Here is a 53,766-nt window from a genome sequence, read left to right as displayed (position 1 = left end):
AACCGAAACGAACTTTGCCATCGCAAAATTTGTGCTGCATAAACTGATTAAGTGATTTCAGGTTCAGGTTCATGTTCACGTTCAGGTTTTACATGCAGACGAGCATCAACATCAAACAAATGGCAGCCACAACGCGACACTGGAGCCTGGGACCTGGGAACTGGGAACTGCCAGCTGACATTGAAAGACGACAAAGACATCCTCTGGCGTGGACGAGATTGAGCCACCCAAGTGATGGAAAATAAATGGGTCTCCTTCAAGGCATTGCAATTGCAATTTCAATAAAAAGAAACCATTTAAAAGGCTTCCAAGAACTGGCGACCATGCCTCATACCCAATAAAGGAACATCATTGGACAGCAAGCCGACAATTGCACTTTATTGCGCCGCAGGAATGAGTGCTGTTGACTTGGAAGTCGTCTCTGCTGGCCTGTTGACAATTGAATTAAAAATTAATTGGAAATCCTGCATAGTCCTAGGGACGAGAATCGATCTGTATATTCTGTTTCACATTGATTACATACTTAATGGGTATTCTTGCAAGTATCTACCCATCTATCTGCCTACGAAAAGAGTACACTATAGAAGCCATATTATCAAATCAATCAGCTACTCGTTGGCTATGTATATAAGTAATACCCACTTAAATGTCTCTACTAGCAGCTGCAGCATCAGCGACTACAGCAGGGCCCATTCCTCATACGCCATGTGGCCCTGTGAGAGTCACTTAAAATCAAATTAGGATAATTAAATCGCTTTCGTGCACTGGGGATATCTTTCAATTTGGGTCACCCATACTTGCATGGGAAAGCTCTCCTCTCTCCTCTGCCCTCGGCCCTGCCCATCCACTATCCACTATCCATCCAGGCCAAGGGACAAAGAGGGGGGCTGGCTGTGGCTGTGTGTCCCAGCTGGTTCCAGCAGCTGCGTCAAGTGCCTTTCCACCGAACCGGGAAGGCGCCCCAGAAAGTGCTGCCAACAGTACTAAGTACTGTTTATTTACTTGCCGCCCATTTGAATAGTGGCTCAGCGCATTATTACCGATTATCAGGGAGCGGAGCAGATGCTGCCAGAGGTGCCCCAGCCTCCCATTTTGGAGGAGTGAAAGACTGCCGGAAAGTGCTTCTCTGGGGCGACGACAACTTTTTGGGAAGTGTGTGTTGGAGTGCTAGGCAGCCAGGCCCTAATCTACTGACACATACCCGCCCCACACAGAGGGGGCGATGGGGGGAACGTGTGCGTGAGAGAGAGAGCAGTAATAGGGCCAGAGAAAAAAAGATGGAGAGAAAGCATAGAAGATGAGTGAAAGCAGCGTCCCTGTCTGTCATCTGTTGGCGCTGGCGTTGGCGGGTTCGTTTGCCGACGTGTTGTTGCCGTAGGACGTTGAAGGACACCAGAAGCAGCGGCAGCAGCAGCAGCAGCATCAGCCGAACTGAACCGAACCGAGACTACCCGAGCCGACCCGATCCGACCGTTCGACCGCCTGCGTCTGTTGGTGTTGTCCTAGTCCTGGCCGAAAAAGCTCTCGGCTGGTCTCGTCTCCGAGCTTCGGGGCTCCTCGATGGCCGTCGTCAGTCGAGTTTCGGCCGTCTTACTCAGCATAGGTGTGCAGCGGACAATCCACCCATCCACACAGCAGGCAGTCAGAGCAGTAGCAGCACATCCAGCAGCAGCAGCAGGAGCAGCAGCAGCATCAGCGCGGCAGCAGACAGAACTGACAGGAGGAGAGTTCAGCCGAATCGTACAACAAAAATAATTAAATTCATACAGAAACCAGACACCACCACTCTGCTGCCTCTGTCACCATAACTGAATTTGTATCTGTATCTGTATCCGTATTTGTATTCGTATCTGCACCTGCAACGCATCGCATCGCAACGCAACGCAACGCATCCCATCGCAATGTGCAACTGGCAGTGACTGTGACTGGACCTGGGCACTGACCAAGAATCCAACAATCCAACAATCCAACTGATTGACTCGCTGAGTGACAGGAGGCTATCCGTAACCATTACATGCCCATCCAGCGTCGGTTGCACTCCGTGTTTGCTGTCAGTTTCGCCGGACACGGATGTGGAGGTCCATCAATATCATCAGCAGCAGTCAAAGCAGCGGAAACCAAGAGGCCAAAAAAGCACAAAAATTGCAAATGAAATCTAATTAGCAATGCCAGTGTCAGATCTGCGTTAATCCATTAATTTCCAACCATCAACAGAAGCATCCATTGTCAGATTATATAGAAAAAGGCGTTGCTCCTGGCATCTCCAGCATCCAGCGTATAGCGGGAAAAAAACGGCACAAAATTGGAGAGCGAACAAAAAGAAATTTCGTCCGAAAGGGAAAGCGAAAGCAGGCAACACTCTTGCGTTTCTGTATGCCCGTGACTGTTGGTGGCTTTGTATCTGTATCTGAATCTGTGTATGTGCCTGTGCCTGTGTCTGTGCCTGTGTCGGTGCCTGTGTGAATTCTGATAACGCGCGCCTGGTGCTGACATCACTTTCGCTCCTGCTATTCCATTGCTATTGAGCCATTGAACCATCCCCATACCCATTATCATACCCGAGACCGAGACCCGAGAAGCTGCCAATCGAAAGACCACAAAATCAATTAAACTACAACAAAGCTGCCAAGAGCCAATTATACGGAACGGGGAAACGTAAGGGAAACTGAAACGGAAACGGATACGAAGGAAAGGAAGGGATCAAATATGTTCTCCATGTGCACAAAGGTGAAGTCGGAGAGCGTGGAGCCGGACTGCTCGTTCATGCAGCATCCCCAGCAGATGCAGCTGCAACAGCCACAGGCGATGGGTAAGTACACAACATGGATACAGGTGAGAAGGGCATAGGGTGGGGACGGGGGGTTCCGTTTGGGAGAAAGTGAAACCGAAAACGAAAACGATGCTGGGCTTCTGGAGGCTCTGGTGCCACAGCACCGAAAAGCAGCAGTCGCTGTGGCCTCATTTGGCGGAAAACCCTGAACTCGTTTTTCCTGGCCTGGCCTGGCCTGGCCTTATTTTTCTCAATGAATTTCGCACACAGGCGCAGCTGCGAGTCTGTCTGCCTCTGCCTCTGCCACAGTCTCTCTTACTCTCACTCTCACTCTCATCCCCCTCCCATTTCTCTCTGTGGCTCTGGCTCTCCCGCACCCTTCGGACCCCATTGTTGACCTGCCTCGTTATGGGGCACATGCACACACACACACATACACGCCCACCCGCTCCACATATCAAGCGGAATCCGGAATGCGGTTTCATTATGTTGCAATTGGTAGACAGTGCCACGCCCATTGGCCAGCATGTGTATATATGCACATAAACTCGTATGTCATGCATTAAATCATTAAGTATACTACACTGTATCACTGTGTGTGTGTGTGCGTGTGTATCTGGGATGCTATTCCAGCTTGGCAACGATGACAGCTCGCTTCAGGCCACAGTTTGCAACGAGCCACATGCATAAATCATGCAACTACTATATACCAGCGCTTCCACACTTCAGTCCCAACCCCAGCCCCAGCCCCAGCCCCAACTAAGTCCCCCTCCAACCCCGAGCCTTACAGCTGTGTCTGTACACGTTCGCCTTCGTTGACTGCCAGAGAACGTTGTCTGTTGCAGCAGCCACTTGCAATTCTAGCTGATTTGTCATATGGATGTGGATGTGCATGTGCATGTGCAATGTCTGTGGCTGTGTGCGTGCACTCAAGTGGCACACATGATGTCCGATGCCTTCTTATACAAGCGGCACAGTGTCCTTCGGCATGCTCGTTCTCCCATCATCATCATCATCATCATAGCCAGCAGTGGACACTGGGACTCTATAATCTATCGTTGTCGTCGGCATTTCGGAACCAGACCGCTCTGAGGGTCAGCCATGCCCCTCGAGCCTTCGTTATCCAAATGCTGTCTCAGCTCAATCGCATCACCATTCGCAGCCAAAGCAAATTGTTGCCAGGACACTCGGGCCATAATCAGTTTGCTGCTGAATCAACTTTCTCTAGGGCTTGCGCTCAAGTGGTCCAAAGTGCAGCTGATTCACTGTCAAGGATTCTTCCAAGAGGCTCTTCAAGATCCGCAATTCGATGTACCAATCTGATTGAATTCAGAATGCATTATAATTGCAGGGAAACCAATAGGAAAAAGTTGCTTGACGGGCCGTGGCTTGGGCAGCTGCCTTGGGCAGCTGAGTCGGCCGCAGAATCCAACAACAAAATACATAGTCTTTTGTATCCAAAAATCCAACAGCAAGTCCGAAACTGGGTCTCAAGAGAGCAAAAACAAAATACATTGCATGTGCATGATACACCCTATCAACCATCGAACGAATCGGTACTTTATCCATTTGCCAATGGTCTGCGTTCAATGCTTTTCCACTGATTAAATTTCATTGGAAATTTTAGACAGACTTAATCTTTAATATGATATCATATCAAGTATACGTATGGAGCCTTTGCCATCTTTATTTAAGTAATTAATTCAGTCCACCTCCAGCTTCATGTTTGCCCAACCATCCCCTGCATCTACTATACATGCATATACTCGCACGTACACTCTGCACTCCTGTCTTCGTCCAGTGGTAATGAATTTGAAATGCAAGACCCGGACAGCCCAGTGTCAGCGACAGCGACAGTGCCAGTGCAGGTGACACTCAGTGCAACACTGGGGGCAGGCTGATTCAGCTGGGGCTGGGGCTGAGGCATACCACACACCTGCCTCAACTGGCTGTCTGATTGAGTTAATTCCGGGGGAATTGCTAAATGAATTTTCGTGTTACATTTCGTTTCGTATTTCTTGGCCCCGTTCGCTTCCTTTTACAACAGAAATTTGCAGCTCCAGTGGCCAGGGGACGACCGGCTGTCCCGTGTTTCTCTGTTGTCAGTGCGTGGGCGACATAATCTCGGCTTTCAGTTCAAATCGAACGAATGGGAAATGGACTCCAGCTTCCGTTGCAGGGGCAACCTCCTGTTCAATTAGGTCGCAGCCTATGACTGAACACTGGGCAACGGATGTGGACTAGATGAGCTTCGATTCGCTGGGATGCACTCGTACATATCTATATACACGGCATTTATTTCCTTTTTCGTTGTCTCTGCAGGAACTGGCGGCAAACAGATCAAGGGCGGCTACCTACTGCGCTACAAAAGTAAGTAAACCCGAAAAAGTAATCCTGAAAAAGTACCTGTTAGACTTGGGGCTGTGGCCAGTCGTGGCTGTGGCTGTGGCTGGGGCATGCAGTGCCAGACAATGCAATGACATGACCCTGAATGGACCATTTCAAGCGAAGATGAGCCGGGTCTCAGACAGACAGACCGACCCATTAGCACAGTCAGCAGACCCAGTCCCAGCCCCAGACCAGACCAGACCCGAGCCGAGTTCAGGTCTCAACAGCTCGGGCGACAATCTGTCAACTCAGCACAAGCGACTCAGGTCCGCCTGAAAGCTCAACTCGGAATGACGCAGCATCCGCCCGGACCCAGAGCCATAGCCATAGCCATAGATAGAGATAGATGCCTGCACAGAGGATGTGTTGTGTGGGTGGATAATCTTTTGGGGGCCACATTCAAGTGTAATTACTCATGATTTGGCAGGGCTGAGGATTCTGAGGATGCGTCATTGTCAGGCTCGTTAGGGGCAGCATTGAGTAGCAACACGGCCGGGAGCAATTTGTGCTGAGCTTGTGGGCTACAGATTTGAGGATGATCCGCACTGACGTTGCTTGTTCACCTGCCATTGACAGAGCAAATGTTCTGGAATCGCTGGTCCGAGGAGTGGGTGGTACTGTACGACGACTCAACCATGGCCTGGTTCACGGAGCCGGGACGCACCTCGCCGTCGGGCAAGATCCTAGTGAAAGAAGCGCCCGAGATGCTGGCCATTGCCCACTGGACTGGACAGATACCGCGTCGACCGCCGCTACCGGACGGCGTGAATGTCTCCCAGTTGATTGCACTCGGATCGCAGCGGAAGCGGTCCAAGGTCTACTGGATGCTGGCCAAGTCCGAGCAGGAGGTGAGCGACTGGATTGATGCGATTACGAAGACCCTGCCGCCGCCGCCACAAATCGAGCTGGTGGTGGACAAGCCGCACCTGATGAACGTGCTGCGACGCCCACTGGTGCGCATTAGACGTGAGTATATAGAGCCAATCCGTTGATAATTCCGTGCAAATCCCCTACCCATGCCTGCTGCCATACTGCCCCTGTCCGTGTCCCGTCCACAGCTGCCACCCAGTCGGAGGTGAAGCACCGCAAGGCGGCGGCCCACAGCAGCAGCAGCAGCAAGCACCATGGCTGCACCTCGTCGGCGATGACCACTAGGCTGTACAAACAGATCCAGAATCCACTGGTCAAGAGCGATGCGGCCGTGGCCATTCTCAGCAAGAAGCCGGACTCGAAGGCCTCGCTGGCCTGTGCCCTGCCCTGGGGCCATGGCTGGGGATGGGCCACGTTGCCGAACGGCGTGTGGAGCGGCGGCCTGACCTGGTCCCAGTGCGAGGACACCTTCACTCTTCACGCCCTGCCCACCACCCACTGCACCAATCTGATCGACACCTCATGCAGCGGCGCCGTCTACCACACCGACATTGGCGGCTTCGACTTCCATTCCGGCGGAGTGGACGACATTGGCGGCGAGGACTTTGACTACGCCATGGACTGTGGCGATTTCATATTTTAAAAGCCCCCCACGCCCCCTACCCTCATAAGATCTAACCTCTGGAACACTCGCAACTGGTAATCGCTTCGGTAGTACGTATAATAGGTGTGCTTACCCTTACTCTTTGTGTCTTAGATGTTGCCACATAATAGGAATAGACATTGCATGGAATGGGGAGAGGGCATAGGTATAGGGTATCTGAATCCTGCATTACGTATACGCCACATGTGTTGTAACTGTGTAACCCCGTAGGTGGTTGTTACTGTTTCCTGTGTCCTGTGTCCTCTATCTGTGTGCTAATCGCGTTAATCAGTTAAACAGAAACCCGAGCGTAATGCGAACGTAATGCATTTCGCCAAAACATAACATATTCCGCGGAAATTCCCCCACTTTTCTCGGAAATCTACACAGACACGTATGTGGATGTGAAGGTGTGTGAGTGCATGTCGGACAACCAGATAAACACATACACACACAACTACATGTATACATATATGCAACCGCACTTTCGCCCCACCACCCAACCACCCCACCACCCAACCACACACTTGGCAATCGCAACCGCAGAAAGCATTTGAAATGCGAAAATATTTTTGCATCGCGCATATACTCTCGTATCGTATCTTATCGTATCGTATTGTATGTAAGTAGGCTACAAAATATTTTTGCACTCGAGGGGCAAAGAAATTACAATAAATAATAAATAATGCATGCCAGAGACGGGCAGGATGGCACAGGATGCAAATCTAAATGAAAATGATAACGGAAACTCTCACACACCAACAACAAACAAAAGCATGGAAATACTTTTGGGTATTTGGAAAACTTTTGAAATTTATATTGATGCAATTTGTATGGAAACACTTTTTCAAATTGTTTTGCCATGATTTTCTAGAATTTTTGTAATCAATAGACAGATTTATCCACACATCGTACCCCTCCCCCCACACCACTAGCCAAAACCACCCACCAATTCCCCCCGGCAAAACAGAAAACCATTTTTGTGTGCAAATTTTTGACAAATTTATACAGATACTCGTATGGGGTATCGTACGCCGCAAGTAATTCGATAAAAACTTAATAGGAAAACCAAAGAAAGACCGACATTTTGATATATATAGGATGTTAAATGAAATTACGTACAGTAAACAGGAAAACCAGGTAACTAACAAGTAACTTAAAATAGGGCTAGAACCCACACACTCTAGACGTAAGCACTCGACACAGTCTCACACTGGACCCAAAAGCGAACCCGAACCCGACCCCGACCCCGAACCCGACCCCCTCCTTGTAGGACTATTAAGGCCAGTTAAGTTTACAAAACTAACTCACACACAGAGAAATCGACATACCCACCCGTACTGATGTAAAGTTTATAAAACAAAAACGAAACAGCAAGAGACAAGTTAGCAACCCAGGTAAAAAACAAATCACAAATGTATTAAGATACAGATACCAAAGACAAAGATACGCGTGTGTGCACACACTTGTACGCTTATTGTATTGTAATCGAAGTACTTAGTTAAGGACAAATCACAGATACTATTCACATTGTCATCGCAGCAGTTCAATCGAAAACAATCGAAACCAATCCAAACCCCACATACAGCGTACATGCTCGTATTCGTGTAGGCACTCTCGAAATTCACATCCACACATCCACTGTCATTCGCATTCGTCATTCTCATGCTCTCATTCTATATTGATTCGAATTTGAATTTTCATTTTGAAGAACTTTAAAGAGCAATTTTGTGCGCCACCGTGCGCCAGAATGTGACAAAGAGAAAACGCCGCTACGGACACCTTGAATTAACTGTACGTTAGGTATATAGAGAATGTTAGAATAAGTAGGATGTTTGTTAAGATTGTTAAGATATACACAGGATACTTAGAACATAAATTACGGGTAAGAGGGCATACATATACATATGTATGTTTGCCCTCTGCGCATCTGTTGCATGCTGGTCCTTTGTATTTGTATGTGTATTGATAGCCATATATTTTTACGTACAACAATAATCAACGCATGCAGCGGAAACGGATACGATACCTTTAAACCTGAGCCTGCTACAGCCTTAGCCTTCACAGAATACAGAATACAGAACACAGCCCACACACACACTCGTACCCAATCGTTGTTATTGTATGTATACTCCGCGCACACGTAAGCGTTTGTATGTTTGTGTCTGTGTACAATACCTATATAGCCATAGCCGAACCGAACCGTTCGTTAGGTGTTTAGTACGGGAAAGACGAGAGATAACCCACGCAGCGCAGCGTAACAGCGCAACCTACGAGTATAAGTAAATGTAGACTAAAAGACTTAAGCAATTGTCGTTTAGACGTTAAATTAGAGCGCATTGAATGTTGGCTTATAGTTCTAGATAAAGAGACGAAGCGATTCGAAATTCGAGACACAAACATATACATGCATATACCTATACTATATATACACACACACATACCATATTATACATATATAGATGGGAATATCTTCACCAAAATGTTGTAGTCTGAAGCCTAATCCGAGTGTAAGCCGAATATTGTTAGTCAAGAAGGCTTTCAGCAATGGACGGACACAAAACCTAAAGCCTAAAACCTAAAACCTAAAACTTAATGAAATGAAATGAAATCTAAAACAAAAATAGAAGTAAAATCAACCTTGGACAATCACGCATACGCATGTAGGAGAAACTGGATTAAATAGTATACATATGTATGTAAATTGTTAAAGCTTCGATGATGTGGAGATGTCGAAGGAGAAGTGGCCAGACACTCGGGCCTGGCCTGTGTGTAATAAATAGTCTTAGCACGTCCAGCATGGAAATGGAGTTGACTCCAGACTCCATGAACCCTAACTTATGTATGAATATCTACAAAATACTCGTAAACGTACGAATATGAATACGATTGAATTCGATTGAAGGGGTTTGAGCCACCTCAAGCTTCAATTAAGTGTCAATCCCCCACACGCTCTTCAGTTACACTACCAACAAGTATTTTTATAAAGTTTATTGTAAACGATGCGAACCATGTAAACCCAACCACATGTGTGTTTTAAAACATCAACTGAGGGAAACCTTACTTTAGAAGCAAATTTTTGTAGAATAATTGTACACGTAAAATGCATTTCCGATGTTAGCTGAACAACATAACAGTATATATAGTATATATACACCCATAAACATATACATACAGATGTGTACTGTATCCATTTTTATTGTGCTGCGCATTTAGGCAGCCAGCGAGGGCAAGGAGGCGGCGGCCCCGCCCCCGCCCCCGAGTACGAACCGAAAGAGCAAATAGAAGTTATGAATCCAAGCCAAGTGAATGATCCGTGAGAGATGGAACGAGAGAGCGCAACGGCGGCAAGGCCGGAAGCAGACATCGCGTATACGCCCGATCTGCCGGCGAGGCCTTGCCGCCCGGCTCACCATATACCCGTTACTTGCAATTAGGCTAGTAAGTTCGTTGTTTGTTACCAATTGTCAGTTGTCAGTGTCGTTGATGTTGATGTTGATATTGAAGTTGAAGTTGACGTTGAAGTTGCCGTGTCATTGTTAAATGTATTCCAATTTGTGGTCCGCACTGCTGGCAGTTTGTCGTCAGAGCACAGAAGAAATGAAGCAGCAGCAGACCATACAAGTTATACAAGAAAGCATACATACATGCATGCATATACATATACATTAAATAGGTGTGCATATAATATACATATTCACACATACCCGCACAAGTGTGCATTGGCGTAAGGCAGAAGCATAATTGATTAAATTGAACCAAAACCCGATGGCAGAGCCCAATCGCAATGAGGACGAGTAAATCTTATGTACTATGAATGTAACAAATTGTAAAAGTTTTAAGCGTAGGCCGAAAGACCCGCCAAAGACTCCCGCAACCTGCGAACCCCCAACCATGTCCTCCCTTCTCCCGAACTTTGGCCAGGGTCGCTCTCGAGCCGTAATTAGAGAAGTAAATATGTAATTCTATTGATGTGTATCGTATGTATATGTGTCTATAAATATTTGGTAGACGTTCACTCGCATGACGCCGCAAATTCTCAGCCCAAAAACGACAAACGACAAAAACGCTTCAGCCAGAGGAAGATCTGCTCGAAACGAACCCTGCCTCATTCCTTCCCTTTGTTTGGTGCAGGTTCACCAAGTGCCACCAACCCCAACCCCAAACCCAATCCCCAAGCCGAAGAGCATGTGCAGCAGAATACTTTTGGCCAAAAAGAGAAAGAGAGGCTGGCACTTAGAAGAGCCCGAAAGTCGAACGCTCTTATATGGTTTCAAGACCGCACAGCCCCCAAAGCACACGAAAACGAAAACGAATGAACATTTATGATTGTCTAAAGAAAACAAAAGAAGTCATCCACTGAATCAGACCCAAGCGATTGCCGAATCTGGAATACGCTCACATGTCGAACATTTCCGAATCGATTCCCATCGCAAAAACTTTGTAAGAATTTTGTACCAATTCATTTTTCGCCAATTTGCAAAACCAACATCTATGTGTGATGGCTTTTGATTAATCATGGTTTCGGCAACCGCTGAGAGACCTCACAGAGGTCTATAAATACACCTTACGCGCGGGGTCTTGATTCGATGACTTCAGGCAGGCAGGCAGGCAGCCAAGAAGAGTTTTGACGGAGAGATCTGCGATGCGTCAGGCGTTGATAAATGTAAAACAAAAAGCAAAAAAGCAAATAAAGATTAGCAACAACATCTGAGAGAACGAAACAACAGCAATTGAGCGAATAAACATTGTACATGGTTTCTCTTCGTGTGTGCTGCGAAATCACGCACATGGGCGGGGGGCGGAAAGAGTGGTATGCTGAACGCGGAGTGGGGTTTGGAGCCAGCTCCGACACGCCACCATCACCATCACCATCGTCGCTGTATAGATCAGTTGGCGTTGCAACGCTCCCTCGATGTCGCCAACTTCGCAACTTGTTCGGGCCTGGGCCCGGCCATCGGAATTGGAATCGGACTCGGATTCGGATTCAGAATCTTGTCTCAGTTAGCGCGCAAACTTCTAAGCAAACAGTCGAGTCGAGTCGAGCCGAGCCGGTGCCCAAGCGAGGCACCTCTTTAAAATTCAAATTGACTTGAGTGGGCCATTTGCCAGCTGGCCATTTACCCCAGCCACTGTCCTATCCTGCCCTATCCTGTCCTGTCCCCTCGTCGGTGACCCAGTTCTTGAGGTCTGGCTCTAAAGTTCATTTGACCCCCTACCATCGCTGGTGTGTCAACAAACTCGCGTGCCTTCTGGCCAGGCCAACCGGAGGACTGTCCCCACTCACGGCTGGTAAGTATATTTCGGCCATTACTGGAAGAGTTCTCGTATGCAAATCGCAGACAGAGCAAACAGAGCCGAGAGTTGGAATTAGTCAGCAAGAGACGACGTGTGCCAAAAAGCAGAAATACACATAAATTAATTTCGTGAGCGAAGTCGAGAGGGGAACAGCATGTGTGGGCGGCAATAGTGACGGCTCTATGCCCTTAAAACCAGATGAAATACTCAGTAGTACTCTGAATATTTATTGAAATAACACTTGTAGGAAAGGGGCTGGTACATGCCTCACCCAGCTGGCTTTGATCGACTGGTTATGGAATTAGTTTGCATTCCAAAATTAACATTAAATAAATAGCTTCGGCTGAATATTGCTTAAACAAATATACATTGATAAATTTCAAACATTTCTAGTTGTTTTTGGTCCAGACTTTTAGATTCAGTTTTAATCGTTTCGAACGTTCATTAGAATTCACTCGTTTTTGGTGCGCATGTTGCTTCGAATTCAATTCGATTCGATTCAATTGGAGTGTTCATTGGCAGAGCCATATTCGGTGTGGCAATCGGCCCACAACTGTGAGTCTGAGCTGGGTGTGAGTCTGGGTCTGGGTCTGGATCTGAGCCCGAGTCTGGTCGCCCACGCACTGCATTATCCGACGATCTGTGGCGACTGTTTGCACCCTGTTTTCATTCACGCCTCCTGCCGACTTTTATTGCCTATCGTAATTCTCCAATCTGGCTTTTGTTTCTTTGCAGGCAGTGCGGCAACCTCGCATGACTCATCGGCCTAAGCGGTCTAAGCCGGGTCTACGGTAACAAAAGCGTTCAAGCGGCTTACTCGCGTCATCGCCTTGTCTGTTGCCCACTCACCAGCAGTCGAATCGAATCCATCCGACTATATTTGGCTATGGCTGCAAACGGTTCCGGAGAGGGCCTGCCCTCAAAGCTAAGCGATATGCGGGTAAGAGTTCTCGTCACAGGAAGGCCGCATCCCGGCCACTTGTGATCACTAATTTGCTGCCACAATTAGCCAACCATTTGGCCATGATCATCCACCAATCAGCAGCCAGATCTGTTCGTTTAATTTCCGTGACGCTTCCAAAAATGGTTCGAGCTCGATGGAGTTCTATTTCTGAAGTTTCCCAGCGGAAAGCCAATTAATTTAGTGCCTCCCCGTATTTGGGGAATGGGTGCTCTTGTCGCGACACAAAAGGCTCTCCATTCGATGCCATCTGTTGATGGCAGACCCGGGGACGTAGGCGGCACTAGAAAATCCTAGGAGAGCCCCTCAGTACCCATAAAGGGTTGACATTAAACACACTCAGCCAATCACACACACACAGCATAGGAAAAACAGTCCAACAATCCATCAATTCATCAATCAATCAAATAATTTACCTTGGAAAATTGGTCGCGCGCGATTTTAATCGCTGATTGGAACGGGCCCCGTGGGAGGTCCTTTGTCACCTGAGCGCTTCCTTTGTTGCATTCAACAAATGCCGAACTAGCTCTCGCTCTCCCCCCGCCTCCCATTTAATGTGTACCTGTGTGTGTCCGTGTCTGGCTCCGTGTGTGAGTGCTGTACTGCCACGTGAGCCATGGCAACGTCTGGTGGCCGTTGCAGCCATTGATTTTTTTGTTGTTGCTATTGGCATGCAGCAACACCATGCACAACAACAGCGAGGAGGAGGCAAGGAAGGCAGGAGGGCAGAAGCAGGCTAAACAAAAGGACAGCAGCTGGCTAGAATTTCTCAAGTGTCCGATACACAAAAGACTCTCTCTAGTATTCTCCTTTGACGATGTCCCTGGCCGTTCGGTCCCGAAGGCCACTACACTACAAACCAGGAAACAAGAGGAATACCGCAACAGCCTTATCTATAGGGAAATACGAGTAGGAGCGAAGGCGAAGGCGGAGCATGCCCACCAGCCCCGGCAACTATTTTGGCCCACCAGCGACGGACAAAGTTACCTTTGCCCAGGCGGGTCGTGTGGCACGGGGCTTTATGTACTGGCGGCACGTAAGTGGTGGGCACGGATTTGTTCCGAGCGGAAAGTGGGAAGTGGGCGCATGCCGCATCGTTTGCCCCGCGGAATAGACAGGCAAACAACAGCCCACACAAACACTAAAAGAAACAGAAGGGGGGGGAAAAAAAAACCCAAGCTTACACATGTGCACCTAATGACTCCACTCGGGGGAAACGGACGTGCTAATGTCCACCTCAGTTGACACGCGCCTGTTGGCCGAGCATGTTGCAAGCGGAGGAGGACGAACGGATATCCATCTTTAGCGACGGGCTCGAGTCGGAGTACCTCCAGCACGATCACATATTGCCCCTCAAGCTCAATGAATCTTGGGCTGCCAGGCGCTTAGTGGAGGCGTTGAGCCACCTGCCACCCAGCGATGCCAATGGCAATGGCAATGGCAACAGCACTTCGGCACCTGTAAGGCCACAACCATCATAGAGGGCATCCAACAAAACAAAAATCACTCCCGCACACAACTGAATCTGAATCTCTCTATTTGTTCGCAATTCTCCTTCCAGATGCGATTTCAGAAGGCGGAGGAGGAGCGCCGCCGGAACCTAATGGCGGGCAGGACTAGTAGCAATGGTCTAGCTACTGTGGCCCCCAGCGCTGTTTCGTCCAGGCTCGTGGGCAATGGGAAAGTACGCCAAATGTTCGATGAGCGGCGTCGCGGAGCTGGCATCGATCGCAGTAATCCGCTGAAGCCCATTGTTGGTGGGGCTACCACGCCACCGTCGCAGCCCGCTCGTAGCCATCAGCCAGTTCCACGACTGATCAAAGATGTCTCCGCCATGAGCCTGAAGGACAAGCCAGTCTTGAACAAACGCTTGACCAGTGATAGCAACAACAACAACAAGTACAATCCGGCGGGAACTGTGAATCGGCTAAAGCCTGTGATTACGAGAAAAACGCCACCGCGTGAAGCGGAGTCCACTCCTCCGAGGAGTCCCATGCCAAAAGCAACGGCCAGAGCAAAGGCCCAACCGGCCAGTCGGGGGGCAGCAGTCGCAAGTAGTCGCAAGTCACCTCCACTGGTTCGAAAGGTGAGTATCATCCCATCCCACATTGCCTTTATTTTCCGAACAAAAAAATATGTTCATGTTGTTCAATTTGATTCCATGTTAATCCGTTTCAGGCCGAAGCAAAATCTCCAGTCCCCAAGAAAACAATGGTAAGTCGTGGTGTCAGGTGCTGAAACGGTCATACGCTAATCCCACTGTTCTTCTGACAGAGTCAGCCGCCTCCTGATGGTACGTCCCCCTGCCGATACTGCGGTAGGCACTTCAACACGGATCGATTGGAAAAGCACGAGGGTGTGTGCCAGCGCACCATCACCACCAAGCGCAAGATATTCGATGCCTCCAAGCAGCGTGTGGGCGGCACCGAGGCGGAGAAGTTCACCGCCAAGAGGGGTAATAAGCAGACTCGCTCTCAGTCCACGTACAGCAGTGCCGCCCAGATAAAGGGCCTGTCCACGGGCGTAAAGAAAAGCAACTGGCGCAAGAAGCACGAGGAGTTCATACAGACGATACGATCTGCGAAGCAGATGCAGGCGCATTTGGCTCGCGGCGGCAAGCTGAGTGACCTTCCACCGCCACCGCCGTCGGAGAATGCCGACTACATACAGTGTCCTCACTGCGGCAGACGCTTCAATCAAACGGCTGCAGAGCGGCATATACCAAAATGTGCCACCATGATACACAACAAACCGCGCCAGAACGGACCCACTCTTATGAAGAAGCGCTGACGACCAAGAGGTGGGTTCGACTATGAACAGGCCCATACGTTTACTTGTGATAAAGGAATTTTTGATGAATGAAACGATGCTAAACTTAAAACTGCGGGCTGCTTTGGGTCATCCTAGTCGGATAACACTTCGACATCGTTGTCATCTTCGAGCTGCGACTGCTCAACAGTGGCAGTCGTTCCAGAAGATCCAGATTTTTCCTTTTCGATGATGGCCTTTACGGCATCGGCCGCCTGGTTCATCTCCAGGCCCTCAAGCATATAGGCCCAGTTTTCCAGCGTGGCATCGTCATCCTCTGAGATCCAAGTGCACAGCATTTTCGAGCAGGCAACACTGGCGGTGGGATGCTCCATTTGATAGAACAGCAGTTCGTCATTGGTGAATCCTATCTTTTTGCCCACCTTCATCCAGGGCTCGCCAATGAGCGGTGCCACCTCCTCGATATGCTTGGCGGTGACCATCAATGACTTCTCGTGGCCCGGATTCTCTTCCACTTCCTCCACAACGGGATCTGTGTCTTCCACCTCGAGATCCTGCTCTGGCTCTGCTTCTTGCAGCGCCATACCCGCATCCTGCTCATTTTCTGCGGGTGTACTTTTTGCTGCCAGGCCGTTGTTCTGCTCTGATGCATTGCTGGATACCGGGGCGCTTTGCTTGGGCTCTTTGTCGCGTATGAGACGCTTGCGCACCTGCTCCAAATAGTCGGAAATCTTGCTAGACGGCTGCGAGGGCGAAGTGAAAAAATGAGGAGTTTGTCGGGCAAGTAAGCGCAGAGCTCGCCACTCGAAGGCTGGATCAATCTTATCGTGAGGCGACTCCAAATACGTTTCCAGTAGGGGCAGGAAGTTACGCTGCTCACTTTTGCAGGCCTGTAAGTTGTCCGGCGAGTAGTTCCATAAACGGGTCAGGTTCTCGCTAAGGGAGAATTTCTCAGATTTTCATTCCGGAAAGTCAAAGAAGCGGGATGTGTACGTACTTGCCAAGGAAAAACTTGCCATTACGCGCAGCATCGCGCAGGGAATCGCCGAGTGGACGCTTTGGTCGTTTCGCGGGAGGAGGCTTGTTGTCCTCGTCGTTCGACGGAGGATCTTCCGGCTTCTTGAACTCTTTGCAGCCCTCGTTCTTCCAGTTGTTCCACATCTCCTCGCGCACCAACATATGATGAACCGTTCGGGCAAAGCGCCTTCCATATGGCGGGGTCTCTTCCAGAAGTTTATACACTCGCGGCTCCGTGTCTTTAATGAAATCAGCCTGTTCGGTTGTTAAGGTGTATGTGTCGCTAAAATCAAAGAAGCTCAAATTATTCAAGTATCCTGTTGCTGAAGCCTCGCTCACTTACATTTTAAACTTGACGCTCACTTGAAGATACTGAAAGAGTATGAGGAACTGCACCAGGACGGCACGCCGGAAATTCGAATCGGAGAGCTGGAGTGCTAGTAGCTTGGGATTGGTTAGAAACTTGGCAAAAAAGTGATTCGCCTTGCTCACGGTGGATGCCACTGCGGCATCCACAATGTCATCGTCTACATCCATCGCCTGATCTGCCTCGCTGCCGTTCTCGCTGTTGCTCGGACGCACGTCTTCCAGCTTGAAGCTGGCAAATGACTGAAGTATGTTGTCCGCGTGCTGCAAAGAATAATCGTGTACAAGCCAGTCAAAGCCAACAGTTTGATCGTCACTTACCATATGAAACATCTTCCACTGCGCCTTGCCGTAGCATTGATTGGGATTGCGAAAAAAGTCCTGAAGCGACCAAAACTTACAATACAGATCATAATCAATCTTGAGGGGGATGTCCTCGGCAGTGTCCTCAAGCTCTTTATTGTCGGTGTCATCGTGATCCCTACTATCCAGTCCATACTCTGTCAAGTTGTCCAAATTGAACTCGGAAACAATGTTCAAGCCAGACCGCTCGGAGAACGGAAAGAACTTTGAGAGGAAGAGCAAAATGCGACCGCAGAAGACTGTGTTCTGTGTACGGGACAGGCGACGCAGTAGGTCGTTGCACATTCGCAATATGTTATTTTTGCAGGAAGCAAAGAATATCTCCTCCTTCCACACATCCACCAGTTCCTCCACAAACTTAAAGATCTCCTGACACCTATCCAGGGTGACCACATCGAAAGTGTCTATAAGGAGCACTACGGGAATGGTGTTGGATACGATTTCAGCCCGAGTGGCTTCCACAGAGAGACGCACCAGATCACCGATTCGCTTGACGTCGTCTTTCAGGCGCTTCATGAGGAGCACTCGAAAGGCATGGTCCATAGGCAGACGCTTGTCGTGCTCGGAGTTGGCAGTGTAGCTGTTGTACTCCTTAACAAGCATCTCCACGCTGTTGTCCTTGATGGCCTTTTCCAAGGCATTCTGTAAATATTTGCGATTTTCATATTGCCGGTTCGCTGTTTCGTTCCCGCCGATCTTTTTCGATTTCTCACCTCAAACGCTGTTTGGAGCGCAAAGTAATTTGCTGACTTCATCGGAGGCGGCTTCACAGTCGCTTCTGCAGTCGTGCTCATTTTATTTCCAAACAGAATTACACGATTATAGCCCAAAAACAATATAAAAAATATTGTTTGCACAACAGTACAGAAACAGCCAACTAGTTTACATTAACACTTAGGTCACCATTAAAAAAATTATTTTTAAACAGGGAGACAACTTCAGTGCTTGTAGATTTTCCTTGCAAAATAATCCTTTCTACTTCCTTTTAAGAAGAAACACTACGGTTAGTTTCTGCTGAACTGCGTTATAATTCTATAAGTTGAATCATTTTCGTGGGTATTTTTTAACACGCAATGGAACAAAATGGGTTAATTTTTTCATTACCGAAAATGATGATCCTGGTTTTTTATAATCGGCTTAGCTAGAAGCTAGCTAGAACCCCCTAGTGATGAAAAAATAATTTTATCCGATAAATGAATCAATTATGTACAATATTGTTAAGTATATTTAGTAAAATAAGGTTTACAAAATCAGTAATCTGCTCTATGGTAACTACACGTTCGGCTACATAATAACTACATATTGAATTACAGCGCTGACAGCTCTTTTTATACAATACTAAAATCAAATTGAAGGCACTTTAAAACAAATTATTTTATCAGATTGAAAGGAAATTTGATTTGGATCACATTGAATTGAAGAAATTCGAAATAAGCTGATGGAAAAACACTTATCGATAGAGCCATCAATAACGATAAAAAATACTATATTAAAAACCACGTGCCGTTGTCACTGTTTTTTTGTTTAAACCTTGTTTTAGACAAATTAAATAAAATGTAGAACTTAAAAGGAGCTAATCTTGTAGAAAATGTATTCATCAATGGGATAAAATTATGTGGGCAGAACTAAGGGAGTTATCTAGCCAGAATTATTCAACGGAATCTCTAAATTGAGCAATATGAACGACTATCCCTTTGGTTTGTTTTGTTTGAACTTTTTCGTTTAAGCCTTTTTTTACGCAAAATACAATAAAAGCAAGGACTAAAAACTAACCAATTGTGTAGAACATTAATTCATTAATCGGTTAAAATTATGTGGGCATGGCTAAATGTTCTATATAGCGAGTATTATTTGACGGAAGATCGAAAACAAGGAATATGTAAAATAGAGCTTGAATTCGTCAGTATATTTACGGTATATTTTTTAAATGAGATGGTATATTTTGGTATATTTCTTTCTTTTTTTGCATTCTCAAGCGGAAGGTGTGTTTTTTTTTTGTTTTTAAATTTTTATTGTTAATTAATCTGTTTTTTCAGATTTAAATATTGAAAAATGGTTGCCCCAAAGAAGCAGAAGAAGGCGCTGGAGAGCACCAATGCGCGTCTGGCGCTGGTGATGAAATCCGGCAAATATTGCCTGGGATACAAGCAGTCGCTGAAGACTTTGCGTCAGGGCAAGGCCAAATTGGTGCTGATCGCCAGCAACACGCCCGCCCTGAGGAAGTCTGAGATTGAGTACTACGCGATGTTGGCCAAGACTGAGGTCCAGCACTACAGCGGAACGAACATTGAGCTGGGAACCGCCTGCGGTAAATACTTCCGCGTGTGCACCATGTCCATTACCGATCCTGGAGATTCGGACATCATCCGCTCATTGACCGAGAACTAAATGGAATTTTATTTAAACTTGAATAAAAATATGGGTTAAAGAAGAACTGCCCATGGAAATCCAAAGAAACTGTCTCTCGGCGAATCTGAATTGTGTCTGCGGTCGTGTATTGTTTCTCTTTTACTAATGGTCGCGCTCTCTCCGTTATCAGTATCATTGGCAATGAAAACAGACTATCACATACTCGTAATTTCCCATTTAGAGCAAGGTTGCAGAAATCTCATAAGTAGGGCAGAGATTTATTCCAGCCGCAATGCTATTCAGAATTATAATCTCAAACTGAGCAGTCGCATATATGTACGAACATCATGCGTCCTGGCTATATCAGTGCTATTCTTCTGTGGTTTGTTTTGAGCACCTCTTACCAAGGAACAGTGCTTGGCCAGCTATTTCAAGGGGGCGGCTACTACTATCCACCACCACAGCCGTCTTATCCTGGCTACTATAGGCAAACGCAAGGACCGAGGCCGCAGCAACATCAGCGCTCGTACAAAGATATCTGCCGTTTGGTCAATACAAATGGATTCACTAATCCAGGCGGAGTGCCCAGGTGTCCGTACTAGCCGTACGAGTATATGTATTTATAAAAAGTGATTTACATTTGCAGTTCGGAAATATTAGATAAATAAACTAAGAGCAAATAGCGCTTAACTATAATAATTAATAATTACATCCATAGTTTTAGAGGCTCCATGCTGGCCTGCTGTTGACATTAACTATTCCCTATTTCCTAAACGACAAAGTGAAACCCTTAAGCTACCGACTGACTTAACACCGAATCGTATACTTTGATCGGGGTCGCCTTCCTAAAACAGTCGCTTCTGTACAATGTAAAAGACACAAACAAGGAACAGACAAAACGCAAAGAATACCAGCATCTTGTCGGTGCATTCGCGTCTACCGTACTTTTTCAGCAGCTTTCCGGACATTTTAATGCTGCCGGCTGTGTGATGCAGCTCGTCACTTGTGGCTTCCACATTCTGTGACGACGCCACTAGGGTTTCCAGCGTGACGGCGCTTTTCTGCGTAGTCTCCGACAGATGCCGCGAAATGGCCAGCATTTTCTCGGTTACATCGTTCTCCTGCGACACCAGACTGCCCTGGTTGTGTCGTGCTCTCGCTGTGGTCCGTTGCCGCAACTCACTCTCGCCAGTTATGGCCATTAGCTCCTCTCGGTTGGCTTTTTCGATCTCCAGCATAGTCGCCACATTTGCTTTGCGGAATGCCTGCAATGTTTTGGAGAATTGATCCCTATGTGTGTCCACCTCCTTCGCCAAAGATGTGTCGGCCATGTCACGTGCCCAGTCATCCAAGCGCTCGATGCTTTTGCGAATGGCCGACAGCCTTGCCCGTCCAGCTTCATTCAGCTCCTCAAGCTCGGAAATGGATGTTCTACTGTTTACTATGTCCTTTAATTTGTTGTTTCGATATTATACTTTACGGACCGGGCGTTTCTCTGGGCACTACTCACCTGAATAATTGCCTTGGCTTGCAAATTGTTGTCAATGAGGTCTTGCCGAATGGACTGTAGCGTGAATTTATCCTTGTCCATGACTACTTTTTTATTTATTTTTTTTTTTTTTTTTGCAGCCCGCCTTGTGAACGTGGAAATCAGTGTGACCGCTGATAAAATATGCAGTCTGACCCTCAGAAATATACCAAAATATACCGTCTTGTTTTCCAAACTGTTTTTAAAACGTAATTAATAAAGAAATTCCCTCTGATTGATATGTTTTAGACGTATTCATGGATATGATTAGTTTCCTGTATCCAAAGAAAAGTAGAGGGGAGAAAGAACGGGCCGAAAGAGTAAGAAGAAGCAGTAATATGGCGCCAGTCGGAATATACCGAGCTGGTATTTTTTAGTGCTTTACAGCTGTCAAGCCAGTGGCGCCGCAAAAATTTTATAAAAATTGCAAAAATTAACAATCTCATTCTTCATTCAGACCTATTTCTTCCTGAAGCGTGAATTTATCCTTGTCCATGACTACTTTTTTATTTATTTATTTTTTTTTTTGGCAGCCCGCCTTGTGAACGTGGAAATCAGTGTGACCGCTGATAAATATACAGTGTGACCCTCAGAAATATACCAAAATATACCGTCTTGTTTTCCAAACTGTTTTTAAAACGTAATTAATAAAGAAATTCCCTCTGATTGATATGTTTTAGACGTATTCATGGATATGATTAGTTTCCTGTATCCAAAGAAAAGTAGAGGGGAGAAAGAACGGGCCGAAAGAGTAAGAAGAAGCAGTAATATGGCGCCAGTCGGAATATACCGAGCTGGTATTTTTTAGTGCTTTACAGCTGTCAAGCCAGTGGCGCCGCAAAAATTTTATAAAAATTGCAAAAATTAACAATCTCAATTCATTCAGACCTATTTCTTCCTGAAGCGTGAATTTATCCTTGTCCATGACTACTTTTTTATTTATTTTTTTTTTTTTTTTGGCAGCCCGCCTTGTGAACGTGGAAATCAGTGTGACCGCTGATAAAATATGCAGTCTGACCCTCAGAAATATACCAAAATATACCGTCTTGTTTTCCAAACTGTTTTTAAAACGTAATTAATAAAGAAATTCCCTCTGATTGATATGTTTTAGACGTATTCATGGATATGATTAGTTTCCTGTATCCAAAGAAAAGTAGAGGGGAGAAAGAACGGGCCGAAAGAGTAAGAAGAAGCAGTAATATGGCGCCAGTCGGAATATACCGAGCTGGTATTTTTTAGTGCTTTACAGCTGTCAAGCCAGTGGCGCCGCAAAAATTTTATAAAAATTGCAAAAATTAACAATCTCATTCTTCATTCAGAGCTATTTCTTCCTGAAGCGTGAATTCTCCTGTTCTGAGCCATGGCAAACTTTTCACGCTCTTTTTCGGTAAGACGACTCTTGTTTGTGCGCGTTGAACCTTACACTTATATATTTTTTGGTGTGTTCAGTAGAATTTCTCAAATGGTTCGTTAACAATTGACATATCATTGGAAACCTTCAGAGTTACTAGATCCGGCCCAATCGAAATAAGCTCCACTTATACAAGTAGCGAGAACTCCTTGTCGAACTTCAGTTCCAGTTCAAGCAGCAGCATCAGCACCACCGGCATTAGCTCTAACTCTACCTCAACAAGCTTGTTCTCTCGCTCTGCGTCAAGCAGTCACACTACTGGCGATACCTCGGAGCATTCCGTTATGGACGGTAGTGTGGGATATGCTGTGATCATCGATGATGGTCAATCTAGCCCGGATGCTTCCGTTTCATTCAACAACCACTCTGGGCAGAGCTCGGCACTCTCCATAGATATTTCCCAGGTGGAAGCTGAAATAGAGCGCAGTATGCTTAAGCCATCTTAACCTCATGCAAGGGACTAATTGGTCTGTTTTTCAGTAAATCGCTACTGCTCAGAAGTAGTCTCAAGCATTAGCCCTGAGACCAGTGGAACAGCAACATCGACCCCACGGATGGCCCGCCGTGTTTTTCGCCCTTCTGACAGTAAGCCAACCGTGTTGTGGACCATGGTCCTGTGAATGGAAGCAGCTATAATTTTTCTGTTTTCCTGCAGTAGCGCCAGTGGAGGTTATAAATTTACTGAACGTGGACGATACACATCGTAGATCTGCAGCGAATCGTGTACCAGAAGCGGTGATTGACTTGTGCACTCCGATCAGACAGAACAGCCCAATAGCCACGATTGATTTGGATGACTACACTATAGCCACTCCTCCTAGTCGGCGTCGTAGCTATGCTAGCCCCAGTACTCCTACTACAGCTTGTACCACTTCGGATGTCGTCGCCAGCGACGTGTCTCCTCCGAAGCGCAAGCGCAACGACCAAAATCAGTCTTCGGGCGAAGGCTACAAGTGCCCTGTTTGTCTGGACTGCTTACTCCAACGAGAGCCATCGTCGACAAAATGTGGCCACGTTTTCTGCCGCCAATGCATCGAATCTGCCATTCGCGCCACACACAAGTGTCCAATGTGTAACAAGAAATTGTCCATTCGTCAGGTAACACGTATTTATTTGTAAGCCTGCATTTTGATATATTACCAATGCTCTGCGAGTCATCTGGGCATCTTCCCAACTTTGTATTTTTTAGTTTTAGCTGCGTACGCTAGCATCATTACGTTATTTTAAAGATGGCAACCCAATGTCCGAAATTGTGATTTTCCTATGCACACTTTAAGTTTCTTATATTACATAATAAATTAGAGAATAAATGCTGAATCCAAAAATCATAGCCGTTATTGTTTGCACTGGCTTTCTTTGGAAGCTGGTTGCATCAGTCGAAGCTTTAGTAACATGCCTTGTTTCTGCGGTTCTTAACAGAATTATAGTGTCATATTGCTGGGGACAGTTTCTAGCATAGCTCTGGTTCCTGGCTCGAATTGAATTTCGTATTGATTTGACGTTCCATTCTGATATAGCTGTGATGAATACCAAATCGGTATGAACTCATGCCATTGCTGGATATTCAGGGCGAAGGAACAGCTTCTCGGAGAACATCTGTTATCCCTGTCGCAAGGAATTCTTCAGCTCAATGGGCGGGCGTCGGGTGCAGGAACATCGGCTCGGTCGGGCAGCTCTCATGCTGAAAAGCCCCATGAAAGTGCAGTAGCTTCGATCAGCTTACCCCTCCCCATCCTTGGGTACCCAACACATCAGCTCCAGCTTCTGCCATTTTTTGAATGGTCGGTTGTCCAATCTAAACCAATACAAGAAAATATTTTCAAATTAATTCTACGGTTAGCTGTGGCGCCATCTATTAGCTGTTGTGTGTTGTCAGCATGAAGGCGACGCTGGAGGCGCCACTGTTTCGGCATTTTCATAGCATATTTTTGGGTGAAAGATTTTTCAAAATACGCAACATATATTTTGCAGCATGTATGAATTTACGTAATTCGATACATTCTTCAGCAACATTCTGCCCTTGGACTAGCGAAACATTGCATTAATTCGAAAAATTACGTTAAAGTTTTGAAAGTGGTTACAGCTGATTGCTATGATATTTATAAGAACCTCACCAACCGTCCATGTAATATAAAGCTTTTACTAGTTGGTTTTGTTCAGTATTTATATCTTCTATTTATGCTTAAACGCATATTTCTACGGTTTGGCAAGCTCTATTCGATTTGAATTCCTGGATTCCTTGGATTGGTTTTCTCTACTTTTGAAAAACCCAATGCAATACACAAAAAAAACTAATAAATATTAACAAATCTTTTTTTGTATAGATATTTTACATACCCCAGCCTTTCTGAACCATTACTAACGTTCTCTTTCTTTCTTAAAATTTACATGCTATAAAAGTCGAGAAAAAGTTTCGCTCCTATTACATTTTCGAATTTGTGCCAAAATATAGGACAAAAATCGGCCGGGTCTAATGAGGAATTGTTCAAAACGGAATGCCAAATAATACATAACGAGGTGTGTATGACAAGCATCGGTATCGGTGCGGGCATCAATTTTTATCATTCCTTCTTTTTTGCTTTCTTGGGATCGACTTTTGAGCACCTGCGAAGACTGTTAATTTCTGGTTGGATTTTTTAGACCGAAAGGGAAGTCTTCTCTGGACATTTCTTAGACCAACTTGGCCGAGTCATTGCCGACAGACGATGCCGAGTAATCAGCGGAGCCGCGGTCAGACGCCAAATGGTCTTTCCTTTAATGGACCACAACCTATCAATCTTTCTGAATGCGTTGCCTACAATATTAGCAAAAAAACTGAACAAATTCTGGCTTGAGATAGAACATATTGTATTAAACATGGTTTCTTTAGGTAGGCTACCGTTCATAGATATTTTGTTCCATGGTTCCACAAGTTCCGTTAGCTGTTCCTCCCTGTATATCTCTCATTGTCTATACCCCAGTTTTTTTTTACCAGCAGTGGTTTTAGTTTTTTGAATAGAAGTTTGAAAATAATCCCCAAGTTTCAGCCCGAGAGATTAGTGACAACAAACCAAAGCCGCAAAGCGAAATGAGATTTTTCATTTGGTATCAGATATCCGCAAAACCCAGCTTGGAAAACCCGCCGCAAACAAAAGAAAATGCAAAAGTGAAACGCAAACGAGTCCAATGCTCCGTGAAAATGGGCCGGGGGGAGGGCTTGGAATGGGACAAGTGCAAAACACAGAGTGCAGCCATACAATATGACAGAAAGTAAATTGCAATCAATTAAATGCGAATGGACCAGCAGCCGACGCAATCAAAGGGGACGTCATCCCTGGCCCCTGAACCTCGACGGCTAAAGAAGCCGACACTGCAGTGTACTGTGGGGTCACGTCAGCCAAAAACTGAGAAAAAAGGTTGCATTTCAGGCTAGGAAGAAAAAATATGGTTAAGTCTTTAAAATACCAACTTATATAAGGGTACTTTTAGAGCACGTTTCGCCCACGGTGCTGCACTATTGCTGCTTTGGCTGGATCAACGACTTGATCGCTGACAGCATCCAGAGACAGTTGCTGCCGGCACACGAAGCTGTTAGGTTGTCTCTACTGTTCCGTTTCCCTAAGCATTGTCTGTCTTTTCCTACGAAGCCATGGAGCACTCCTACTGGCGCAACAAGGTGGCTGTGGTGACCGGCGCCTCAGTGGGCATTGGGGCCAGCACGGCCGTGCTGCTGGCCAATGCCGGCATGTCGGTCGTTGGACTCGCCCGGCGAGTGCGGCTCATTGAGGTGAGGAGTACATCTTGTACATACATACGAACAAGTCTCTCTAAAGGTCTTGGCGATTTTCTGTAGACCCTCAATGATCAAGTGAAAGGCGAGGGAAAGATCTTTGCCTATGAGTGCGACCTGAACGATGAACAGCAGTTGACCAGCGCCTTCACCTGGATACGCGAGAAATTCCACTGCATCCATGTCCTCGTCTGCAACGCTGGCATCCTTAAGGCCAACTTTCTCAGCGGTTAGTTACGGTTTACATAAATGTTATCTGGGAACAACAAAGACCTTGCCTCCACCGCACTTCCAGAGTCATCCACCAAGGACATCAAGGAGCTTTTCGACACGAATGTGGTGGCCACAGCCAGCTGCCTCCGGGAGGGTCTCAAGCTCATGGCTGAGGCTAATGTTCGTGGACATATTGTGGTGATGAATAGGTGAGTATCTTTATAGGGGATTCATGCAAATATTAAGCAGAATATGAGAAGAATATCGAGTTATCAGATTTGTGAATATTCGAAAAAGGAACTTCATCAAAGACTCTAAAGTGCAAAGTGTTTTATAGGAATATTTGTAGCCAGTTAGGAGAGTCATTGGGCTAGAAATAATGGTAATACAGGGCTCTGTTCCGTCCCTCTCCTCTAAACTTTATACAGATCTGGACCAAATCGTGACTTCTGGTTCATAAAGAAATCATTGGATGGTAAATGCGAAAGAGATTTCTTCATTAACAAATTTGAACAGAAATACAAATTCCGGTCTTTGGTCTTTGGTAATTGTTGCAGTTTTCCGAGTGCTGTTTACCCAGCTGAAATACGAAAATTGGGCTTAAACTGAAATTAGTGCGTGCACCCACACAGACACAGCAGCAGCCATGTGTGTGTGTGCATAGCGGTGGGGAAGGTAAATCAGTAGGCATACTCGCACATATTTGTTTTATGTATAGTTTTGCTTACAGGGGACACACACGGGCTGACCAAAAGCTTCTGCCTTGAGTGCCAAAATATTGTATTTGCCAAATTATGTATGTCGTGGGGGTATGCGTGAGTGCGTGGATGAAAGGGTGCAAGGGTGCCAGGGTGCTGGGGTGCAGGGGTGGGTGTGTCCGATCGGGGGGCTTAATGAAAGTGCAAACCGTGCAGCCGGGCAGTCCAGTCAATAGCCATGCCCAGTGTTGTTCAACGCATGCATATTGCATGATTCGCGCAAAAAGGACTCGGGTCCGTCTCGCTTCGCCCGTTGATGGCGATGTGATGGTTGGGCTGGTGCAGAATAGTGAGTGGGGTTGGTGCGTTATTTAAATTAAATTAAAAGCCATGCGGCAAACAAACAGCACAGCAGCACAAACATTTATTGATATTTAAATGCTGAAAGCAAAGAGAGTGACAGGGAGTGAGACGGCGAGACAGCGACAGCGACAGGGACAGAGACAGAGAGAAAGAGAGACAGATAGGAGGACCAGAGAGGGTGACCAACACAAGCCAAGCTCTGCCTGTTCAATCATGTTCATCTCTCTCGCTGCTGTTGCTATTGCGATACCCTTGGAGAGGGTGATGGGACTTTGAGCATAATTAAAGCTTCCTTCTGGAATCGATGCTTGGCTGAAATGAGAGAGCTTGAGAGGGTATCTGAAGCTTCGGCCTGGCCTCTCCACTCCATTCCTTTTGTTGTTGCTGGTGCTGTGCTTTTGCGGTGTGGGTGTGCATTAAAAGCTTTGCATGCCCAATGTGTTTGCACAAACAACTCCAGAGTCCAGAATCCAACAGCAACAGCCGCAGCAACACCAGAAACAGAACCAGAACCAAGCAATAACAGCAACAACAATAATAACAACAACTCAATTATTCAACATAATTAAGTATTTTGCATTAAGCTGAATGCGTATTGCATTTGCATTTTGCCATTCCCCCCGCCGTTCGCCCGTCGATGATTTTTATTATTTCATGAATTGCAATGCGCGACGCATTTAAAATCAAAAATGTTGCGCATTAAGCCGAATGTTTGATTTGCGCTATGGCTTTAATTTCAAATTGCATTGATTTAATTTTAATGAAATTTACTTGAGTGCACACACACAAGCGAGTGCACACCACAGGGACCCCAATAGCAGATAGCAATTATTGCCGTTTGCCGATGAGCAAATGGATAAATTGAATAATTGCGTACACGCCGACGGCCCACGGGCGGACATGCTTTTTCCATGTCAAATTCATGGAATACAAATTGTATGTCCAAGTACTATAAAGTCAACATGAAATGGAAGAGCTATAAGTGAAGCTATAAGCAAAGGTTTTCCATAAAATATACTCCACTATTCCTTTTCTTCCTTAAGGCTCCTTAAGGGAAATTCCATCCATAAATGCACATCACATTTTTCCGCCATAATGGGATGCGCACACGGAGGACCTTATTGTCAAAACCGAATACAATTGAGCGGGGCAGTGCAGTGCGAAAGGAAACTTCGAAATTCGCAAACGTTAATTAATGAGAAAATGTATTTATTTGATGGGCGGTGCGTTGGGAGTCAAAGACAATGCCCGGCCGGAGTGGAGTGGAGTGCAGCGGAGGCGAGTCGAGGCCGAAACTGTCCTCTGAGGCGTTGCTAATGAGCGTGTGACGCTGTGGGGCGGGCCAGCGGTCGTCAATATGCATTTCGCTTAATGTCAATGAAATAATATTAAGACTTAATTAATTAAAAAAGTGCACTGGGCTGCTGGCAGGACGACGTTGGCTGGGACTGGGGCTGAAGCTGAGGCTGAGTGTGCAGCTGTTTGCCTTAAATGCCCTCGTCCCCGAAAAACGCATGGCTACGGTCACCTGGCTGTTAAATTAAAGAAGTTTACGCAATGTTTGCGCAAAATGCACGGTGACATGCAGGCAGATGGGCAGAGACAGGACTCCGACTCGTACACATTCTTTGAGGCATGCAAAGTGCGGATTGCAGGGGGCGGGGGCGGGGTGTTGCCTGTGGAGGCCGTGTCAGCTGCTGACCGCCATTTTTCGTAAGTGTTGCTGCTGCTGTTCCGGAGCCGCTGTCTCCGCCATTGTTTTTTTCGTCGCTGTTTTAAGTGCTTAAATCCGTTATGTTGACTTTATTTACCCACACTCACGCACACACGAACACACTTTGTCTGCCTCCTTATGTGCCCACACTGCTGCGCCGCCGTTTGACAGCGTCCTCGGGCATCGCATACCGGAAGTGCCGGTACCCTTATTCAGCGTTTATCCGGCCACGAAGCATGCAATTACGGCACTCTGCCAAACGGTGCGCCAGGAAATACATTTTCTCAAATTAAATATTAAATTAACGGTAAGTTAAATGCAGTGCATACATGGCACTCCACTCGCCACTCGCCACCCCCCAACCCCCATTACCAATCACCCTCCCCGTCCATTGGTTGAAAATTTGCATGCCCATCAAACATGACGTACGCGTCTGGTAACCAAGCAGCACTCGAACTCCTACTCGTACTCACTCCTCTTTGTCCCCGCCAGAGCATCTGTCCCGGAATGGTGGACACGGATTTTCTCAGTGTTTACTCGGAGGCGGTGGCCGAGCTGCCCAAACTGCAGCCCCTGGAGGTGGCCAAAGCCGTGCTGTATGCACTCGATACGCCCGATGGAGTTCAGGTCGAGGACATAATCCTGCAGCAGATGCGAAAGGTTAATTAATGTCCCCACTAAAACGATGGCCACACGCTAGATGGCTAGATAAAATCTGTATTTTACTCCCAATTACCTGCACAGTTTATAAACAATACTCCTGCACTTAGATATGTTTTATATTCCTTGAAACACCCATTAAAATTGATTGATGCAAATTAGACTTTGAATAAATGTTGATAAGCATAATAAATTTGATAAATAAATAGCTCTCATATTAAACGCCTTATTTATGTGTATTTTGAATGTAAATCAAGGGATAAGATATGCATCTTCCATGCTGTCTTAGAGTCTTAAATTTTTGCAGATGAAAAAACTTCAATACCATTAATATTTATATATATGTACATTCACGTATGCAATCCTTACTCGGTTTTCCTCAACAACAGCTTGACACATTTTTCCCTCCTCCGCCGCACAGACACGGTAATGAGCATTATCGATAATCTGGCATAACATATTCCATTATACTTTGATTGTTCCCTCAACAACAGGCCATGAATATTTGTATTGGCATTCGAGTATTCGTTTTCCACCTGACTGGCGGCTGCTCCGAGTCTTATCGTATTTTTGTAATTACTGAACAAGAGATTCGGTTTCAGAGCGGGCGGAGAGCTCTGAGCAGGCATTTGGATGGCTTCATGTCGCCGCATGCCTCAGTGGGTCTGCTGGCAAATCAAAAATCAACTTTATCTCTCGACTGGACTGGAGGAAAGTATTTGCATGCCTGCAAGCCCCAACCGAAGATACTCAAGCGGCAAATACTCAAAAGCCACAGAGAGAACAGCTCAAAAAATGCACACAAACGGGACAGGACAACGTTGCAGCTGACAGTCGTAAAATGCAGGTGCAGCTTAGCCAGGAGCAGTCGGGAGTCAGGAGTCGGGAGTCGGGAGTCGGGAGGAGCCAGGTTGATAGTCATGAATGCTGTCACAACGAGCCTTTTGTGCATCCACAGATGCAATCGGGCGCTAGTCAGGCAATTGTTTCGATTGCCTCGGCCGTAAATTTCATCGCATTCATGTGGTACAGTTGTGCAAGCTGTTAACTAACAGCGATCCAGCAGGCCCCGAGCCTTGAAAATCAATTGGAGAAAAGCCATCAAGCAAAACGCTCACAGAATTTATGGGGCTATAAACTACAAGTGGCCAGATAGAGGATAGAGGCCCTGACTTGGTGGCCATCAAAGTCAAACTGGCAGCCGCCAAGCAGACCCCGCAGATGTACAATAGTAAATGTTTTGGGAGGACCTCATTCTATGGGAAGTTTCCAGGAAAATTGATTGAAAATTGGCGGATAGAATATACTTGAGTTTATTTATTTTCTACCGCTCTCTGTGCGGCGAGTGTGGATGGTCGGGAGCGGGGTGGGGGGTCTGAAATAAATGAAAAGCTGGCGTCATGGTGGAATTTATTGTTGCATACTTTTCGGCTCAGCGCGCGCTGTGGCATGCAAAAAGCAAACGAAACGAAGCGCGAAAGAATTTGTGTTGCACACATGACGGTGCAGGCGGCTAACCCCCGCAGTCGTGCCGCCCTGCCCCCCGCAACGTTGCCTCCTCTGTTGGCCTTGTTTATTTTTCGGTTAAGCCCAAATATGCATTTTTCATGGCACATCCAGCACAACCACAGGCCCTGGCCATGCCTTTTCCTGCTGTTGCTTTCCATTATAATTGTAATAACATTTGTCGAGGCCGAACTTATATTGCATTTACGAGTATTTCTGGCAATTAGCGCTGCTGCTCGGCGCCGCGTTTATTATATTTATATCACTCATACGTCATGTGTTCAGGCTTGCACTTTGGCGCTCTCTAAATCGAATAAAAGGAAGCTGTGGGCAAAGTACACGGCAACAATGGCCACATGAAAATACTCGCGGCATGTGCAAACAAAACGTCCAATTAAATTAGAAAAACTTTTCCTGCAAGCCGGAGCAGGAGCCGGAGCCGGAGCATTTAATTGAATTCCTCAGCGCTTTAACCACCTCCTCCGACTCCGCCCAAGGATGGGGTGAACTATAAAATAAAATAAAACTTGTAAGCCCCACTCGAACAAACTCGTACATAAATAACGTAGGTATATTGCAGGAACCTTTTTAAATAAACATTTCGAGTGCGGGAAAGTTCAATGTAAAATACTATAGATAAATTCTTGGCTGGAAGTTTGTTTTGGCCGTAAACTCCGACAGAAATCATTCAATTGACTCACTCTCCAAGTGGAAAGTATCCAACGTTTTCACTTATTCACTCACATATCCCCAGCCCTTCCCTCGTTCATCCATTGTCCCTGTTCACACGCAATCCACAGAATGTTTGTTATGTGACAATTAATCAAAGGACGACAGAATGATTTAATTAAGTGCCACGCCCACAATTGACACCTGTACAACATGACACTTAAGAGAGTGAAGGAGAGCGTGCACAAGAGCGAGACAGGGACATGGCAAGGGACAGGAGTGAGCGTAAGACGACTTCTAAAAAGCAACTACAAAACTTTGTTGGAATTTTAAAGCGTGTAAAGCGACAGCTGCCATGGGGCGAGGACAGGAAAACCATTTTGAAACCCAAAAAACTATGCGAACAATTTTAATGTAAAATGGGAAACGGTGTCGGGCATTGTGCTGTTGTTGCTGTTGTTGCTATGGTTGTTTCTGCCGTTATAGCCACACGCAGGCACATCGCACATCGAGACAAAATTTGATTAAATTAAAATTTATTTTAATTAAACAAGCGTCGCAAATGTCTCATTTACGCTTCAATGACATGACAAAACAGATGAGCCAGAGGGACCTGAGCGGAGCGACCCACAAATATCCCAGTGTCTGGGTGTGTGTGTGTTTGTGTGTGTGTATGTGGGTGGGTGGGTATTCCAGTGCGGCCTTAATGTTTGCGTGTTTTGTGGTCTACTGACAATTTGTGTCCTTCTGTCTCCTGCCTCCCCCCCAACGGGGGCAGGCAGCAGCACAATTTTTGAGTTGGTTCCCCAAAAATTGTTGGCAACATTATAAAGTATGTTTGTTTTTTTGGCTGCGTTGCGAAGCACAGAAACTGCAATTACATATATTAAATGCTCGTCCGCACAGAAGTATGCTAACCATTTGTGGCAGCATTTCAGCCCGAAAGGGTTGAGTGGGACTGGGCGGGGGGCTCACGGGGGGCTGCCATTAGACGGCACATAAGCCGCGCTTAAGTCCAACTAATTAGCCCAAATTTGTTAGCAGACTACGCAGCCACCTGATAAGTGGGCAGAAAACGAAACTAATGCAGGGTAGGGCGGTGCATGCTGGAGCCAGGGTAGACAGCAGAAGGGTGGAAGGTGTTTGGGGTGGCTTTTTAGACGTGAAGTTCTTGGAGGTCCCTGCAAGTATAGGCTTCTAAAAATGCCTCAAACCCAAATTTATAGGGTCCCCTCGGCAGCCTTTTACAGGGTACACGCCGGTTCTGCTCCACTTCCGATCACGTTCCGTTCCAGGGTGGGGCTGGGCTGTGCTCCCATAAAGACTTAACTCTGCTGCATTTAGCGCTAAGCGAATGCACGACCACAAAAGTTTTTCGGGGGGCTGTGCGGGTGTGGCAGTGGCAACTGGCAGTGGCAACTGGCAAACTGCAACGGCAGCTCGGATGCTGGTGCGGCTGCAGCTGCTGCTGTTGCCAAGTGTTGCAAGTGTGTTGGTGTTGCCAGTTGTTGTTCAGGTTGTTGTTCTGGTGTTACTCGGTCTGCTGCTGTGCTTGTTTCTGGCACTTTATTAGGGAGGGGCCGCCGCCCCTCGGAATCCCCTCGCCAGACGGGGGCTATTATTTGATGTTATTTATGAGTTGCAGACGTTAAGACATGAATTGCCGAAAACACACTGCCACCCACTCACCTGCTGGTACACAGCACCACAGCCACATAAGATATGCAATGTTATTTTCATTTCACAGCAAAAGTTTCCCCTGGCTGGCGGTGTGGCAATTAGAGGAAAGTGTTAAGGACGCCGCCGCCGCCTCCGCTTTCATTAGAAGCGACTTGAAGCAGAGTTTCCATTTCCATTTTTTGGCAGCCTGATGAGCTGCCATTAGGATACACCGCCGTCCCCCCCCGCCCCTCACTGAGCGAAATCTAAATGTGCATTAAGCTGCAAGCAGAATGAGCAACTTTTGTGTGGACTGCTACTCGGATTGCGTCTTTGGCTGTGGGCTGCTAAGCCGGACGGACCCGTCCAAGTTTTTACAGCGGGGCGCTCGTGCATGTCGCCGGCGATCCTCGCCAGCTACCACTGCTGCTGGCTGCTGGCTGCCACAGCCACTGCCTTTGCCATTGCCACTGCCACTGCCGCAGGCATAAATCACGTGCACAGCGCTCACAAGAAAGTTTTGATTTGTGAAATCAAAAGCCATTTGCCGAGCTGCAATCAGCACAAACATTGTATGCAGCAGCGGCAGCAGCGGCGGCAGCATCGGACCCGAGAAGAAGGAAGGAAACTTTTGCTTTTTGGCACTCGTCAGATATGGATGCCATCACCACCAGCCAACAAGGCTGCACCGAGGATACACCAGCAGCGGTGGGAGGGGGTCTTGGAGGCGAAAGTCTTGGTCCTGCAAGTTTTTCTTGTTGCGAAAGTTTTTAATAGTTTGTTGGCGCTTTCGCTGATTTGCTGCAAAGCAAAGTTTTCTTTTTCCTTTCCTCCAGCATCTCTCTGCACTGGAGCTGCAGTCCGGTGCGGCAAGGTGGCCTTAAAGTATGCATCGCAATGCTTTGGCATGCTAAATTTCAATGGAGTCCCTAATGAAGGGGCAGCTGTCCAGCTCCCAATACGCCAGTGGGTTGTCCAAACATGTCTTCCCCTGCTGGGACTCTGCGATGTTGTGGGAGGGCACTCCCTCTTGCTCTCCCTACTTTGCATGGGGTACATGGTATTGCTGCAGATCAGACCTCTGAGAATGCTCTCCGAGATAAACAGGCAACACAATACAGATACCTGAATCAGCCTGAATTCATTCTGATTTTGGTGCAACCCATTGTCATTGCCCCACTTTCAGCTCTTTTTAAATCCTAGCAAAGGATACTTTCAAGTCGGACGGCCCCACTAAAGTGTTCCCAGTGGTTTTCTTGTGTCTCCTCTCTTCTTTTATCTGCGAGTGGCTGCGACGTGTCCGCAATAATCTGGCCGCACTGCGCTGCCCCCGAAGTATGCTAAAACCATGGGAATATGTGTCAGGCGTGGCTGGAGAAAGCCGAGGGAATTTGTCACAGTTTGTAGGCTGCAGCAGCAGCAGAAGCATCCGCACTAAAGAAGCGACTAAAATAATCAAGCGAGGCAAGTGCCAACTGCGACAAAGTGTGCCATGCCACGCCGCACCAAAATGAAGAAAGTTCGCGCTCTTTCCGGCAGTGGCCACAGCACTGCGAAAAAGTCGTAGAAAAGTAGTTAAACTCCAACTTTTAGCTGCTCCGGCCTGACATAATTCTCGAAAAGTGAGCGCGGCGCCAGCTCTGGCGCTGAATGATATATCCCAGCTCTAGTAATAAATTTTCCCCCAGCCATGCCACAAAGTGTGCTCGAGCTTGTCTTTTTTCCTACGGGTGTATGCCCCTCACCAAAAAAGGTTCCCATATGCTAAAAGGAGGGCCGATAGGGATGCCCATTAAAGTTGCATTTGCATTTGCATTTCGCTGCTTCAGTGGATAATTTGTGTGACAAGTTGGTATTCAGAAAGTGCTTTAGCTGGTCAGATTCCATTGGTCTAGAAAATGCTGAAAGTTCTAGGTTTTTGCTTATCACTTTCACTAGCAGGTGGTTCAGGCCCTGAGGTCCTCAGAATCCGTACACATCCTGACTGTCATGGAATCTAAAGCTTTAAGTTTGGATATATGTATCTCCGAATTGAATACATGATACGCTTCGAATCAGTTATGAATAGTTTCACAAAAATCTATAGCAATTTCCATTTATTTCTATTGCACAAAAATTCTGTGAAATCCCTGCGATACAGAGTCGTACCAACGTTTGACGCTCAACTCATAAAAATTGCATATGAATAATACTATGAGCATTTGAATGGACATTCATTTCACTTTAGCCTGTTGCCGTTGCCGTTGACGTTGCCGTTGACCTTCATTTAACATTCACAATCCGCATTCGCTTGGCAACCGATTAAAGCCGCAAAACTGCAATTTTCCGGGACCAATGCAGTCGGAGCCACGCCCCAAAGTGCTGTGTGTGGTGGCCAAGTTCAAGCCAATGTCTGGCGGCGTCTCCGGCACGTGCTGCCCAGATTCATCTCCGTCAACGGCAGGATTCTCAGTCGGAGGCATCAGCAGCTCAGCTCGCTCGCTCGCTAGCCATTTCTCTCCATTTAAATGGAGGGGAGAAAAAATTGTGCAAAATTTGTAACCGAGGCGTTTTGTTTGCTCTCGTTTGCTTTGGTCACGGATGCCAGACTCGGAGCCAGTCCCGGTCCCGCTCCCGCTCCCGGTCCCGTCGCCTGACTTTGCTTGCCAGTCAAGTCAAGTAAACATGATATGCGGGGTCTAATTTTTTCCCTTTTTTATACACTAAAAGGGGGTATATGCTGTACATGAGAGTATTCTGGATTTGCATCTTTTATGTGTGATCTATCGGTATGGAACGAATACCAAATTGTTAATATAAGTCGGAGCTGCTATGAAACTATGAGAATTATAGCCACAATCGGATTAAAACTCTTATAGGAAAACTCTGTAATTCTGATGATCCTGTGAGAGCATTGGAGCTTCGGCCAGAGGAAGTGCGGATTTGTATATTTTTTAGCCATCATCTCACCCTTGCCCTGGCTGTGGTTCCGTCTCTGTCTGTCTGGGGGGTTGCACAATATTTTACATTTTCATGCATGACGCGTTTAATCACGTGATGCATATGATTTTTAGCCAGCCCTGGTCGGTATGGTGGAGCAGGGATGGGAAGCAGCACTCCTCCTCGCATACACTCAAGCATACAATTCCATCAGCATGAATTATGTTTTGCATACTTTCAGGCGCTATATATGCGTGTGTGTGCGTGTGTGTATATATGCGATTTGCTTGTTTTGCGTTTAGGTCTTTGCCGCTGTCTGGCGCATTCTTGTAGCCCTTGATATGCCCTCGGCTGTCGCCTTTCATCTCGCCCCCCCTCCCCCCCCACACACTCGTGGCGAACCTGCTCTCAGCGTCTTTTTTTCGGTGGTTGTGTGGGCGATGTTAGCGGGTGGCGGCGTTGGCGGTAGTGCCCACTCAAAAGTTGTGGATTAGAGCGTGTAATTTTACTAAAAAGCGCCACCGAGCCGCACTTTATGCACCCCCAGCGAGCGGTTGTTGCCATATTCTAAGTGTTTTCTGGTTTTGTCGCTCCTAATTCCCCTCGCAGGACCCGACCCCGAGATGGCTTACATGTAATTTATGTGCTTAACTTTCACACTCGGCTGGCCAGCACTGGCACTGGCACAGGCACAGTCGCCAAAAAATCGTCATACAAATATGCACTCTCAAACAGTTTCACACTTTGGCGCCCCTAAACCGAAAAACAGCTGAAAATGAAAGCGTCCAGCCATACGTACTCCTACTGCCACTCCCACTCGTGTATGGGCAGACCAGAAATATATATTCAAGTGAATATTTATGAGCGACGAAAGCAGCATTTGTCCCTTACATTTTCAGTTTATTGTGAAAGCCATTGTGGTTGGTTGGTCTTCTTGCTGTTGTAATTCCGGAGCAACAGTCTCGGCCATCGTCAACATTCTGGCCGCCTTTGGTGGCTCTTCCCCATCGCTGTCAGCATTTCCGGCGCTGATGAGTTTATGCTTGGGGGCCATATTACTTTATCCCAGAACCTCCCTAGCCACTGCCCTGTGGTTGTGCCCCACACAGGCAAACACAAACACAGCCACACACAGGGAAACGCTCATTCATGACTGTCATGAGTTTTCCGCAATTGATGGTCTAATTATGCCGCCAACACTAAATTTCATGACTCTGCTGGTCGGTCGGACCAGCCAGCACGCAGACGAAGGGGCTGTCTACAGCGATGCTGTCGGCAGCAGGGAGGGGAGGAGGGATAGCGGAGAAGGCCAGCTTGTAATTTAATGGAAAAACATTTTGCCCCACATATAGCGAGGGGTCGGCGAAGAGGAGCAGGAGGGACATGCTTGTATCCCCCAAAGCTGAGTGTCACTTTACAGTTTGACAGCCACTGCCATGGCTTGGGGACGCTTTCAGCTGGGATTTATTAAAGCCAGCGACTCACATGTGACAGCTTGTGGAGGCAAACAACTAGGGGGCTTGAGCAGACTCCCCGCACGATAGATGCGCATAGATATACCCATGTTATTGAAACATATTGACTTGGATAAAGAGTTTTTAGGTTTTTGGGTCTCTCCACTATTGTGTACACTCGTATTTGTCTGTATTTATCTCAGGGTCAACTTCTCCCAGATGCTTCTCTGACGAGCCAAATTTGCACTCACCTGAGAGCCGGTATCTGGCTGCGATTGAGAACTCTGTATGGTAATTAGCCGTACACCGAAATGTTCACACCCCATAATATTTGCATATTAATGGGCATATATAATTAACCCCAATAATTAATGCCAGAAAACAGGAAACCTAATGAAATGCCAAAATATAAACAGCCAAATTCTCTGTCCCCTGCTCCGTCTCTCTATCGCTGTATCGCCGTATCGCCGTATCTCTCTGACAGTCTTAATGAGAATCAATGGCTCCAGAGAATTTCCGATGTGTGTTCGGTGTTTGAGTTAATGCCCGACTTGAGGCTTTTAGTTCCTAGTTGGAGTTTGACGTGGAAGGTTCCAGTGGAAGGCACTAATAAGCCTTTAAATATGTATCCAAATTGGCTCGTTCTGCCCCACTTGGCCCTGGGCTGCCTCTGGCTCTGCCTGCCCCTGGCCGGGGGGCAAATGTTTGAACAGCAGTTGACAAAGTAGGTCGTCGTCGCCAAGTCTCTCTGTGTCTGTGTCTCTCTCTGAAGCGGGTCAATCTATTGAGCAAACTATGTGTGTATTTACTTGCAGTTTGCTTAACTCTAACCGCGTAGGAGGTGCCGCCACGGGCTTGACCATTCAGCGCCTGCCCTCTCAGATGGTAGAGCCGGGGCGGCTGCAACAGCATCTCCAGGAAATCACGGGCAGCGAGGATTTGGCGCCATTGTTGCTGGAGTTACTGGGCCAAAGTGGGCCAGTTTGGCAGGGCCAGCAGCCAGGCTTCAGCCAGGCAGCCACCAATCAACCGCAGCAAAAGCAACAGCAACCACAGCAGCAACAGCAGCAACACTTTTTTTCGTATGAAAACTCTCAGGCCGCGGGGCAAACGAGTCAACAACCTCAAATATTGCCAGGGTTCAATGGCGTCAATGTGCATCCTGCATCGCAACAACAGGGGCAACAGCTATTCAGAGCGCCAAAGCCAATTCAGGCTGAACAACAACAACAACAACAACTACTAGAACAACAGCAATACCCCGAAACCGAGCCAAAAATCGTTAAGGCGCCGCCTGTGGCAGCCGTTGTGGCGCCAGGATCCGCCTACACTGCCACCTCCTTCCAGAATCCCAGCCTGCAGCACTTGAGGCCTGCTGGCACTCAGCCGGTGTAAGTAAACACTGAAAACTACCAACTATAATCCATTATTTGCATTAAACAATGCATTTTAATTAGCTCATCCCCAACGCCGGCAACTGCAGCGCCAGCAAGTAGCAGCCATCCATCCACTTGCAGTGGCATGAACATGCCCTGCCCCAACTATCAGACGACCCCCCTGTTGAGTGCCACGGCGCTCAAGGCGACAGCTGGTTAAGTTTTTAATTAAATCGCTGGCATAATTAATAAAGATGCGCATAGACAGTAAAGAAAGTGTTGCATACTTCCGGGCTGCTCGATCGTACGTGCCCCTTCCCTGAACGAGTGTGTATAAAGAGTGGCAGAGTGTGTGCCTGTGCCTGTGCCTGTGTATGGGTGCGTTCGAGCGAGTGTGCATGTGCGCTCATGCAATTTTCATCTAAATGACAACTGCATCTGTGGCAGACTCAGAGGAAGTACAGGAGAGTCGACTTGGGCAGGTTCTAGAGGGTTCTGTGTGGGATAATCACTTCTTTCCCTGAAAAACTAAGGGGATTGAAAGAGTACATAGTACGTTGCTAGAAAAACCCATGACAGGCATATCTAGAGGCTTTTTTCATAAAATGAATCACTCTTAAACTCTTTAAGCATTTATGCAAAAATTAATCGAATTGCTCTTTTTTTGTGTCTTTTATTCAACGAGTTAGCTGTCCCCACCCCTAGAAGACCATCCCTGTGTGGCTCTATTCCTAAACAAAAACTTCGTGAACAATATGTGACTTATCTGCCGTCGTGGTGCTGCTGTACAGTGAACCTACCCCCAGATCCTAATCCCATCCCCTGCCAGCCCAGCCTGTCCAGGCTGTCACAGAGCGTCAGCATAAAAGTAAAACATGCAACTAAAAACAATTTCTAAAAATATATAAAACATAAAGCACGAAAAACCGCACAGAACACTTCATGCTGAGTGCGACTCGCAAATTGTTCTGCCCCTGTTCTGTGCGAGTGAGTTGCCACCACAGGAACAACAGCAAAAACAAAGGCAAAATGAAAGGAAAATAATAAATAAAAATCCACAAAATGTATGTGGCAATGCGTTGAGTCTGCGGCTGAGTGCCGCGGCAAGTGTTCGAGCAGGAAAATGAAAGTGCTGAAGTGTTGCCCATTGTTTTGTGTCAACGCCGAGCCGGCAGGCGCTGGCGGGCGGGCGGGCATTGGCCAGACGAGGGCCACCACGCGATGATTGCCACAAGTTGACGACACGGATAGTCTGCAGTCTGCAGCCGCTAACATAGGTGTTAGATAGAGCCTGGGAATGCTGCCCCAGGTGAGGGTAATGAATTTTTAAAGAATGGTTCGAACCTTCGTTCCCACTAAACACCATACCCAATACTTATTTGATCTAGTTCACATTTCGATCACATTTTATATCAAATATGTACAACAAAAATTCTCTCGTATTCTCGGAATTGCAATTGCACTTCAACTAAAAGGCGTTCCAGCAATTGGATTCGGATTCCCGCTGGTTAATTGGACCCATGGTAAGTACCTCTGGGCATATCCAAGTCTTGGTCCTGGTCCTGGATCTCATTGACGTGGCCCGCTAAAACTCGATGCCGCGCCGGCTCCTGCTTCGGTCCTGGTTCTGGGTCTCCTTGTTGACATTGCCACTTTGGTAGACATTTTATGGGTCTCTAATTTCATGCACGCCTAATCAGGGAGCGTCGCTAATTAAATTCTAAACATTCGCCAGCATCTCAATGCTGGAAACACTAAAAAATGTTTTATATGGCAACAAATCCCACCCCACTCCGGGTAGCCCCTTTTTTCAAGCTGAACCCCATTCTGTATCCAATCTCCAGGGTGAGTCGACCCCATCCGCAGCCCCAGCCAAGGGTGCTGTAATTGCAGATCCTGGACTCCATACACGCCCCTATGCAAATGCGACAAAGCTGCTCCTGCTCCTGCTGCTGCTCCTGCCACTGGTCCTTCTTGTGGGTCTTCTCTTTGTAGCCATCTGCAAGCTCATCTCATCTCGCGCTGACGGCTTTTGAACTGCCTTCGTTTCGTTTGTTGTTGGCCATGTCGTAGTCTAAATTAACCGTTTCGTTACGTCAGCTCCGACTGCTGTCTTTGTGCGTTGACAGTGGCTGATGCTGCTGAATGCTGCTGGATGCTGCTGTTGTTGCCCCAATTGTTGTTGCCGCTGCTCTTGTTTAGTTGCAAGTTTGTATGAGGCAGTCGTGCGTGCCCGGGCGCCTGGCAATTGGAGCAATCAGCCAGCTCCTGCACAGCCCCCTGCACAACCCCCTGCCATTCCATTCCATGCCATTCCCACCCAGCGTCAGACAGCGTCAATCCCCCAGCACCAGCACCAGCACTCAGCCGCACTCCATTCGGCTGAGTTCAGTTCAGCTCAGCTCAGGCTCGAGTCGACAGTTGGCTTTGTCTTGTCAGCTGGTCCCGGGCACCACCACCCTGATTGGCATTTACAATTAGCGAGCGAGTAAACAGAGCTCTCGGAGAGAGCATCGTGTAGCCTGGTCTAAGGACTCGAATGTTCATCTAACAAGATTGGAAATTCAGTTTTCGGGTTTCTCAAAGTTGAAAGCTTCAGTCGAGCATGCACGCTTAGGTCATAGTTTCTTTGAAAGTTACACTTCGAATACTGGATTTATTTTGATCAGAACTTGTTTATAGTTAATCCCCACTGCCAGCAGAAAAGAAAGAAGGGTCCGAGAGCTAATAAGCTAACAATGTTGCAGCAAACGTTGTTGTTTGCCAAATTAGCATATTGCCAATGAGCTTTGCGCCTGAAAGTATGCAGAGGTTTTTCCATGGCTGCACCTACCTGCACATGCACGGCATGTGTGTGTGTGTGTGTGTGTGTGTGTGTATTTGTGGCACTGGAATAATGTACTCTTAATTTGTTATGCGTGTGATTAATGATCCGGGCACAGCGATAACTTTGACTCATTACACCTGCTGATTTATTGCTGTCAACGGGCGGTCCGAGCACACACAGGCACCAACCAGCACACTCAATCACATTTACTTTCCCCCACACACACACATGCATATGCCATGGAAATGAATTTTGAATTTTGCCACTTTCGCTTAATCATTTCGCAATTAGCCTGGCATTGTCAGGGGCTTTGCATTGATTTATTTCGACTGGTTTGCTGGCCCTAAGATTTCAGCACTGCGTCCGCTTTTCCCCTTGCATTTCCAATTCAATTTCAGCTGACGTAGATACATATATTTCTGCCCATTTTCACTATTGAAACCTGACATCAAAGTATTCCAAGCTGTTGCTGAACATTTTTCAATTAATTATGCTTTATTGCTTCGCGGTGCTTGCTGTGTTTCCCTCTTCCTCCTCCTCCTCCTCCTCCTCCTCGGTCTCTGTCGCTGTCTTTTGCATTTCCACTGTTTGCTGTTTTTCAGTTTAATTTTTGCCCGATTGTTCGTTGCTGTTGTTGTTTTTTCGGTCTTTCGCAAGTGTGAAGATTAAGAGGCATCGATGGAAATGCAAGTAATTAATGGCTGGCAGAGTGGCCGTTCCGCCTGCGCTAATGACCCATATTATGAGGTTATTACGAGGAGTACCCTCACAGCCTCCCCAACAGTCTTTGAGTGTGAGTTTTTGTGAGTGAGAAAGAGCGAGTGTGTGTGCGATTGCAACTGCATTTCTGATGACATTTCGTATGTGTTAAGTAATTGCTGTAAAGGCTGGAGTCGATGTGGAGTCGGTCACACGGGAGTGAGGCGTGACACGGCATAAGATTCGACTGGGGCTCCGCTGTAACTGCAGTTAATTGAAGTCTATTTGGATTGATGGATGGTCTGGCAATGGGAATGCCTTGCTTGTCTCCGAAAGTGCATTTTAATTAGGGTCTGCAGCAGATCAGACGCAAGGCATTTGCTTGCAACAAGTTGAAATAGGATTGATGGGGTTTGCTTGGGGGTTTGTGATCTTTCCTCTCTTACATTTACTTTCAATAATCCTCCAATAACTGCCCCGCAGATGGACCCACAACCTTACCACATAGTGGTGTTCCTGCTGCTCTATACATTGATGTTGGCCTCCTTTCTGCGGCCACAGATGAACATCGTTATAGCCGTCGACTCGCAGTTCTTTAGTGCCAATTATGCTGCCGTGGTGGGTCTCACCTTTAGGCTCAATCTGTTCATGGTGGTGGCAGCTTTGCCAATCAGCATCTTGACTGTCATTGCCCTGGCGAAGTGGAACGAGGCAACAAGTCATCCGACGGCCTCGCGCTCCTTTGTGACGTTCGTGGTGGGCCTATACGTGGCCCTGCTGCTCGCCAACTTCGCCGCCAATGGCGTGGTAATGCAGAACATCCTCAGCAGGTTCCAGCACCCCCCACTAGCGTCCTGGCTCATGTACAGAGATCTGCTCCTCTCCTTTTTGGAATATCTTGTGGCCAATATCCAGAGCGTCTTCACCCGCCAATCGGTACAGAGGCCCGAGCTAGTGTACGTCCTACATTAGTTGCATTTGTTTACTTATGTATTACCCGCCTAAATTTGTATTTATTGATGTATGAAACGCTATGAAGTGTTTTTTCGGGGCACAAATGTCTGTATGTCTGTGTCTGCCAAGTTGAAACCTACTGGACTCTGGTCTATGATGAACTTGAAGCTCGTGTGTGGCCGAGGCAGAGCACACACAATGGGGGGAGGCAGCCGAGGTGCGGGGCTTGTTGCGGTCGAGTTGCATATTAGATTTAATGCGATTTGCATTTGCTTGGCTTGGGGCCTGCCTGACTGCCTGCCTGCCCCTACATCGATAATGAGGCGACACTTCCCTTGGTTGGGGTCGGCTGCAGCATCCATGCAGCACCCATAGAAGCATGCAACATTTGTCTAGGCAACCGCAGGGCAACGTGGCCGGGGGCCAGCAGCACGTCTGGCGGGTAAGTAATTTTGCGGTTGTATTTTGGGGCACGTTGCTTTGAGGCTTTCGACCCGATCATCCTCCACATCCACATTGCCGCTGCTGCGGCCTGGGCCTCGGCAAATAGTTGAGCTGCTCAAACAGTCCAGGGGGGGGCAGGGGGGCAGGGGCGCGGGGGGACTGTGAATCTGTATCTGGCCCACGAAATAATTGAAATATTATGCCAGGCTTAAGCCAAAGTAAACAATTTTTGAAGCTCCTGCCCCTTCCCCCCTACAGATACATATCTCTTCTGGATTGTATTCCGACGTAAATTCCCAGCAAATACAAAAAAATTTATTTTCTCTGGCTGCTCACGAAACATGTCTTTGATCTCGAAAAACATGTGCCCAAAAAACCGAAAAAAACCAAACAACAAAAATTAAAAACGGGCCAATTTACACACAAAAGGGAAAACGCAAAAAAAAATAAAATACAAAAATAAAGCAGCGCAAAAATGTACAAAAAAATGAAGCAATAAAAGTTGTGTTGTAAATATCCATATGCAAAATACAAATCACAAACAAATTAAACGAAACGAAACGAAATGTTCGAGTAAGTGGTTAAAACAATGCCAAATGAGTTCTGGCCCTGCTCTGGCCGGGGAGTACAGTACATGTTTGGGAAATATTTCCCCAAAAAAAATGCCAGAGAAATTCCAGAGGTATCTGGCGATGACAACGGGTTTTCCCCGGTACACTAAAACTTATTTATGCCTTCATTTTTGCCGATGGGGTGGCTGTGGGTGGCCCCCATCGACATTCCATGATAATTTATAACTGAACAGCGGGAAATAAACCTCCAGATTAAGAGCTGTAAATAAGGTCTGGCAGCGACAGTCCAAGGTAAGCCTCATGAATGTCTCTTCTGGCATTCATCTTTCTCGCAGAGACCTGATTTATTAGCCCAAAATAATCATGAGATTCTTGACTTCAAATGAGCAAAGATTCGGCAAAAAAAATGGTTAGAAGGAGTATTTGAGAACATCTAAAAGATGGTGGAATTTTTGGTTGATTTATGAGAGTTTTTAGCGCTTAAAATGTTCCGAAATACCAGGCGGGAAGGGCTTTTAGATGGACAACACATGATTCACAAAATATAGCTGTAGAACTGTAGCACCTGTAGTCATACTATAATATCTGAGATGGGTATCTGTTAGGAGAGAGTGGAGTCTCCAGCTACTGAGCGCTGGCTTAGATTTCCCCAAGTCGTATCTCAAGTGATCGTTAAAAGTCCCCAATTAAAAGAGACCACTTTAATGTGTGTTCCAATTTTGGTTTCGGGCTTATCCCCGCTACCAGTTTGGATCTCATCTCTCACTGCGATCAGTCGGGGTGAGGCCTGGAATTTCCCTGAAGGGGGAAGTGTTATTGAACCTGCCCGCAGGATTATCAGTGCCGTGGCTCGAGTGACAATCAAATGACAGAAATTGAAATGTCAGATCATTGGAAGCCAATAAAGCGGCAAGATTGATGTGCCAATTTGTAATATGCCGATTATCATGTCCCTGCCCAAATCGGCTGCTTAATTACACACGGCATACCCTGCCTGGGCCTGGGCAAAAGTTCACTGGTACAATGGCAGGGCAATTAATATTTTTATTAGCGTTTAATTTGGATTAATTGCTCCATGAATCATCCAATCAAATGTGTGTCAAAACAAGGGCTCCAGTCCCATAGTCCAGTCGCTGGAATGGAATCCAGAAGCGCAGAACGTCTCCGTCTCCGTCCGTTCAGGAATTTGCATTTATTCTGTTGACGCAATCACAGGACTGCCCCGTCTCCTTCCATTCCATCCCCATTCTGGCTGGAGATGTTCCTGACCTGTGCTGCTGCTCCACGTCTTGTGGAGAGATGGGGATGTGGATGTGGATGTGCCTGACCTGGACTGACGTCGCCGCGTGTGTCACTCACTCCAAGTGACAGTCTCTCCCGCAGTCAGGGGCAGCGGATTCGCTTGACGCTCTGCTGGAAATCAAAAGTCTCGAAACCGGATTCGGAGATATGGGTATCGCATCCCAAGCAAAACAAAACAAACAAAATGAAATGAAATGAAATTCTTTCGCCTGAAATTTGCTTTAAATACAAAATCGTCGAGCTCAGAACATTAGACAGGTTTAAGAGCTCGAATTAAGCACAGCCCCAAGGAACATTGACTGGACATAAAGCCAGTAGCAATACGAACAGAAGTGCAAAGCCAATTAAGGGAATTCAAATTGTATAATTTCTACAACAGCTGAAGTCTCAATTAAGTCTCAACAATGACCATCACAAATCCCACGCAAAAGGTAAGCATACACAGCCACAGCCATCTCCCAGCCAGACGGACTCTGACAGATCTATTCCCTCAGATAATGCTCGCCTGCTGCTGCCTGGGCCTGCTCCTGACCCTCACCGAGGCCCTGCCCCGCTACAGTCGGCGCGGAGACCTCCGACCCGCGGCGAGTGACTCCAGCTTCGCCTATGCCCCCAGGCCCCAGGAGCCGATGACACTGACAGGAAACTACAACCTCATCATGCCGGACTACTACGACCACAATCCGGCCGCCTCCATGCAGCTGCAGAACTTTGCCAACTTCTACGACGCCCAGGTGAGCCCGGGCTCCGATTTGGGCATGGAAGAGTCGCAGTTCCTGGCCAGCACGCCCGTCAGGGCGCCACAGCCCCTGTCGGCGGACGAGATACGCATCCGCCAGCAGGTGCCCTCGGTGGACATTGGACGCGAGAAGAAGTCGCTGCTCAAACTGAAGAAGGGCAGCACCCAGCCCCGAGGATCCGACTACCAGGATTGGGACCAGTTCGACTACGATCTCTACAGCGTCAATCCTGGCGACAGCAAGAAGTACAAAAACGACGCCTAGGTTGATGATCGCTCTGCATCGGAGTCGGAATCGGAATCGGGATCGACTTTTTATGAATTTGTTGCTGTGTTTTTGTTTTCTGTTTGTTAAGCGCCAAAATAAATTATTTATTTATTGTAAACTGCATTTGTTTTTTTGCCAATTTTGGCGCCGTCTCGATGGAAGAATGCGGCTCGAGCAAGTTTTTTGATACCCCCTTAAAGCGGGTAGCATGACACATGGAGCACAGAAGATAGCTCCATATCAGAACTTACCTCGGATATCCATAGTTAGTTCTATCGAAATGGACTTATATCCGAATAGGGTAGGGTAGGGTATTCTACGGTTCGGTGGTCCGATAGCCTTTGTTTTTCGCAACCATCTAATGGTCCGGCACAATTTGTCTAATTGCCCCTGCCATTAGCAGGCATTCGCTTAATGACCAAACCCGGCCCGTGGAACAGCAAATCAAACACGAGGAATTTCCTGGAGCATTTCATTTTATTGCTGGTCGAGCAGAATCCGCCTCAGCTCCTCGACCCGTTCCGGCGAGGGCTCAAAGAACTCGCTGTCCACCTGGACTTCCTTGTGCCTCGACAGGCGACGCGGCGGGGGACGAGCCGCATGATACCTGGCCCGAGCAGCTGCCTCCGCCTCCGGATTCCTCTTGCCTTTGTTGCGGCAGCTGCGGCGTGCAAACGGCTGTCGCCGCTGGGCAGGCACTACCCCTCCCGCACGCACCTTGAGACGTTGCTCCCTGGGACGAGGCTCCTCTGTCAGCTGCTGGAGCTCTTCATCGGGTGCCTCGTACGGGTAGCCAGCTTCTGGGTTGATGGCCGAGTGGGCTAACATCACACCTAGCACTACCATCTATGGGCCGGAGACAGAGTGGTTAAGCATTTGACGTCATTGTCAAGGGGGAAACGAGTTCCGTGTTCTGAACGGAGATTACCAGTAGAGTGAGCAGCAAACTCGTCTTCATCGCTGTATCGCTGTGATTGTCTCGCTTCGGGGTCCACGGACTGACTAACTCTTATGGCTTGCCCTTAGAACCGATTATGAAATCTGTGGTATCATTATGCTACTGTCCAGAGAGAGAGAACTCCGAGAGAAACCGGTTTGTTTGCGTGTTCTCATCTGGATTTATCGATTTGATTAGCATAGATTGTGATTAGCATAGATTGTCTTTAAGAACTGAGAACTATAGAGAAATCACTGGGGAATCACTGCCTTTAGAGTCGAAAAACACAGCACACTGAAAGAAATAAGACAGACATATGCTTAGGTTTTATTGGAGCTGCACTGCACAGATCATTCATATGGAAGGTATGGAATAAGTTCTTAGAATCAGAGCTTAAGACAGAGTTCCGTAGACCCATAGAGTTCCCCGCATCTTGCCATTGACAACCCATGTGCTGTAAAAGGCATAGTCGCCACTGGGAAGAGGCAACACGTCGCTGAATTGCGTGTTCACGAACTGAGTCGGAAGCTGCTCCACCCAAACGTCGTGCTGCAAGGACATCATATACTACATATAGCATTAGGTATCTTGAAGAACTCACATCGTAGGGACACTTGTGATAGGCATTCGAGTAGTTCTTTAGCACTCTATCAAAAAAATTCACCATGGGATTGCGGCTGTTTCTCTTATTCATGTACCTGCACACATCCAAGGTGACGTTCATGGTGATTGGTATGTAGCCCTTGAAGCGCCTCAAAATTTGCAGATCTGCCTAGGAACGGAGACACCATTAGCCTTGGACAATGCGGATAAAGTACAGTACCTACCAATACCTCCCTAACGGGTAACTCATGCAGGGCAGTCCTCACGGACATGTACTTGAAGGTCCGATTCACGGCCTTGATGTGACAGTAATCGAAGTCGAAGAACTTTTTGTCAATCGAATTGCACTTGATGTTGGTGAACTCGAACAGGGAATCTATCTGGCGATGCACAAAACACAAAACAGTAAAGTAACAGCCAAAGGATTCGATATTATGGAAGTTACCTCCGTCACACAAGATGCAAGAATAAAAGGCACCATCCAAATAATATAGTGAACGCGCATTTTGATACCGTAATGAACCAACCCCAACTGACATCGTTCTCTATTACAAACTATAACTAAATATCAATTGCTTTGAGATTTAATGTACCATTAATATTATTGTTCGCTGGTCTAGAACCTTTTTTAATGACGGTCTGATCAGACGAAAATCATTACCTCATACCTCATTTAGCAGATTCAAATAATTAATTCTTTTTTTAGGTATAATAGAAAGTAGGTTGCAAAAATGGTTTCAGAAATGTGTTGATAGGTTTTAATATTGAAATAAAAACGAATGCAAGCCAGACTTTGCAATGTTTGACAGCATTTGGAAACATATTGAAGATCATAAATCTACTCTTTAGGTTTTCGCATGCTCTCCCCCATTTTTTCGCGCAGTGCATTGAGTCCAGTGTTAATTTTTTTATGGGTGATTAGCATACGACTGGCAGAGACCCATTGGCAATCGCATAATAAAAAACCCAGGGGGGCAGAGATGAGGCAACAGCCAACCGGTTGATCAATAACATGATGTCGTCTCAATCAGCTGGAGCTGGGGAGCCTCGGAGCATTGTCTACCTTTGGGCTGTTGAAACAAATCGCGGAATCGGTTAGGAAGGGGACTCGCTCACTTTATTTACATTGAAAAATGTGTTCAACTAACAATAACAATTATTAAATCTAGTTTTGAATTTGGGCTAGGGTTCAGTTGAAGGGATGCCTTTCGATCAGCTCCTCCTTCCGCTCATAGGTGCGCCTGTTCCTGGGCCTCAGCTGGCCCTGGCCATTCTGCGCGGCTCCTGGGGGCACATAGATCGCGGGACTCTTCGTGCATCCCTCGATATGGGCATGGGCCACGGCGCGTATGTCCTGCAGCAGCTGCTTGTGTCCCGGGTCCACTTGGCCTGGACTCAAGATCTGTTGCTGGCACTGTCCATTGGGCTGGCAGTTGGTCACGTAACGCTGGTACTCTCTGGTGTCCCCGGACGCCGTCTGCTTGTAGTCGTAGCCGTCCAACGACGCGCTCTCCGACTGGGCTACCTGGTCGCCCTTTCGCGGTGCGGGCTCTGTGAGACCCGTGCTGGTCAGCAGTTTGTTCAGCACCGCGGTGGGCGGCACACCGGAGCCGTGGCCCGCATCCAGCACCTGCTGCCCCGAGGGAAGGGTGACCGTTGCGTAGGGATGGGGGTTGGCGAAGTACAGTCTCTGTGGCGCCAGGTTCTGCGGTTGTGGCAAGTACTGTGCCGCGGGCTGAGGTACTCCCTGGTACTGGGCGATGGCTTGGTTTTGAGGCTGAGGTTGAGCTTGAGGCTGGTAATAGTTGAGTGGTGCTGGTGGTGCCGGTGGAGCCAGTGCCTGAGTGCTGAGAGGAGCGGCTAGGGCTGAAGAGAATTGCTGATAGCTTCCGCTGCCCAGCAAAGGATTTCTGTAGGTCGAATAGTGCAATTCCGGCTGCTGCACGGGCTGGGGTGCCAGATACTGCATATTCAGCTGGGGTGCCACATATTGCTGCTGCTGATGGGCCACATATTGCTGCTGCTGGAACTGTTGCTGCGGTGCCACATATTGCTGCTGCTGCTGCTGCTGCTGTGGGCCTTGGTATCCATATCCGAGCTGGTTCTGCTGTCCCCTCTGCGCCCTCACGACCACAGTCTGGTGGTTCTCATAGACACTCGGGGCCAGGTGGGACTCCAGAGCGTAGGTGCGACTGTTGGGGCCCAGGGTTTGGACCACATATTTGGCAGGCTGCTGGTGACGCGCTGACACCTCGCTGAAGGGGACTTGCGGCCGCTGGTAGTGATATTCCTGCGATCGCACCGTGGCGGCCAGGGCCAGCTAAGTTGCAAAATATACTCGTATTAATTCGATACACAAAACGACTCTGCTCGGCTTAAGCTACGCACCATCGACAGTAACAGCCACGGATGGGAAGTCATCTTCGAATGGCACTTTTTGGAGCACTTTACGTGTTGTTTGCGGGTCGCCGACTCGCAGCTAAATGAGCTGTGGCAGGGGCAGGCCCCAGCAAAAGGCAGTTGGACCCCGCCGGACGCGCGAAGAAGATCACTCGAAAACTTGTTTCTTCGACTGGCTTTGGGCTTTGTTTCGTTGCAACAGTTTGAACATTTCATAATAATTTCTTTTTCCCTTTCGGTAAACGCTTTGTCTCCGCATCTCTATTTGCTCATTAATATACCGCAGCAGCGGAGGGTATTTTGGTTTCCACGAAAGCCTATGCGTGTCAAAACTTTCCACAGACCGCCTTGGGTTCACATAGATATACTTATAGATGTCATAGGATCAGTCTTGGTCAATGCTGATTAATATGATCCAGCAGAAGGAAGGGTATCCCTGGATCGCTGGTGTTTCTCTGCTGTTTGTTTATATGTCTGCCAGTGCCTCTTGAGCGTTCATTTGACTATCACTCACGCAAAATTTGTGTCATTATTAAAGTGCCAGCCAACTCTTTCCTCGCTTTATGGGACCATGAAACCGTAGACTTGGCCTTTCCACTCTTACCTCTTCAGTGGAGTTGGAGCTGGAGCTGGAGCTGCGTTTAATTTAATTAAATTTGCTTTGCATGATTTTGTGGCTTTCTGCATAGCGAGTGGACGTGGTCCGGGGAAAAAGTAAAAGTATACAGATGTATGTACACGTGTTCGGCAAATGACTTGGCTAACGCTCATCAAATTCGCATGAATGTTTGCCGATTCCCTTGGCGTTTCTTTGGATAGCTATGGATATGGATTGAGGGTGCGGTCTTGATTGCCCGACGAGCCATATGCGATATAAATATTATTGTTAATGTGTGGAATGGGATGATATTACGTGAGTTTTGTATCGAACGAAATGAGAGTTTAATTGCCTTATCTTTTGATTTATTAAGCAGAGAGACGGGACCATATTTTGTCTTGTGTTGCAACTGCATTTGATGGGCCTAATCATGGCTGTATTATTGCCTATAATTTAACACATAATCGTCGCTGAGCATATGCAAATGTATGCATGAATAACCAATGAAGGGAAGTGATTGATTGACCCACCACAGGCCAGGGCAGAGCAGAGCAGAGCAGAGCAGAGCAGCTGTGACGATGAATTAGCGGGGCTAACAAACGCACAATAGGTGTATCAGCTTTTGCTGTCGCTGTCATTGTTCTGGGCTGGCACTCGGTCCGCTACTATATCCGGACTGGGTAACGATTCCTTCTATGCACATCTGCTCCCTGCTCCCCGATCCCTGCCACGCGGGCAGACGTCAATCAAAGACGCGCCATGTTAAATGCACTTGACTGCCACTTGACACAGCAAATGTTGCTGGCGTAGTCGTTCCCGTTGATGTTGCCCCGGCGTCGCACAAAACATCTTGCCAGGCCAACTGCCAACACTTGACATTCACAATGAGGGGCAGCAGCAGCAGCAGGAGAAGGGACGCGGCAAGGGGCAGGAACAGAAGCTGAGCCGGGGCCAGGACGCACGCATAAAACGCGGCATGGCCTCCAATTCCGCTGTCAGAGATGGAGATGCGAATGCAGATGCAGCTGGAGATGCGGTGGCTTATCACAGCATGTCACACACACACGCACACACACACCAGCACACGACTGCAGAGAGCGAGAGAGAAGTGGCCAACGCTGCGTATACGCAATCTGGTGCATTGGAGTGGGCCGGAGGCGGAGTGTGGGTACGTCTGTGAGTTGTCTGTCTTTATGCTGGCCCTGTCGCCCGTCCCCCGTCCTCCGACCCCCGCCAGACCGTTTTTGCATTCATAGCTGTCTCAGGGCATGGCATTCAGGGTTATGAGCTGCATGCAACCTCCAATGCGATAGAGCACGTGCATCGTGCAACGCAGTTGCAAGTGCAGTTCAGTGTGTGTGCAGTTTGTGCCCTCGTGTTGTTTGTATGCCTTCAGTTTATTCCTTCCTTTCCACTTGTTTCAGCGCATATAAAGCGTCATTTTAGACACCTTTTTGTGTGTGTAGGCCCGGGCAGGCCTTTCAACGCCTGTAGCTGCCTTTTTTGCATACTTTTTGGCTTTAGTTTGAGGGCTTCTGGTGAAAGGGATCCGCTTAATTAGGCACACCTGCCAGGGCAGTGGCAAATTAGTCTCACCCAGGTTGAATGACCTTTGTGCTGCCACCCCATTCCATCCTATCCCGTGCAGGTGGGGCACAGCTTAGCTTTAAGCCAAGTGCTTGGCCAGGGC

General features: G+C 47.3%; 13 protein-coding genes and 1 long non-coding RNA gene across 17 annotated transcripts; 8 read left to right on the top strand and 6 right to left on the bottom strand.

Annotated features, from left to right (window-relative positions):
- Positions 1-2,376: 2,376 nt before the first annotated feature.
- On the top strand, positions 2,377-11,417 carry LOC4801484 (uncharacterized). The gene is made up of 4 exons (XM_001358530.4): positions 2,377-2,809; positions 5,093-5,140; positions 5,735-6,124; positions 6,217-11,417. Exons 1-4 carry the CDS (start codon positions 2,707-2,709, stop codon positions 6,669-6,671), a joined length of 996 nt encoding a protein of 331 aa, XP_001358567.3. The 5' UTR covers positions 2,377-2,706; the 3' UTR covers positions 6,672-11,417.
- A 289-nt stretch (positions 11,418-11,706) lies between these two features.
- On the top strand, positions 11,707-15,811 carry LOC6897230 (zinc finger C2HC domain-containing protein 1C). 2 transcript variants are annotated; one of them, XM_003736480.3, is made up of 5 exons: positions 11,707-11,963; positions 12,705-12,909; positions 14,492-15,016; positions 15,109-15,144; positions 15,205-15,811. In XM_003736480.3, the coding sequence occupies exons 2-5, from the start codon at positions 12,856-12,858 to the stop codon at positions 15,718-15,720; spliced, it is 1,131 nt and encodes a 376-aa protein (XP_003736528.3). In that variant the 5' UTR covers positions 11,707-11,963; positions 12,705-12,855; the 3' UTR covers positions 15,721-15,811. The 2 variants fall into 2 exon arrangements, with proteins under 2 accessions (XP_003736528.3, XP_002137402.3); XM_002137366.3 differs by lacking the exon at positions 11,707-11,963 and adding an exon at positions 12,288-12,524.
- Positions 15,732-18,334, bottom strand: Hpr1 (THO complex 1-like protein Hpr1). Its single transcript, XM_001358529.5, has 5 exons — positions 18,159-18,334; positions 17,404-18,087; positions 17,060-17,346; positions 16,697-16,999; positions 15,732-16,635 (listed from the first exon to the last, which is right to left on the bottom strand). Exons 1-5 carry the CDS (start codon positions 18,237-18,239, stop codon positions 15,834-15,836), a joined length of 2,157 nt encoding a protein of 718 aa, XP_001358566.3. The 5' UTR covers positions 18,240-18,334; the 3' UTR covers positions 15,732-15,833.
- A 1,069-nt stretch (positions 18,335-19,403) lies between these two features.
- On the top strand, positions 19,404-19,902 carry LOC6897229 (60S ribosomal protein L30-like). Its single transcript, XM_002137365.3, has 2 exons — positions 19,404-19,427; positions 19,482-19,902. The coding sequence occupies exon 2, from the start codon at positions 19,498-19,500 to the stop codon at positions 19,831-19,833; it is 336 nt and encodes a 111-aa protein (XP_002137401.1). The 5' UTR covers positions 19,404-19,427; positions 19,482-19,497; the 3' UTR covers positions 19,834-19,902.
- Positions 19,903-20,376: 474 nt separating this feature from the next.
- Positions 20,377-21,461, bottom strand: Sec20 (vesicle transport protein Sec20). Its single transcript, XM_001358528.4, has 2 exons — positions 21,305-21,461; positions 20,377-21,242 (listed from the first exon to the last, which is right to left on the bottom strand). The coding sequence occupies exons 1-2, from the start codon at positions 21,383-21,385 to the stop codon at positions 20,640-20,642; spliced, it is 684 nt and encodes a 227-aa protein (XP_001358565.1). The 5' UTR covers positions 21,386-21,461; the 3' UTR covers positions 20,377-20,639.
- Positions 21,462-21,839: 378 nt separating this feature from the next.
- On the bottom strand, positions 21,840-22,420 carry LOC117184865 (uncharacterized). The gene is made up of 2 exons (XR_004470333.1): positions 22,211-22,420; positions 21,840-22,028 (listed from the first exon to the last, which is right to left on the bottom strand). It is a non-coding gene; the product is annotated as an uncharacterized lncRNA (long non-coding RNA).
- A 132-nt stretch (positions 22,421-22,552) lies between these two features.
- On the top strand, positions 22,553-24,058 carry LOC4801479 (E3 ubiquitin-protein ligase complex slx8-rfp subunit slx8-like). Of its 3 annotated transcripts, none has more exons than XM_015181777.2 (4): positions 22,553-22,709; positions 22,775-23,159; positions 23,214-23,318; positions 23,392-24,058. In XM_015181777.2, exons 1-4 carry the CDS (start codon positions 22,683-22,685, stop codon positions 23,850-23,852), a joined length of 978 nt encoding a protein of 325 aa, XP_015037263.2. In that variant the 5' UTR covers positions 22,553-22,682; the 3' UTR covers positions 23,853-24,058. The 3 variants fall into 3 exon arrangements, with proteins under 3 accessions (XP_015037263.2, XP_001358564.4, XP_033239810.1); XM_001358527.5 differs by having other exon boundaries at positions 23,389-24,058; XM_033383919.1 differs by having other exon boundaries at positions 22,565-22,709; positions 22,772-23,159; positions 23,389-24,058.
- Positions 24,059-26,273: 2,215 nt separating this feature from the next.
- rdhB (retinol dehydrogenase B) lies at positions 26,274-30,358 on the top strand. The gene is made up of 5 exons (XM_001358526.4): positions 26,274-26,499; positions 26,566-26,731; positions 26,798-26,924; positions 29,662-29,797; positions 29,983-30,358. Exons 1-5 carry the CDS (start codon positions 26,362-26,364, stop codon positions 30,157-30,159), a joined length of 744 nt encoding a protein of 247 aa, XP_001358563.2. The 5' UTR covers positions 26,274-26,361; the 3' UTR covers positions 30,160-30,358.
- An 8,552-nt stretch (positions 30,359-38,910) lies between these two features.
- LOC4801477 (putative uncharacterized protein DDB_G0271606) lies at positions 38,911-40,005 on the top strand. Its single transcript, XM_001358525.4, has 3 exons — positions 38,911-39,081; positions 39,173-39,748; positions 39,815-40,005. The coding sequence occupies exons 1-3, from the start codon at positions 38,981-38,983 to the stop codon at positions 39,951-39,953; spliced, it is 816 nt and encodes a 271-aa protein (XP_001358562.3). The 5' UTR covers positions 38,911-38,980; the 3' UTR covers positions 39,954-40,005.
- Positions 40,006-41,097: 1,092 nt separating this feature from the next.
- On the top strand, positions 41,098-44,317 carry LOC4801476 (uncharacterized). Its single transcript, XM_001358524.4, has 2 exons — positions 41,098-41,256; positions 43,743-44,317. Exons 1-2 carry the CDS (start codon positions 41,254-41,256, stop codon positions 44,229-44,231), a joined length of 492 nt encoding a protein of 163 aa, XP_001358561.4. The 5' UTR covers positions 41,098-41,253; the 3' UTR covers positions 44,232-44,317.
- Positions 44,318-46,776: 2,459 nt separating this feature from the next.
- LOC4801475 (uncharacterized) lies at positions 46,777-47,656 on the top strand. The gene is made up of 2 exons (XM_001358523.5): positions 46,777-46,962; positions 47,026-47,656. Exons 1-2 carry the CDS (start codon positions 46,936-46,938, stop codon positions 47,533-47,535), a joined length of 537 nt encoding a protein of 178 aa, XP_001358560.4. The 5' UTR covers positions 46,777-46,935; the 3' UTR covers positions 47,536-47,656.
- Positions 47,657-47,996: 340 nt separating this feature from the next.
- On the bottom strand, positions 47,997-48,576 carry LOC4801474 (uncharacterized). Its single transcript, XM_001358522.5, has 2 exons — positions 48,467-48,576; positions 47,997-48,384 (listed from the first exon to the last, which is right to left on the bottom strand). The coding sequence occupies exons 1-2, from the start codon at positions 48,494-48,496 to the stop codon at positions 48,016-48,018; spliced, it is 399 nt and encodes a 132-aa protein (XP_001358559.5). The 5' UTR covers positions 48,497-48,576; the 3' UTR covers positions 47,997-48,015.
- A 214-nt stretch (positions 48,577-48,790) lies between these two features.
- Positions 48,791-49,616, bottom strand: LOC6897227 (uncharacterized). The gene is made up of 4 exons (XM_002137363.3): positions 49,524-49,616; positions 49,303-49,458; positions 49,077-49,247; positions 48,791-49,024 (listed from the first exon to the last, which is right to left on the bottom strand). Exons 1-4 carry the CDS (start codon positions 49,581-49,583, stop codon positions 48,869-48,871), a joined length of 543 nt encoding a protein of 180 aa, XP_002137399.2. The 5' UTR covers positions 49,584-49,616; the 3' UTR covers positions 48,791-48,868.
- A 557-nt stretch (positions 49,617-50,173) lies between these two features.
- LOC4801473 (transcription factor SPT20 homolog) lies at positions 50,174-51,618 on the bottom strand. The gene is made up of 2 exons (XM_033384238.1): positions 51,467-51,618; positions 50,174-51,398 (listed from the first exon to the last, which is right to left on the bottom strand). Exons 1-2 carry the CDS (start codon positions 51,497-51,499, stop codon positions 50,268-50,270), a joined length of 1,164 nt encoding a protein of 387 aa, XP_033240129.1. The 5' UTR covers positions 51,500-51,618; the 3' UTR covers positions 50,174-50,267.
- Between the last annotated feature and the right edge of the window lie 2,148 nt (positions 51,619-53,766).

Source organism: Drosophila pseudoobscura, chromosome 2, assembly GCF_009870125.1.
Source record: "Drosophila pseudoobscura strain MV-25-SWS-2005 chromosome 2, UCI_Dpse_MV25, whole genome shotgun sequence".
In the NCBI taxonomy this organism is placed as follows: Eukaryota; Metazoa; Arthropoda; class Insecta; order Diptera; family Drosophilidae; genus Drosophila; species Drosophila pseudoobscura.
Note: the sequence above shows the minus strand (reverse complement) of the source record. Positions and strands in the feature narration are given on the sequence as shown.

Coding starts and splice junctions, on each gene's coding strand:
- LOC4801474 (XM_001358522.5), bottom strand. CDS start 48,496: ATGAAGACGAGTTTGCTGCTCACTCTACTG. Junction 48,385..48,466: donor GTTTGCTGCTCACTCTACTG/GTAATCTCCGTT, acceptor TCCGGCCCATAG/ATGGTAGTGCTAGGTGTGAT.
- LOC4801479 (XM_001358527.5), top strand. CDS start 22,683: ATGGCAAACTTTTCACGCTCTTTTTCG. Junction 22,710..22,774: donor ACTTTTCACGCTCTTTTTCG/GTAAGACGACTC, acceptor TGTGTTCAGTAG/AATTTCTCAAATGGTTCGTT. Junction 23,319..23,388: donor TGTTTTTCGCCCTTCTGACA/GTAAGCCAACCG, acceptor GTTTTCCTGCAG/TAGCGCCAGTGGAGGTTATA.
- Sec20 (XM_001358528.4), bottom strand. CDS start 21,385: ATGGACAAGGATAAATTCACGCTACAGTCCATTCGGCAAGACCTCATT. Junction 21,243..21,304: donor AAGCCAAGGCAATTATTCAG/GTGAGTAGTGCC, acceptor AACAAATTAAAG/GACATAGTAAACAGTAGAAC.
- LOC4801475 (XM_001358523.5), top strand. CDS start 46,936: ATGACCATCACAAATCCCACGCAAAAG. Junction 46,963..47,025: donor TCACAAATCCCACGCAAAAG/GTAAGCATACAC, acceptor CTATTCCCTCAG/ATAATGCTCGCCTGCTGCTG.
- rdhB (XM_001358526.4), top strand. CDS start 26,362: ATGGAGCACTCCTACTGGCGCAACAAGGTGGCTGTGGTGACCGGCGCC. Junction 26,500..26,565: donor GGCGAGTGCGGCTCATTGAG/GTGAGGAGTACA, acceptor GATTTTCTGTAG/ACCCTCAATGATCAAGTGAA. Junction 26,925..29,661: donor CATATTGTGGTGATGAATAG/GTGAGTATCTTT, acceptor GCCGTTTGACAG/CGTCCTCGGGCATCGCATAC.
- LOC4801484 (XM_001358530.4), top strand. CDS start 2,707: ATGTTCTCCATGTGCACAAAGGTGAAGTCGGAGAGCGTGGAGCCGGAC. Junction 2,810..5,092: donor GCAACAGCCACAGGCGATGG/GTAAGTACACAA, acceptor TTGTCTCTGCAG/GAACTGGCGGCAAACAGATC. Junction 5,141..5,734: donor CTACCTACTGCGCTACAAAA/GTAAGTAAACCC, acceptor TGCCATTGACAG/AGCAAATGTTCTGGAATCGC.
- LOC6897230 (XM_003736480.3), top strand. CDS start 12,856: ATGGCTGCAAACGGTTCCGGAGAGGGCCTGCCCTCAAAGCTAAGCGAT. Junction 12,910..14,491: donor CAAAGCTAAGCGATATGCGG/GTAAGAGTTCTC, acceptor TTCTCCTTCCAG/ATGCGATTTCAGAAGGCGGA. Junction 15,017..15,108: donor CACCTCCACTGGTTCGAAAG/GTGAGTATCATC, acceptor AATCCGTTTCAG/GCCGAAGCAAAATCTCCAGT.
- LOC6897229 (XM_002137365.3), top strand. CDS start 19,498: ATGGTTGCCCCAAAGAAGCAGAAGAAGGCGCTGGAGAGCACCAATGCG.
- LOC6897227 (XM_002137363.3), bottom strand. CDS start 49,583: ATGCGCGTTCACTATATTATTTGGATGGTGCCTTTTATTCTTGCATCT. Junction 49,248..49,302: donor TACCCGTTAGGGAGGTATTG/GTAGGTACTGTA, acceptor CTCCGTTCCTAG/GCAGATCTGCAAATTTTGAG. Junction 49,025..49,076: donor ATCACAAGTGTCCCTACGAT/GTGAGTTCTTCA, acceptor ATGTCCTTGCAG/CACGACGTTTGGGTGGAGCA.
- Hpr1 (XM_001358529.5), bottom strand. CDS start 18,239: ATGAGCACGACTGCAGAAGCGACTGTGAAGCCGCCTCCGATGAAGTCA. Junction 18,088..18,158: donor CGCTCCAAACAGCGTTTGAG/GTGAGAAATCGA, acceptor AAATATTTACAG/AATGCCTTGGAAAAGGCCAT. Junction 17,000..17,059: donor GTGAGCGTCAAGTTTAAAAT/GTAAGTGAGCGA, acceptor CTTTGATTTTAG/CGACACATACACCTTAACAA.
- LOC4801477 (XM_001358525.4), top strand. CDS start 38,981: ATGTATCCAAATTGGCTCGTTCTGCCCCACTTGGCCCTGGGCTGCCTC. Junction 39,082..39,172: donor TTTGAACAGCAGTTGACAAA/GTAGGTCGTCGT, acceptor ATTTACTTGCAG/TTTGCTTAACTCTAACCGCG. Junction 39,749..39,814: donor CCTGCTGGCACTCAGCCGGT/GTAAGTAAACAC, acceptor CATTTTAATTAG/CTCATCCCCAACGCCGGCAA.
- LOC4801473 (XM_033384238.1), bottom strand. CDS start 51,499: ATGACTTCCCATCCGTGGCTGTTACTGTCGATG. Junction 51,399..51,466: donor CGTGGCTGTTACTGTCGATG/GTGCGTAGCTTA, acceptor TTTGCAACTTAG/CTGGCCCTGGCCGCCACGGT.